Consider the following 72089-nt stretch of genomic DNA (forward strand, 5'->3'; position numbering starts at 1 on the left):
TAAACCTAACCCTAAACCTAACCCTAAACCTAAATGTAAATCTTACCTTAAAGTAAATCGCGCTTCTGTCGGTGCGCTGTTGTTGGCGTGCTGTTGTTGGCACGCTTTTGACATCGCGGTTTTAGCGCCGCGGTGTTGTCAGCGCGCTTATGACGTTCACGCTTTTGTCGGGTCACGATTACAGTATATAGTCCACTTTACATTTGATGGATTTTGTAAATCGTGGGCAATCTTTGATTGATACTCTTTGACTTAATCCAATGACCTACAGTATATCAAGAAGTCTGACTTCTATTCAGAGGTCGTATGTTTGTGGATATCCACAGACTGAAGTTTTAGCTTTTGCTAAAGCAAAAGAGAAAAGGGTCAATTAAAAATCAGATACAACAAGGGAGTTAATGAAGCATAACCCGGTTATGCACAGTATATACGTGACTGTACGAAATGAAAATGGAAAATAAAAACACATTTACAGAAGAACTGCAAAAAAATAAAAAATAAGATAAAAGCTCTCTATGATTGATCAAAAAAGTATAGAGAGTATACAGTCTGAAACATCACTCTAAATAAAAACACTTTAAATTAAAAAAAAGGGAGTTAATGAAGATTGTAAGAATTTTGCTGAGCTTTGTAAAAAAACAATCTCTCATTCATACAGGTAGACACCGTGTCTAATAACTAACAATGTACATGAAATATGCATTTCTGTAATTAATGTCTAGAATTTCAGAAAATTTGAAATGTTTTAGTATACCTCTGTGAGATCATGATTTAATACGATTTAAACAGTTTTATTAAGTTTGATACCCTTAATAGGAAGAGACTGGTATTGGCCTGCTGGAGCTTTCCAATAATTTTGTGTTTATATATGTGTGTGTGTGTGTGTGTGTGTGTGTGTGTGTGAGAGAGAGAGAGAGAGAGAGAGAGAGAGAGAGAGAGAGAGAGAGAGAGAGAGAGAGAGAGAGAGAGAGAGAGAGAGATATTTGTGCTGATAAATAAATAAAGGGAGACTAGTATAGATCTATTTCAAGCTATTTAGCTCTCATCAGCTAGCCATACCCTTGCTGGGAATCAAACCTGTGCTATAGATATAATGAATATATTTAATCATTCCTGGCTAATAATGTTTCTGGCTTCAGTGGCTGATTGAAAACCATTTAAAAGATGATAGATACAGTCAAGCTGTATTTTCTAGGGAAATATTAGAAATAAATGGATGCAGTGGTGCAGTGCTTAGAATGTAGCATTGCAGGTTAATTCTGCCCATGGTCTGGAATTTGATCCCAATAGGCTCAAGGTTGACTCAGCCTTCCATCTTTCATTGGGTCAATAAAATGAGGACTTGGGGCAATATCCTGACATTGTAAACTGCTCAGAGAGTCTTGTAAAGCACTATGGAATGGTATCAGAGGTGGGTTCCTACCAGTTCGCACCTATTCGGTAGAACCAATTCGTCAAATCTCCCGAACTGGTTAGAAGAGGTTCCACCAGTGGACCTGGAAAGCAGGCCACACCTACAGAAGAGGTTCCAAAATTTTTTGAAACCCACCACTGGTCCTTGGATATGATTATTCTATACTATCATGCTCATATTTATAAAACTCAGTGCCTCTGTGAAAGGTAAGGATGACTCCTGCGTTTGTGGTGCAATCATAACATTGCATGTGTTGAAGTTGCTTTAACGCAAACCAAAGATGCCTTTTAAAAAACAAGTTTACATCATATTCTTATGCATGCCAGTGCTGTGTGTGAGATAATTTAAGGTGGTTCTGACAAGTGTCGTCGGCATCTTCATATCTGGTCACATGGGTGGCAAGCCACTCCCATCCGATCACATGGCTGGCAAGCCACTCCCACAAAGGAGGCCACACCCACAGAGTAAGTTCAAACAATTTTTGAAACCCACCACTGAATGGTATGTAAGTCTAAGTGCTATTGCTAAGTGGTAGTGCTGTTCTGTTCTTTTGATTATGGTCCATGTTTTGCAAATCGACTCCTATGGCAAATACATATGGAAGTCCGCCTTTCAACCCTGGTATTTTATTCCTGATTTAATCAATTGTCTTCACAGGAAAATGAGAGATGTTTAGAAAGCATACTCATAGTGAAGTGTTCCTTTCAAATACTAAAAAGCCTTGAAAAAGGGACAAGTAGAATGACCAAAACAAGTTCCCTACTCTTCCACCCACAGATTTTAAAAAATATCTTTCTGGAAATACCACAAAACATAAGGTGATAACTTCCTTTTTCTAAAGAACTGTTTAAAATGCAAGGCAGGTTCCAAAGGCTACACATTTCCTTATCCCTCCCATTTAGCTAGATGCTCTGATTACAAGTATTTGTGTGGTGTTTACTGCAAACAGAAGGATCGTGTTCTTCAGGGAAGGAAATCGCTAGCTTTCATTTCTTTCTGTGGAAGAGTGTTGGTTTTGCAGGCATTCTTGCATTGCTGAGATAGCAGGGGGGAATCTTCAGAGGGAGGCAAAGGATGTCCAGACATTGGACAGTTCCAATCAAATTCTACATTTGGCTGGAATCTGTCCAGTAATCTAGGGAGGGGGAAAAAAAACCAGCTGGGCTGGCAGAGATCTGAAGAGATGGTTCTATTAGATCAGGAGTCTCCAACCTTAGCAACTTTAAGACTTGTGGACTTCAACTTCCTGAGTTCCTCAGCCAGCAAAGCTGCCAAGGTTGGAGACCCCTGCATTAGATGTTATATCTAATCAGTCTTTTAAACTGAATCTTCAAATCATTTCTCCTATCATTTCATAGTGTTTTCTGGATCAGGTGCTCTTAAATTGCCCTGGAGAGATTCAGTGGTGATTATTTAATAAACTTTATGGCTCTGCCATTTCTTGAACATTATTACAGTCTTCTTTGATACATAGATAAAGCTAAGAGAGAATTCACTTATCGGGTCTTCTTCATTATGAAGATTCCTTGGATTTACAAAAGAATGTAGGACTGAAAAGAGCTGGTTTCCGCCTTGGTGATTGCATGGGTTATGATGATATGGGGAGGAGGAGGAAGAGGAGGAGAAGGAGATGAAGATCAGGAGGAGGAAGAGGGGAGGAGAAGGAGATGATGATCAGGAGGAAGAGGAAGAAGAAGAGGAGGAAGAGGAAGAGAAGGAGATGGTGATCAGGAGGAGGAAGAGGAGGAGAAGGAGAGATGATCAGGAGGAGGAGGAAGAGGAGGAGGAAGAGGAGGAAAAAGAGATAATGATCAGGAGGAAGAGGAGGAGAAGTAGATGAAGATCAGGATGAGGAGGAGGAAGAGGAGGAGGAAATGATGATCAGGAGGAGGAGAAGAAAGAGGAGAAGGAGGAAGAGGAGGAGAAGGAGATGATGATCAGGAGGAGGAGGAAGAAGAGGAGGGGGAGAAAGAGGAGTAGGAGATGATCAGGAGGAAAAGGAGGAGGAAGAGGAGGGGAAGGAGATGATAATCAGGAGGAAAAGGAAGAAAGGAGGAGGAAGAGGAAGAGGAGAAGATGATGATCAGGAGGAGGATGAAGAGGAGGAGAAGTAGATGAAGTTCAGGAGGAAGGGAAGAGGAGGAGGAGGAAATGATGATCAGGAGGAGGAGGAGGAAGAGGAGGAGATAATGATCAGGAGGAAGAGGAGGAGGAGTAGGAAGAGGAGGAGGAGGAGATGATGATCAGGAGGCGGAGGAGGGAGAGGAGAAGAAGGAGATGATGATCAGGAGGAAGAGGAGGAGGAGGAGAAGGAGATAATGATCAAGAGGAGGAGGAGGAGGAGGAGGAGGAGGAGGAGGAGGAGGAGGAGGAGGAGGAGGAAGATATGGTTCTCATGTGTGCAAATTCTTGGGCAAGAAAAGACAAGAGAACAGACTAGTGATGAAGGAAGAATCCCTAAAAGACAGATGCTGTTGGACCAGTCCACCCACCAGCCAGCCAGCAAGACTTGCCTTCCCTGAAAAGAGGAGAGGAGAAGAAGGGAATAGACTATTCAGGTCTTGTAGTGGATGTAGTCTGGCCAGAACACGGAGCCTCATTACGCTGCCATTCCACTTGAATTCGGACTCAAATTTCTGAAATTGATTTATCAAACAGCCAGGAGCTTCATGGTAGACCTATAGCTTCGGCTATACTAGGGTTTGCACAAAGTTACTTGAAATCATTCATGCATTTATCTGGATAATAAAGAGTGGCCAGATCATCCAGCCTTGGGATGATAGCTTTTATCCATACGGCTGTAATTTAAAGAAACAAATTACCCAAATTAAAAAGGCTTTCCCAAGAGAAGGAAGAAAATAAAATTATCTAAAACTGATCAGAATGCATCCCAAAAGAAACACGAATAAATGAACAGTGCTCTTTAGCTTTGGCAGACAAATTTGACGTCAACACCTTTGCCAAAGGAAGCAGCCCACCCTCCTCAAGCTTTGAAGCAACAAAGAATCTGTGCTCGGTTTCACCTCTTTTCTCACAACAAGGCAGCCAGAGGTGGGTTCCTTCCAGTTCGCACCTATTCAGTAGAACCGGTTTGTCAAATCTACCAAACCGGTTAGAAGAGGTTCCACCAGTGGACCCGGAAAGCAGGCCACACCTACAGAAGAGGTTCCAAATTTTTTTTGAAACCCACCACTGGTCCTTGGAAATGATTATTCTACACTATCATGCTCATATTTATAAAACTCAGTGCCTCTGTGAAAAGTAAGGATGACTACTGCGTTTGTGGTGCAATCAGAACATTGCGTGTGTTGAAGTTGTTTTAACATAAACCAAAGATGCCTTTTAAAAAACAAGTTTACATCATATTCTTATGCATGCCAGTGCTGTGTGTGAGGTAATTTAAGGTGGTTCTCACAAGTGTCGTCGGCATCTTCATATCCAGTCACATGGGCAGCAAGCCACTCCCATCCGGTCACATGGGTGGCAAGCCACTCTCATCCGGTCACATGGGCGGCAAGCCACTCCCACAAAGGAGGCCACACCCACAGAGTAGGTTTGAACAATTTTTGAAAGCCACCACTGAAGGAAACCAATTGAAGTAGATTGACCCCAGTGTTCAGGCCATGGTTATAAAGTGATCAGAGGCAACAATGGCAGCAGGAAGGAATTCATGGATGGAAGTTTCAGACAATGGCTGTTTATTGAAACTACTACTGGGTTTGATTTAGTTATAATTCTCCCACCTCCATCTCAACTGCCTGCTTTCTCAGCAGACCTAAGCATCCTATAGGACTGAGTGTCAGGCCTGCAGCCAGTTCCTCAGATTTGGGTTTTCCCAGATGTGCCAACATGACTCTTAATAAATTGGAACTTTGAGCAATAGTTTGCCTTGGACTCTGATTTAATTTTGGATGCTATTTGGAACCCTGACACTGAGGTTGGTAAATGCTTCAAAATGACATCCTCGGACTGATCAGGCTATGTATGTATTTACACATATCCAAACATACACTCATACATACATTTAATCATTTTTGACCTTATTAACTGAAAGAACGAAGCCTTCAGGAGCTAAACATCAACCCTTATAATACCTTTATCGTCCTTCCTCAACAGATTAGCTCTGGCAAAAAGAAAACATTGGACTTATATCTTATCTAACGTGGCTGAACTTTCCTATTTATTAAATTTTAAACGACTACAAATATTGAACTACGCAGTTTTAAGGACACCCTTTCTATTATACATTTTCCACCTCTGTACTTAAGTTGGATAGTTAACAATGTACATTCTACTCTCATAAATGTTATTTTTTTTAATCCATAATGGCTGTATTTTTTTTCCACATTAATCCCATGGTAAAGATATCAGGCTTCAGTTCAGTTTGTGTCACTATCTAATGTCCTTTTCATATTTGCTTTCTCATTACAGTAAAAGGCATCCTCTCTTATTTTGATATTTTTTTTCCAGTAGACTGTTTGATTTGCAGTTGGCAAGAGCCAACTAAAATACCAGTTTTTCACTGAAAAAGATCTGGTACTAAATCTTAGTAATTAAAGTTGATTTCAGGTATTTAACTTAGGTTGTCCTTATGTATAAAACAGAATTTGCCCCTTGCTTCCTAGAGTGATTTATGATGGGCTGATCTGGAATACACTTATAGTAAGTGACAACATTCCTTTAACAGAAAAAAAACCCTAAAGTATATACTGGTGTAAGGTTATTTGAGGTACAATTTCTCATTCAAGTATGATACATCTAAAGCAGGCACCTGGGCCCTTTCTTCTCATAAAAATGTTTCTGCATTCTGTGAATATAATTTGCTTCACATATGTTTTGCTGGGAGCAAATTTTTAAATTCATCTCCAGAAATTCAGTGATGGAACAATCTATTAGATCTCTATAAATCAGTTGCCAGCTGTTTTCAAAATTCTGCAAAGGTGTCTGGAAAAAATTGGGATTTCCTCACAGATATGAGCTGTGCTAATTTATTTATGGAATTCCTATTTTATGCTCTTTCCCTATTTCTTTTTTTCTGTAGATTTTGTGCATATTTTAAAACACTTTAAAGTAAATATGTAATTTATTATAATCAAATGGCATACAGAGATAAAAATGTACAATTCTGAAGGAGAGGTTTTATAGAATACTAAATCAATCAATCGATCAAAGTCTAAAGTTATATAAGGATGCTTAAAAGTTTGTGAAACCTAACTTTTCAAAATGTACACATAAATATGAACTAAAGCATTCTTGTTCCCCACATGTCCTAAAAACTAGATAAAGGGAAACCAACTAAACCAAAGAGACAACAATATGATACTTATCAATTGAGCCACTGTGAAAAATAGGAATAGGAATAGCACTTACATACTGCCTCATGGTGCTTTTCTTTTCTAAATGGTTAGCATATTGCCCCAACAATCTGAAGGCTGGAAGGTTGAGTCAACCTTGAGCCCCACCAGATTCAAACTCCAGGCTGTGGGCAGTTAGCCTGCAATACTGCATTTTAACCATTGTGCTCCTGTGGCTCCAAAAAAGGTTCCAAAGATGTTCTCCAGAGGAGAAGCGGGTAAAAGTGACCAAACATATTGTGATATGATGCCAACTTTATCCTTTACATATGCAATGCCACAATCTAACTATGAAAGGGCAAAGCTTGCACCATGATATTAGAATGTATGATTCATAATATTGGAGTCATTCTGGTTAGGAACAAATTCCTAAGAGTGATCTATAGACTCCTGAATGGATTTTACATGGCAGCTCAGCCTGGATGAAACCCAAAATGAACTCTTAATCTCTGTGGTGAGACTAACCAAGTACCCTGAACATATGGAGCCCTTTAATATGCTGATGAGAAACCGCTAGTTATGTCTGCAGTGGAGGTCATTGAGTGGGAACAGTGGTTTAGGTCAGTGATGTCATCAATCCTGAAATGTGTCCGTTGGTTATGCATTCAAACTGATGCTTAAGGAACTGGCTGAATCTCAAGAATCGGTCTTTATATCTTTATCTCTATATATGTTAGATATTCTACTAATTGACTCTCTTTTAGAATATGTAATAAAGATGTAAAGTTACGGTAGACTCATTGATATTGTGAAAGTATGCCAGTAGGTGGTTGTGTCTTTAAATATAAATATATTTTAGATAAAAACAAGTTTAAGTAACTGTAATCAAATACAGTGATAGTAAAATACATAAATTCTAAAATGTACAACTTAATTTGAATGAAGTATATGTAATGATTGTGGAAGAAACGCATGAAATGTATTTGTAACCAATGGACACGCTTTCTACAAGATGTAACGAAAGATGATTCGTTTTTTTCTTTTTTGTGTGTGTAATAAAAACAATATTTTTTAAAAAAAAGAAAGAATCGGTCTTAATATTTAAGGAAATAATCCGTCCAGTGGACAGAGAGACCAGCTCCCTAAGAGACTGCCTGTTTGAGGATGAATCTGTCTATGAACCTGCTATGTCATGATTATGAGAAATCTGGTGGATTGACTGTCATGGAGTCTATGAATTTCATTCTTTTTTCAATTTTTCAGTGCTATAAAGATGAGAATGAGCAGATGCTTATATGGGGGATGGGTAGATCAGTAAAATCCACCTGACTCTACTGCTAACATAGTAGGGCACTATTCCCATCCATGAATTTTTAAAACCATTGCACTCAAGTGAAATGCCTTACCCTCAATCCAGGGGTGAAATTCAGCAGGTTCTGACAGGTTCTGGAGAACCAGTAGCGGAAATTTTGAGTAGTTTGGAGACCCGGCAAATGCCACCTCTGGCTGGCCCCAGAGTAGGGTGGGAATGGAGATTTTGCAATATCCTTTCCCCAGGAGTGGAGAGGGAATGGGGATTTTGCAGGATCCTTCTCTGTCACACCCACCAAACCACGTCCACAGAGCCGGTAGTAATTTTTTTTGAATTCCACCACTTTGGTCATTCTTGCTATGAATCATTCAACTCTGCCACTAAACATGGATGCCAATTTATGAATATTGCCTTTTCTCATCAAAGTGAAATTTCATCCGTTTCCTCTGCAGTTTGTGAAGAGCAAGGCAGTTCACTTCCTGCCTTGCTCTTGGTCCTTAAAAACTAGTTGGAGACTTTCTTTGCTAAGAAGACATTCCCTTCTGATTTGGACTCAGGATCTGTTAGTTTCCACCCCCCAAAAAAAGCTGCTTTTTCCAAAAGGAAACTGGACTTTCTTGATTTTGTTTCTTTGAAAATGTTTTGTTTCCTATCCAAAAAGCTTCTTCAGAACCGAAGAGACATTTTCAAAGAGAGCAACAACAAGAAACTCCAGTTGCTTTTTGGAAAAAGCATCTTTGGGACAACCGTGACTTGGAGGATTGAGAATCTTCATAGGCATTTTGCCTGGCTTGTATTACTCATTAGTTTTATATGCCTTCCATCTCTCTAAGGCCATCAGCAAGTAAATAAAATAAATAACTTTTGATATATTTTAATTTTAATAATGATTCATCGAATAACAATTGTTTTATATTTTTATGTTTGCATTTATACAATTGTTTTTATTTTATTTTTGCATTCTGCACAGAGTAACTTCCTGTGAGATGAATGGGTATATAAATCTGATAAATAAATAAGTAAAAATGCATAAAATCATAAAATATATCTGCAGTTGTTCCTGATATGTTGAGGCTTTGTATACATCTTCTAAAGTATTTTTTTTCCAAAAAAGGTAAATGGTTATGCTTTAATTACTTGGATAACATTTTAAACATATAATTTATATATCACTGTTTGCATTAAGTTTCAGTAGGTAGCTTCTTTTCAGATAGATTTTCTTACCGAGAAAAGAGGAGTACAAGACCAAATTGGTTAGTATTGGGGCAACTTGTTGTGGCAATCTTACCATGGACAACTTGCCATGGCCATTTTGCTACAGCCAACCCACCACAGCCATCTCATTGTGGCCAACTCACCATGGGACAGCTTGTGTCAGGCCTGCAATTATATTCTTTTTAGAATTTTGGCCTGCCACACTTTCTCTTATTTCATTATGCTTTTTCATTAGTATAGTTGATGGGAGGGGGGAATAGAAAGGAGTAGGATTGTGGAATGTATTGTTTTGATTCTTTTCTAGAAGCCAAGGTCATCTTTTGTCTCTGTACTTTTACACCTGACCGGAAGCAGCTGGGTGTGGATGCCAGCGTGGAAGAAGAAGGTTGGACTATGTGAAGGATTGTGGGTGTGGGGACAAGATCATGAACTTTTAACTGGGTGGAATTCTGATGCCATTTCCAGAATTGGGATTAACACAGATGTGCTAAGATGTCTGCTTTATTAAATTGAAACTTTAAGGATCGTTTTGCCTTGGACTCTGATTTAATTCTACATGATAGTTGGAACGCCGACAGCTTGCCATGGTCAATTTGCCACAGGACAACTCGCCATAGACAATCCCACACGGGATAATTCAGAGCGATAAATGCTATCGGCTACTGTTTTTTCGACATTCTTCGCCTTGACGAAAATGGAACCCCGTCTTTCACAGCACCAGCTTACTTGATCTGAGCTTAATTTAAAATGAGTTTAATTTGAAATGAGTGCAGACTCCGTGTACACAAAGCATTGGCTTTAGTGCATAAATTTAGCCATGACAAGGCCACATTTTCTCCAGCTGAGAAAAATAATTGTGTTGTTAAATTAAACCTTGCTGTATCACGATTGCAGTTGAACTATAGATATCTGAAGTCAGCACCGGAAGTTTCAACAATTTTAAGGTTATAAAGAACACACAAGTTCACCAGCCACTATTTTGCTTTCACATTTCCCTGACTTTTAATTATGGCATGTACCACGAAGCATTCTGAATTCTGCTTCTCTAAGACACAGGGGTGGGGATAGGAGTTTCATGGTCTGTCTCTTTGCAGTAGGCATGTTATGCTTTGCACTGAAGACCAAAGCATTCTAGCTTATTTGGATAAAACATGTCTTATCTGCCTCTAACCTGCAGGGCTATGTTAAATAAGAAGAAACAACCTTTTAGTCATAATGAAAACTGTCTGATAAAACATGCCCTCTGCAAAAATTACAAAATGAATACAACCCAGTAGGGGTCTAATGCTTGATTAAAATGTGCAAAATACAATTTCCTACATGCAAAATTAAACCCTGGTCCTTGGTTCTTGTTGTAGTAAAGCTGAATTCATAAATACAGCTAAAATCCACCTGGGAAATTGAAAAAAACAACAACTTGGATCAAAGCCCATGCCCAGCCTTTGAGGGAGGTAGGAAACAGCTAAGCAATTGAACACCTTACCTAGCGCAGTAAACAAGTGTTATGTAAGATCTTCTGCTGTAGAGAATCTTATTTCCAGCGGTTGGTATTAATGTTAGGTTATCCCAGTGGGCAGGCAACATTGATTTATCTTGTTAGTTTCCCTTTTAGAGCACTGAGATCAAGGCATTTCTATTGGTTTTAACTGAGATGGGTTCAATTCAATTATTTAATTATTCTGTGGATTTTTATTTTATCTTCTATTCCATTCTTTCTGCATTCTAGTAACTCGCAGAAATTTTCATATGAAGACTTCAAAAGACTACTAAAGTTATTTCCGTTTGTCTGTCGCCTACACTATTAATGTGTGATGTGTGGATTTACACTGATAAAATATTGTAACATGTTGACATGGGCACATATGGTTTGTGTGTGTGTGTGTGCGCGCGCACGTGCGTGTGAATGAAAGAGAGAGAGAGTCAGTCTTTCTGAATGAATTACCAAATCTGCATTTCTAAAAGCTGGCCTACTCAGTTTCTGCTTGGGGCAGGGAAACTGGGACTGGTTTTCTGAATACACTGGTCCAATCTTTCTTAATGGGCACAAAATATCTGCTGGGGTCTATTAAGAAAGACTTGTGGGCTGCTTCCTGCCTCTAAAAACATGTTTCTCCATTTCTCATTTAGGGAAATATAATATTCTGCCTTTTTATTTTTTTATTTTTTTTATTAACAAACATATAAAATACACACACACAAAACTTAGACATACACCACATTTACACAATACAATATGAACAGGAGCTTCTTGTTCTTTCTAATAGCAATTATCAATCGATACCGCTCACCTTATATGATTTCCTCTTCTATTATATTTCATTTGGATTTCACCATTCTTAACCCTCTTATTTTACTCATAACTATTATTTTTGAGTTTTGTTATATTCCTTCATTGATTCTTGTTTCTTTCCTCCATCCACCTATACCATTTATCCCATATCTGGTAGAATTCTGATTCTTCTTTTCCCTGGATTTCTTTAGTTAGTTTGTCCATTTCAGCACAATTCATAACCTTTCTTATTGTTTCATCTTCGCTTGGAATTAATATTTTTTGCCACTTCTGGGCAAAGGCAATCCTTTCCGCCATAATTATATGTAGTATTAAATACTGGATTTCTTTTTTGTATTTCGCAGACATTATTCCTAGTAAAAAAACTTCCTATTTCCATCCTATTTTAATCTATGTTATTGCCTCCAGCCAATTTTTGATCCTTTTCCAAAAAATTTTAGCCTCCTCACAGGTCCACCATAAATGGTAATATGTTCTGTGTATTGATTCGCATTTCCAACATTTTGGGGAGGTATTTGTTAAGATTTTAGCTAACCTTGTTGGTGCCAGGTGCCATCTGTAAAACATTTTGTACTGGTTTTCCTTGTATGTAACTCATAGTGTCATTTTTAAGTTTGTTCCCCAAAATATTTCCGATTTGTCTAATTCAATATTATAGCCAAAGTTCTGCGCCCATTTTATCATTTGTTCTTTCACAATTTCCTCTTCCATTTTATACTTCAGGAGAAATTTCTATATTCTCCATATCATCTTTCTATTTGAGCTTTGAATAATTTTATCCAATTCGTGTGGTTCTAATTCAATGTCATATAATTTATTATCTTTATTGTATTTAGTTTTGGTTTGGAGATAAGTTAGCCAGTCAACTTTCATATTCTGTTCTGCCAATTCTTCAATTGTTCTTAAATTTCCCTGTCTATCAATTAAGTCTCTGTACCTTAGCATTTTGTTCAAATCTATAAAATTTGGGTGAGTTGTCTTTTCTGTCGGTGATAGCCAATTCGGGATTTTCACATAATGGATTTTTTTGATTTTTGAGCCATTTTTGCAATAACACTCTTCTGATTAAATGATTTTGAAAGTATTTGTGCCTTTTATTTTTATCATCCCATAGGAATGTATGCCAGCCGGTTTGCAAATCATGGCCTTCTAAGGTCAAAATTCTTTTATTCTTTAGCTCTATCGAATCCTTCACCCATGTTATTGTTACTGCTGATGCGTATAAATCTCAATTTGGTAATGCGAAGCCTCCCCTCTCCTTGCTGTCTTGCATTGACTTTAGTTTAATCCTCGGTTTTCGTCCCTGCCAAATGAACCTAGCGGTTATTTTGTTTGTTTAATTCTTCAAAAAATTTTTTACCTGGATTAATAGGTGCGGCTTGCAATAGGAATAAGATTCTTGGTAAAATATTCATTTTAATTTTCACTATACATCCCATGAATTATAACTGAATATTTTTCCAATTTTCTAAATCTTTCTTTATTTGTATTCCTTTTTAATATTCCTCAAAATATTTCCATACCTGTATTTTACAATCTCTATGGAACTGAGTTTAAGGTGTTCCTCTGATTTTTTCCCCCTGGCCAAATTCCAATTGTTAAGAACTCTGTAGCAGATGTTGCCACAGATGTTGCATTGTGAGAAAATTGTTAATTGTTTCCAATTTAAAAAGAAGAAATAATTAAATGTCTAGCTTTCTTCTTTGAATGGAGAAGAAAAATTTGGGTCCCCCACTCCACTTTAATTAGATCTGGGGGCAGACAAAATAGACAGATTGATTTATCCCTAACTTACAACAGCCTTCTGCAATTTTATTATTGTACAGCAAGATGGTATTCCAATATTGAAAACACATTTTGTTTTCTTGCTGAGAGGTCCAGTTAAGGTCCTGATTTTAATTTTACTTAGATTAACCACTGATTGGTGGAATTTTACAAAGGCAACAATGGTGCAATGATATAGCTAGCCTAACATATGGTTTAGCAACAAACATACCTGGGGTTGGCTGCAAATATCTGGTGTCTGATTTGTCCAAATAATGTCATCTCACTGTAGTCAGCATTTTTGCCAGGATTTGTTAAAATTATCTGACTTGGATGGAAAGATTCTGAGCCACTACTCAACCAGTAATCCCAGAGGGATGAATCAAAAGAAGTTTTCTAGATTTGTTTCTTCTGTAGCTCCCAGATAAATCCAGATCACTTCTGACTCTAATCCTTCCATTGTGGGCTTCTCCTGCCACATCTAATTTGGTCAAGTTCTCTTTTTAGAAAGTTACTCTGCTGATAAACAGAAGAAAAAATAGATAGAATCCTAAAACTCTTTGCCTCAAATATGTTTTCCGTCTTGCTTTGGTTTGGGAAGAATAAATATCAAACCATCTCTAGATACAGCCCTTAAGCTGCCTTTAAACACTGATTGTTCTGATGGCTTTTAAATTAAATGTGGTAAATCATTAGAATTTGCATAGGAGGCAGTGACGGCTTCACTCTGCCCATGTATGAATAAGCTGGCAGTGTTAGAAGCTGCGGCTTCATGGCACAGAGAAGAAAAGGGAAGAACTGCAGGAAAATGCTTATAGAAACACATTTTGATGAAATCATCTTGGGAACTGAATGGAATGAATAATGAAGAAGTTCATTATTAGTTTAGCGTTAGTTCAATGTTGGTTTAACAGCAACACATTTTACAAAATAAGGTACTGGGTGTAAACACTCCACAGACTCAAGCTATTCTAGGAGCTATGGCCTATACATGTAAGATTCTGTGAAACCTAGATATGCAATTGCAGTGAAGGAGCAATACATTTTAACATAGCCAAATGGCAAACTCCTCCTTTCTTAGAAAGGACCCCCTGGTCATGATTTCTGAATACCAAATGACAGAGGGTGAAAGGATTAGGCAGGACTTTGCTCTATCACAACCAGCCTGCCTTTCATTGAGGACTTGTCTACTGCACAAACCAGAAAGAGAGCTGAGAAAATACCTACAGATCCCTCACATCCTGGACATAATCTAATTCAACTTCTCCCCTCAGGATGCTGCTAGAGGGAATTGCATGCCGAAACAGCTAGATACAAGTCCCCCCACCCCACAACCGATATCACTCTGCTGAATACTTATTTCCCACTGCACTGTCTCATTTTTCATTTTTTCCTCATCTTTCCTACTCTATTCTCCTATTGGTTGCTTATGATTTATCAGTCGTTGTTTGTAACTTATGATTAATGATTGTAACTATGATTTATGATCTATGACCTATTACTTATTGTTTATATGTATACTGTGAGCTCATGCACCGGGGAGAAATTCTTTGTATGTCCAATCATACTTGGCCAATAAAGAATTCTATTCTATTCTATTCTATTCTATTCTATTCTATTCTATTCTATTCTATTCTATTCTATTCTATTCTATTCTATTCTATTCTATTCTATTCTATTCTATTCTAGTCTAGTCTAGTCTAGTCTATTCCAGTCTATTCTATTCTATTCTATTCTATTCTATTCTATTCTATTCTATTCTATTCTATTCTATTCTATTCTATTCGATTCTATTCCATTCCATTCCATTCCATTCCATTCCAGTCTATTCTATTCTATTCTATTCTATTCTATTCTATTCTATTCTATTCTATTCTATTCTATTCTAGTCTATTCTAGTCTAGTCTAGTCTAGACTATCCCATCCCATCCCATCATCACAGATAAGTGATAGAATTTCTGGCAAGATGCTGGCAGAGAGAAATCAGAAATGAGAAATGGAATCAGTTGGGATTGGATACGGCCTTTGGATAGTGAGCAGGTAGGTGATGGAGCTGGCAGGGATAGCTAGCTAGCATAGAGAGCCGAGGTGGCGCAGTGATTAGGGTGCAGTACTGCAGGCCACTTCAGCTGACTGTTATCTGCAGTTCAGTGGTTCTAATCTCACTGGCTCAAGGTTGACTCAGCCTTCCATCCTTCCGAGGTGAGGACCCAGACTGTGCGGGCGATATGCTGACTTTGTAAACCGCTTAGAGAGGGCTGAAACCCCTATGAAGCGGTATATAAGTCTAACTGCTATTGCTATTGCTATAGAGATCATGCTAGTCAGCCATCTGAGAATCCATGCCTAGTGGTAGAATTAGAAAATAGCCAGGCAGAAAAGGCAGAACTAGTTCAGTAGTAAAAATAAAATCCCAGTTAAAAGTTTAAGCAAAGCAGATGTAAGTATAGGCTTGTGATGGGCTGTCTGGCAGAGGTTGGCACGGATAAAATGGCATTTAAAGGTTTGCTGTCTCTGATTAAAAATAATACATGTTTGAATCCTGCTGATAAGTGTTTGCTGGAACCCATGCACTCACCATGAAGAAGTTCAAACAGCCCCAGGCAAAGGGATTCAGAAAGCAAAAACAAAGCTGAACTTGTCAACACATTTAGCCAACTGAGAACTGAGAAAGCAAATGAAGCCTAAAGCTTTTGTAGCTTTTCAGCTTTGCATTTGAGGAAACAAAATCTTGGAAATAATTATTTGCAGGTAATGCCAGTTGTAGACCGCATCTTAATTGTAAAGCAATATGAATTTGGACACAATAGTTTCATGGTGAATAACCCTGTATTCCTTACTCCTACATCTAAGGGGTTATCTTAAAAAAAAAACTTAGAAACCTTAAAACCTCAGATCTTTGCTGAGAGCTTGAAAATTGCCCCAAGCAAAAGTTTTGATCTAAGCCCAAATACTTGGCTTGATCATCCTTGTAATGAGATATTGCTTCTTTGATTAAGCCTACAGGCTCAATGAATAAGGGAGGGAGTTGCTTTGAGCAGATGCATTGTACAAAATCCAGTTTATTTACACCCACTCACCCACAACCACCCACACACCAGCAGCAAGAGCACTTGAAACAGAGTAGAGAAGGGCATTCAATCTTTGTGGAAGTCCAATTTAGGCATTCCCAGTTCATCTTCCAGAGGCTCACTGATTCCATCAGCTCAGATTCCAATAACATGGGATAAGTGGCCACAATCTCACCTTCTTTTTTAATATTTTTTTTATTTTTAATTTTCAAAACAAACACAACACAAAGAATCTTCCTTCTTTACATACTGTAGAAAGTGTATAAAAGACTTTTGTGCATCTCTTCCACAGTCATCAACCATAATTCATATTAACTCAAGTATTTTAACTCAGATATTTATACATGTTACCATCATCATATCTCCATTTTCATTTGACTATAATTGTTTAAATGTCCTTCATCATAAAATATAACAAGAGTTAATACATAACCACATACTGGCATTTCATTTACTATTTCTAAAATCCTTCAATAATACTGAATCATTATGTCTTATTCTAGCTAAACATCCATAATATTTAATAACAAAATTTTCTAATCCTCCTTTCCAAATCACTGTTTACAATTTACATCCAGTTTCCTTATGTTATACACACACACACACACACACACACACACACACACACGTTGTTATAATTATCCCTCTTTTATTTGACTATATCCTGTATCATAACATTTCCCCCCTAATAATCAAGACTTAACTGAATCTAACTTACTTCTTTTTTATTAATCTTTATATATAATCAAAAAGATTTCTAATCTTCCTTTCATGGGTACCATTCAATATTCATATCCAATTATTACTTATCATAACACTACACTTGTATACATTATTATCATTATCAATTATTTAACTATATCTATTGTCACTAAATTTCACTAAGTTTAACTAGTTTTAAATTATACACTTCTATCGATCAACTGTATCTTTCCAGTAGCAAAACAGTCTCATGTCTTATGCCATTTGTGGTATCAGTCCTCTAATCATCTCCTTAATCAAATTTGTATTGACACCTCTTAGCAACTCATTGCTTATAAAATCTCTCATGTAATTTCGATGCCCTTCTTCTGTTTCCTTAATCAGCTTGTCTTTAATTGTCAGTAGCATTATCAATGATGTTGCTAATAAAATTTCTCTCTTTAAATCCATAAATTCTTTTGTTTTTTCTTCTTCTGTGTCTTGCCATCTGGGATAGAGTTCCCCTCCATTTAATTCCCCTTTCAGTATTCCACTCTTTCCGTTTCCAGACACAAACCAATCACCATAAATATCAGCAGATTTGGTCATTTTCCTCTTCAGTTTTTAGGATTCTAACCTCCACTTTTTCCACTTGATAAACATCTCCAACTTCTTCATCATATTTTACTGTTAGATGCTCTAAGTCTTCCAACTTCTTCTTCATCCTCTCAAATGTGTTTGATAATTTCTGAATTTCTAAGAATATCTTTGGCAGGCTTAAAGTTTCTTTCTGCTGTTGAAGTTGTGCCATTATCTCCAGCTAACAAACACTGCTGCTCTGGCTTGGAAGGTTTTTACAAGATTAAGCATAAATAAATTCACAATTAAGTTTTATTTTCACTTTTATCTGGTTAAAGATATACTTCAAAGGGACATCTGTATGCTTTTTTTCTTATCACTCTCTATAAACAAGCAGTGAGGCCTTGAAGTGCCAAGCCAGGATAATCAGTAAGGAAAGTAAAAGTGTTTCATTTCCAATACACAAACCTCCAGCCTCCGATTAGCAGTGTTATCTTTACAATTTTCTTTGTTTCTTTTTGTATATTTTTTATATTCCAAATTAAAAAAAGGTCCGATTCTTGAATGAATTAGAAAAACACCCATAGTAATGAAAGAGGAGAATTTTAGTCCATAGGTTACAAAGAATAATAAAAGAAAAAAATAGAAGAAGAAAACTTAATCCATTCATTTTAAAAGGCTTGCATAAATTCCATCCATGAAATAGTATTTAAAAAGTAAGATAACCCACTATCCAAAACCATTCAAAGCTTAATTCCGCTGCTTATTTCTTCTGTTCTCCAATTTAAATTAATTTTAAGTTTTTTATAGGCAGTCTCTTTTAAAATGGTAAAAATTCTTCACCAGCTGGAAACACTTTCTCTTTTCGTATCCTTCCTATTTGGAGCTGCCCCGACTTTATCAGCCTTGGCTGGATTTTTTGTTGCCGGCTTGAAGAACTTCTCTTGTATTGATCAGGGACTTTACGATGTCCCTGAGATCAGCAAGACGCATTCTTCCTTTTCACCATCTCTGTGGGATGGTTTAGGTCCGATTGGACCACCCAGCGGCAAAAGTTTCAGCTGCAGACTCGGAGCATCGAGACTGCACGTTCGTATCATCGCGGCGTTGAGTCCTCCTCAAGAACCTCACCTTCTTTATTGAACATGATCTCACGCTAGACACTTCTTGGTAGGCATGAATGCTGTTTCTATACAATGAATTGAGGTAAAAGGTAAAGAAAATGTTTCCCTTGTCCAGTTGTGTCTCACTTTAGGGGTTGGTACTCATCTCCATTTCGTAGCTGAGGGAGCCACCATTGTCTGAAGATGCTTCTGTGGTCATGTGGCCATCATGACTACGGAACTCTGCTATTTCCCACCAGAGTGATACCTATTTATCTACTTGCATGTTCATGCTTTTGAACTGCTATGTGGGCAGGAGGTGGGGCAAGAAATGAGAGCTCACCCTGTCACGTGATATTTGGGTCTCAAACTGCCAACCTTCTGGTTGACAAACCCAGTGCCTTAATCACACTGCATGAATTGAATTGAGACCCACCTTTCTTTGAAAAATTCTGAATCCGAATTTGGCTAAATACGTTGTGCAGCTTTCTTGACTGAAAACAAAATTCCAGATATTAAACTACTCTCCCAAATCTTCAAAACACAATCCTGTAGATGTCTTTTTTTTTTTGGTTCCCACTAAATCATTTAAAATCAGGGGCAGTTGGTATGTGTGATCTCAATATTGTACTGTCAGCAAGCTTGTTGCCAGTAGGTTTCTCAGTTCAGTTTAAATTGCTGGATTTAATCCTAAACGGTAAACAGTTTGAACACAAGTTACACGACAGGCTGCCTTTATTTGCACCACCCTGCTTTCATAGAGGCTCTTTTTATTTGCTCATCACCACAGTCTGTGAGCTGGGAGATTATAAGGGAGAGAACCTTTTCAATAATAACCTTATTTCTCTGGGCTGAGCTTTCATCTCAACCCTACAGTGTAGGTCATGGAAGGTCTCTGAAAATCCATTTATTTTTCTTAGCCTTTTCCTGACGTGTATTTTTGGTTGCTGGTTTCATTCAGATTTGCTGTACTGGTACCGCCTTTAAGGTAGCCTAAAATTATGCACATGGAAATGCCTAAGGGATGTAGGCAGAGGATATATAAAAACACCCCCAAATTTATGAAAGTTAGCAACTAAATAAAATCTAGTAAGGTTTTTGTTTATTCCCTCCTCATTATTTTTAAGGTAATGATTTCTAAATAAATACAATTTTATTTTCTGATTTTCAGTTGAAGGAGTCCTTGTGCATTTGATCAGGGAGTTCAGCTTGTCTTTGAAGACGTTCCTGGAGGAAAGCCAAACACATTTAGAGACATGATTTGTGTATACACATTTTTTTATTTCTTCAAGTTCCTCCATATTTCCCATTCAATGTCCTTTTTCATTGTATTATTTAAAGTATTATAATTTTCTCCCCAATTCCATAAATTCCTGAACATTTAGTTCAAGTAGTTTAATTAATTTAATATTTTTTAATCAAGCCAACACTTTTAAAGTTTTGTTTTATGTCTTTTTGAATATTTAAACTACTGTTTTATGAATGCAAAAAAAATGGTCATTTATGCCTTTAAAAATTTTTAAATTCCATTTTTGCTTTGAAGGTACATAATTTGAGATGAGGTTTGTAGGGATGTTACATGCGATGATTCCCATTAGCAGCTTGGATGCAATAAGCACACAAGTTATTGGATTAAAATGATCAGGTGTATCCTTTGTTTTGTATTTCATATTCAGAAATATTCACTGTGCAGTGAGATAGTGATCTATGAAAGCTTGCCGAAATATTTGATTAAAATGATTTGTGAGATGAGAATATAGAATGGAAAGATGTTGGAATCAAATTCCATGAATGTTATTACATCTGCTTAGGTTTTGCTCCTTTTTTATACCCTATATCATGTGGCCATTTTGTTGTGTTTTATTTAGTTATCCCAATTTTTTTTTTCCAAATTCCTATGGGAAGTTATCATCCAGCCCTCTCCCAGAAAAATGAAATATCCTAGGAAATATTGAAAAGGCAGAATATTTCTCTGGATGTAAAAAGAAGCATGTTTTAAAAGACAGAATAGTTGCCTGTAGCTTCTTGCCCACCCCCACTTAATAGACCCATTAAGACTAGCCAGGCTAGCCCACTTTGCATAATAAAGACTTCTCCACTGCAGCTGCAGGGGGGAGGGATATTGGAAGTTGCTCAATTCTCCACATGGCTTCTGAGAACTCATCTATGGATTCAAAACAGCCTAGAGAGTAGCCCCCTGCATGGCACCATGGGAGTCTGACAACCAATCAGAATACATTTCTTACACAGGAACAGGAAACAGAGAGGTGGGACTAAACAGGGTATAAAAAGCCTTACAAGCCCCTTCCTCAGCCTTCTCTTCTTCTCCACCTACACTGAAACTTGTGATCACCTTTTCTGTTCAGGGCTCAAGCCATGTGGCCCTGTCCAACAATAAACCATCCTTCCAAGCAGCCTCCATGTCTCCAGTGTCTTTTTCCCCACTTGGAGCTGAACCCAAAAGGACATTTCTTTCAACATTCCAATATTCATTCCTTATTTTCAGAGGATTCAATTGGTTTTGGGCTTTCAGTTACATATTGGGGAAAAAAAGGTTGTTTATCTGAAATAACTTATTTTGTTCAACTTGCTTAATCCTACTCTCATCATTTATTTTCTTTTAGAAGTTTACAATACTCTAATTCTTCCATGACATTCTCAATTGTTTTGCTATCCAGATTGCAATTGCTTTTGCACACCTGACTTGATTTTCTCACTTTTAAAGTTTTTATTGGTTTGAATTTTTATATAGCTAAAAAAAAAACCTTTTTCAAAATTGATTTCTTTTATTTTCCAATCCAATTTTACAATTTGGCATCTGAAATTTTATTTAGTGATCTGCTTTCAATTTATTACCCAGTTCTGTTATTTTTACTGCTGTGAGACTCCACATGAGATGGTTCATCTGCAATAATTTTTTGCCTTAATTGATATGGCAACCATTTTTGCATTACTGTGTACCAAATTTTATTTAATTCTTTTCTTCTGATTTCAAAGGAGATAAAAACATTTTCCAAAACCTCTTTTCTTAATTGGCAGCTTCCAAATAAATATTTATGTAACAATAAAGGAGAATATGATGGTGATTTGTTTTACAGCACGTTTTTGTTTTTCAGTTTCAAATCTTTTTCTTCCAATATGTGCCTTATTGCTCCAATTTATTATGTACAGAGACTCATTTTTTGAGTATGAAATGTCTCTAATCCACAAACCATTGTTCAATGATACTTGATTCCAGAAATTTTATTTTCTAAAGTTCATACATTCATTTCTAGAAATGGCAAACGAATTGTTTTAATTCATAATAGCATGTGATCATTTCTTAATATTCACTGAATGTCCATATAATACACCAATTTCTTTCTAGTGCCTTCTTTCAAGTTCTTTACTTTAGTAAACCAAATTGAATCTCATATCCCACTTGCCACTGAATGCTCAGAATCCATACCATTAGATCAGTGGTGGGTAGCAGGTGGTATGCTCCAATACGGGCATACCGGAGCCTTCCCGGAGCACCGGAAACCATCCCACTCATCTGCCCAAGCTCCTTACCAGTCTTTTAAGTCTTCAGCACTTCCACGCACGTGCATGGCGTGTACAGCGTCTGCACGACGCTCCACTGAGCAGCTGGAGCATCGTGGAGGCTCTTGGAGGTGCTAAGATGCATGTGCGGATGCTGTGGGGATCCGGAACCCACCACTGCATTAGATGATTTTCCTAATTGACTTGGGTGACGGCCAATTCCATGTGGATTTTTTTTTTCAATTGGCTAGTTGGGATACTCTTGGTTTAATTCTCTCAGTTGGTTTTGCTGAAAGTTCTGGCTGACCAAACATTTCATTAGCATAATCTTTATGTCTGATTTAGACACCATGCAATATGATGACATGGTCAAAAGTAAACAATTAAATCATACTCTGAAACAAAAATAGATAGGAACTAGATCTCTTACCCCCAAATGAGTAGAAGTCATTCTAGCTGTTTGTATAGATTGATTGGGATCTTGAAGTATTTTTGTGTGTGCATGTGGGTTGCTGAGCGCAGGAATCAAACCTGATGAAGGATTAGTGAAACAGATTTTATATCTATAGGATAATAATCTGCAGGAATTACATTGTAGGAATAAGCAAAAGGAGCAACTAGTTGGATACATCCTACCAGGAGAAGAGTCCAAGAGAATGTGCTCTGAGTATGCACATCTGGAAAGAAGACCAGAAGGAAGTGTCCATAGTTTAACCAACTCTTAGACCCACGTTTCTCTTAGTGCGGTCTGGAGATTCCAGGGATCCTGCAAAGTCCAATAAATGGTTATTTGGGAAATAAACTTATTTAAATTTAAATTCAAGAAAAAGTTTTAATTTCTAATTAGTAAATCATTCATTGGCATCCTACAGTCTCAAAAGACTATGGTGTCATGCTCTGGAAAGAGGTAAAACTGGAGGGTCCTCTTCAGCACGAGGCCTGAGTAGATTACTATGGAGGATAGACTGTTATCCAAGCAGTAGATTCCCCCCTCTCCACATCGCTGAAATAGTCCAATGGAACGGCAGAGCTGGTACGATTGGTTCCAGCTGCGTCACAGGAGTTACCAGAAGGTGGCTGTACCAGTGGTGGGTTTCAAATTTTTTTAGAACCTCTTCTGTAGGTGTGGCCTGCCTTGTGGGAGTGGCTTGCCTGCCATGTGAGCAGGTGGGAGTGGCTTGCCAGCCATGTGACTGAGTGGGAGTGGCTTGGCAGTCATGCGACTCTGTGGGCATGGCCAACTTGTAAAATGTAGTGAAACTCACTTAACAACGCTCTTGCTTAGCAACCAAAATGTTGGCTCAGAAACTCTGACATTTGAAGCACGCAAGTCTTAAAGCTGTCAAGTTACAAGACCTTTGCACCCCTAACCCTTTAGAAACACAGGGATGTTCAAACTAGACAGCTTTAAGACTTGTAGATTTCAACTCCCAGAATGTCTCCTCTCACTCTTCATCTTGATGATGTGTGGATGGGCGGGAGGAGGGAGCTGGAACTGGAACTGGTTCTAAACGGCACTGTGGGTTTGTGGAACCTCTTCTATAGAAGAGGTTAGAACTGGCAGTAACCCACCCCTGAGATGTACATAGTCACGAACTGCTTCCAGGACTCCGTCTCTGGATTTTGCCTCGAGGTTGACTCCTGAAACCTTTTCCAGTAGTGGATATAGCCACAAAGCAGTGGAGGTTTGTAATTAGAATTTCCCTTCTCCTAGAAGATGGTTCTGCCGCTTTATCTGCCGTTGGGGCATAGAGCCCTCTTCCGCCTTCAAAACCATGGTTTGTCTTCTCCTGTTACCCTGGGAAGTGGCCCTTACAAGGTGCTACCAGCCGGGCCAGCTGGCCCAAGGTTTTTTTTAAGGAGATGTTACTCCTCCATCACTTACTCTTTGTCCTGGCTTTTGACAGGCTGAGCCTGGCTTCCCAAATGTTGGGCCCAGGATGGCAGGTTTAATATAGTAAATATTGCTATATATATGTAACTCCCTAAACCAAAGCTCTCTGAGGTTCTCAATTTTTTTTTAAAAAGTGGAGGGGTTCTAAGATCAAAAAGCTTGAGCCACTGTCTTAGACAAAAAAAGGGGCAGAGGGGAAAAAGAAGGGAGAAAGTGTCGATCTTTAGCTCTCTATATACAACTTACTTTCCTTTTGTATTCAACAAATCATGAGATGCTGATACTGGATTTGGACCTTTATAAAAAAGGCAAGAATGTGAATATTACTATAAACAGAAATCATATTTAATGCTCAACAGCTGGAATTTTTGATATTAGCTTATTCGCTTTTCTACAATATCATTCCTTAAGGAATTCCTGGGTTTTGTTTTCCTATTTAACTGATCCTAGTCTAACTTGACATTCAGAAGCCCAATTAATTAGGATATCTAATTAATTCATTTTCCCCTAGGCAGGTGCTCTTCTGACTAATATTCCCACAATACTAAGAATAACGGGGCGGTACCATCCAACACTTCCAAATGGCCCTGAATTAGCAAATTTGTTTTCATGATTTAGCCTACCCCATTTTATGAAAAGAAGAGACAAAGGTTTATTCTGATTTCTGTAATGCCTTAGAACATTTGCCATCTTTTTCATAGTAATGTTAGAAAACATTAAATTTAAAAAGGCAAAAAATACAAAGAAAAATAAAATAATGAAAAGAAAAAATAGAGTGAATAGAAAATAAAAAAATAGAATGAAAAAGAAAAATAAGAATATGTAAAGAAACATAAAATAAATATATTAAGAAATAATTTCCCCCTTCATCATAAATGAAAATTCCTTAAAGCTTCAACAAGTCTGCTTTATAAACCCAATAGAGGAAATTTGGTTTGTTATTTGTTTAGCCTTTTTAGTTATAAATACATCAATCATTTTCCTTTGTATATCCAGTGTAACACTTCTTTCCGTATCTTGTAGCCTGGTGATTTCAGTCTTGTCTGTTATAACTTGTTTCTCTTTCTTAATATTTTTAAAACATAGTCTGCTATCTTAGCAGAAACCCTCAAACTTAATTTCCATTGTCCATTGCCCATTTCCAATTGTGTCATTCACAAATATCCCTCAATATATCAAGTTTATTTTCATCCATTTTATATTAGTAAACCACATTCTTTTCTTTTAATTGTAATATTTAGTTCCTTCTCTTTTCATTTATTGTCCAACCTTCAAAGTTCCACCTTATCATTTTTTTAAAGAATCCAAAACAACAGTATTTTTTTTGTTTCCATAGGAAGGATTCTTAGAATTAATTTCAAAATCTTATTTCAAATTTACTTGGACTCCTAGTCCATTTGTAACTTTCTAAAATCAACATTCTAATCAACTATTTGCTGTTTATTGAAAAATAGTCCTTAAACCTGTATTTAAATTTTCTTTTGTGAAGGATCGAAGGAGACTCACCTATTATTATAAAACCTGTCATTCCAAAGATTCCTAATAGCTGAAAAGCAATTAATAAGCAATTTCCAAAAAGAGAGTACATGTGCATTGTTAGATATCCCCCCCCCCCGGCTGACAGACTGCCAGAGGTTTCCACCAAGGTCCTCTGTTCCGATGGGAACAGAGTTTGAATATAATTGGTCAAGAGGTCTGACAGATCACTTTAAAAGTGATGCTTTTATATGTTTTTTTTTTTATGAAGTTAGCTTCCTCCCATAATTGGGGCTTACCAGGGGTTGTAAAAATCTAATAGATACCTTCCACCCTGGCTTCGCTGATAACAGGATAAGAGCCTGTGGCCTAATGGCTAAGATCTCTGCCTAGTATGCCTAGTGTGCAATATAGCCCAGGTTCAAATCCCAGTAAGGGTATGGCTAGCTGATGAGAGCTAAATAGCTTGAAATAGATCTATACTAGTCTCCCTTTATTTATTTATCAGCACAAATAAAAAAAACCACAAATATAACAAAGGCAACAGTAAAAATGTTGGGTTTCTGTCGTGATGGACTCTTGTGACAAGCCGATTGACAGATGATGGAAGCAGTTAGCTTCCTCCCATAATTGGGGCTTACCAGGGGTTGTAAAAATCTTATATATATATAATATCTATCATCTCTCTCTCTCTCTCTCTCTCTCTCTCTATCTATCTATCTATCTATCTATCTATCTATCTATCTATGAAAAATATATTGTGGCAAAGATGATTGTCAAACTGGATTCTATCACTTTTTGAGAAACTAGGACAATATATATTATTGTCCTTTGCATAAGGCCTATGCAAAGTCAACTTTAACATCTCAGAAATGAATCAAATTGCCTATGTCTGAACCTTCAGCTCAATATACAAATGGAAAAACATGTGGGATATAAATATAAAACGTAATAAATCAGAGGACTCAAAAATATTATAGGCCTTGGCTTGCGTACAGTATAAACGTCTAGCAATAGGCTGATTCTTTTTTTAAAACAAAATTTGAGCTGGGCAATTCATAAAATAGCAATTGCCCCCTTTTTACTTTTGCTTGAAGATCAAAATTTGCAGTATCACTAAAACTTGAGGCATCTGGTAGTGTTTTCTGCAGATCTAACATTCTTTGCTGAGAGCTTTGGACATAGTACCCAGTCAAGCAATGCAACCATATTATCTCTTCTTTGGTATAAGACCAGTCTTCTAGCTGGAGAGGTCTTCCAAACTAGTGTCATATGGAGTCTCAGCTGGATTCCTTCTTGCCCTAGGTTATGAAAAAGCCTGAGTAATACTCTTTCAAAGAACAGATGATATGGAGAACCAGCTGGAGGTCAACAGGATGCCAATTAACCACATAACCTGGATTTCAAGGAGACCTTGCATTCCAGCCAAACATTTAGCATCTCTCATCTTCCCAAGGTTGAGGAAGGATTTCTTTCAGGCACAATAAATTTGTTACCATCAGCATTTTTAGAGCAAATGTTCCCAAAACTTCTTATCCTAATGTGTTTGTCAAGGAGGACATGAAAAGCATGGTCTTTTAATTATCTGCATGAATTGCGTTGCAAGTTGAAACACCCTATCAGATGGTCCTTTATCACTGCTGTGTTCTGATGGGTTTCTGTGAAAACACTCAGTTGGGCCTTTATAAACTTCAAATGCTTTTGAAATAATTCATTGGTCAAGTTCAAACATGTATTCCTCACAGAACAGAGTTCATTCTCATTTCTTTCCAATAAAGACATCCTCTTTCTCATCATAAGCATATGAGTATCCTGATAGATTCAGGAAACTGGATCATCTACATCCAAATCTCATCCTTTAAAAACGTCTACTACAATTGATTAGTTAAACTATTAAGCCAAGCCTGTGTTTAATATTAGTACACAAGTTGATAATATCTTAGGAAAGGGTTATAGTGCACTTTGCTAAAGAACATTTGATAAAGTTTTGTAAAATGTTTATATGTTGCTCTCAGCAGAACATTTGTTTTCCTTTCTCAAGGTCTGCAATTTTTTTTTAAAAAGTCAGATTGTGGAACACACAAGATTTGGACTTGAATTTCTACTTCAAACCTGATTTTATGAACCTGCGTGGACTGAATTGGAAAGAAGGAAGAAGGATGCAATCCCTTGGGCATATGTTACGTAATATAGAGCCGAGGTGGCGCAGTGGTTAAATGCAGCACTGCAGGCTACTTCAGCTGACTGCAGTTCTGCAGTTTGGCTGTTCAAATCTCACCGGCTCAGGGTTGACTCAACCTTCCATCCTTCCGAGGTGGGTAAAATGAGGACCCGGATTGTTGTTGGGGGCAATATGCTGACTCTGTAAACCGCTTAGAGAGGGCTGAAAGCCCTATGAAGCGGTATATAAGTCTAACTGCTATATGACAGCACCTTCAAATAATCATAAGAAGTTGTCTGTTTGCATACATATCTACATATTAGCTGTATCTTATGTTACGGCTGTATATTTTTTGTAGGTATCACTATAAGGATCTACATCAACATTCTTCTGTATATTTTCAATTGTTAAGCAGCAGCTTGTACCAGGTCAAGATATCTGGGGAAACAAAGAATAAATCAACAAAGCAATGCAATATATTTATATATTTTTACTTTCTTCTTACTCTCTTGGGCACTTGCCAAACTCGATCACATGACGTGACGTATCAAGATGTATCACAATATTTTTTGCCTTTGCAGAGCCGGTGTGGATGTGGCCTCTGTGTGACGCATCCAACGCACGGGCTGCGAGTTTGACACCTCTGCAGGATAATAGCCCTGAAAAGCCAAGAGAGAAAAGGTAGAAAGTAAGAAATATTGGTAGGACATTCCTTTTTACAAAATGTAATAGCCAAATGTCTATAATTCTCAACATTAAAAGGACCACCATGAAACAACCATGGGGATAGCTAGTGTCCAGAGGTGGATTCATACCAGTTCGCACCTATTCGGTAGAACCGGTTCATCAAATCTACCAAACTGGTTAGAAGAGGTTCCACCAGTGGACCCGGAAAGCAGGCCACACCTACAGAAGGAGTTCCAAAAATTTTTGAAACCCACCACTGACACACACACACACACACACACACACACACACACACACACAGACTCACAGAGAGAGAGAAAGAAAGGAAGAAAGAAAGAAAGAAAGAAAGAAAGAAAAAATTAAAAAGAAAGAAAAAGAGTGAGAGAGAGATGAAAGAAAAAAAGAAAAAAGGGAGAGAGAGAGAGAGAGAGAGAGAGAGAGAGAGAGAGAGAGAGAGAGAGAGAGAGAGAGAGAGAATGGCTGGCAAGCCACTCCCACCAGGTCACATAGCTGGCAAGCCACTCCCACAAAAGAGGCCACACCCACACAGTAGGTTCCAAATTTTTTTGAAACCCACCACTGCTAGTGTCAGAGGGGCTATTCTAACTACAATGGTATATTGAATAGAAATGTTCATAGTAAAGGAAATAAATGTATTATATTAACTCAAGGAGTTTTCCCAAACATGGAATATTAAGAGGGGGGGGGATTATGGCATTTGAAAGAGTTGTTCTTTCTGAAATATCAGAAGGCAGAAAAACAAAGGCATTTCAAAGGAATCCTTCAAATTTGTCTTTAAATAGTGATGGCAACTGAAAAGACTTTTTAATGGCATTTTTAGGTTTCATTTTTATAGCAGCCAAAGCCCAAGAAGGCTTCGCATTTTTGGAACAAAGCAACTTTAGTCATGCAGATAGTCCTCATTGAGTGATCACAACTGGGACTGGTCAGTGAAGTGAAACGATTGCTAAATGAAACTATGACAGTTCTTTCATTTTTACTTCAGCTGTCCTTTGCTTTAGAGGCCTTGAAGGTCATAACTGCAAGGATTAGTTGTAAAGTTACTTTTTCACCACCATTTTAACTTTGGTCACTAAACAAGGCAGTTGTTAAATGAGGACCCATTTAAACAGGAAGGTCGCAGGCAGCCCCTTACAGAACTAATTCTAGATTATTGAAATGATCACCCTTCTATTGTGGCATGATTTGACATTTCAGAATTGGGTCAGGAATTGCAAGTGGGAATTTACCCCAAAGTTTGAGCATGCTCAGTGAACCCAGAACAATTAATGGCTAATGCTAGTGTAAAAGAGAGAGAGAGAGAGAGAGGGAGGGAGGGAGGGAGAGAGAGAGAGAGAGAGAGAGAGAGAGAGAGAAAGAGAAAGAAAGAGAAAGAGAAAGAGAAAGAGAAAGAGAAAGAGAAAGAGAAAGAGAAAGAGAAAGAGAAAAGAATAATTTGCTGGCTGGAATCTTGAACACAGACACACAAAATTAAGAATAATTCAGATCTGAACTTGGGTAACAAACTTATTAGATTTTTTTTTCCTGTTCCTGGCTAAGGTTCTCAAAGCATGTTTGCCTATGCATTGTTTACCTAAGCAGCCAAGCTTCCAATCTTACTGGGTAGAAAGATCCTTAAATAATTATCTTTGTTTGTTATGCAATACGTGTTCTTCTATTAGCAGCCATAATTTTATTTTAAATTGCTATCATTGCATGCTACATTATTAATCGCTCACTTGGAGCGGAGGTGAGCAATTATGTCTGTTTCTGGATGACTTTAAATTTTTTAACAGGGAACATCTGAAGATGGAAGGCTGAACCCTGGTTGCATCAGAGCTCCTACAAAATGGGAATGTCATCAAACTCAAAATGTGCAATTAAAGCCTGTGTGTCATTTTTGGAATGGAATCCTATCTAGTCACAGTTAAAACTCAAGCCAAGGAAGAGCGATTCCAATCTTATCGGCTCTTGGCTGAAGAGAAATACAAAGTCTTTATCTAAGGCTGTCAAAATGTTGCAGTGGAAATATTAAAAGAAAACAATTAACAGCAACTTTGAGCTGCATTTGCCTTCTCTCGGTACAAAAGAGAGAAAGGAAGAGCGATCACAGATAGCAGCCTCCACAGATTAATAGTCTGCAAAGCCCCCAAAACATTTGACAAGTAACCTTTTAGAAGACTCCCTTTTCTTTATGACATAATGGTAATGCACTGCCAGTTTTCTAGCAGGGGCCTGTCAGAATTATACATTGAAGTGCTGCCTTTAAATATTATATATATGGGAAAGAAAGATAAAAACAAAATGGCTCATTCTGTATTGCAAAACTTTGAAGCCAGGATAGCAACTACAGTGGGACCTCGAGTCCCGAGCGGCTGAGACCACGAACAATTCGGGTGCCAACCGAAAAATCTGCTAAATGTTTCACTCAGGTCACGGACACATCCTCGGGTGCCGAATAAACACAGCCGCAATGCTTTTCCCAGCCGTGGCAAGTTCCTCTTCAGTGTCATTTTTGTGTTTGTGTGCGCGCGCATGCGCAGTCAGTCTTGCTTCTGGTCATGACCAAATGGAATGGATTACGGTTAGCACCCGAGGTTCTACCGTACTTCCTGTAAAACCTTTTTTCTTCATTTGAGTTTAGCCTTCTAGAAGCAATGCTGACACTATCCAACTGCGTGAATAACCCTTTGAACACATGACAAGATTTTCCTTTCCTGAGCACAATGCTCAGCCTGTGGAGAGCCATAGAACAAAACCTGGTGTGACCTTGATTCAGAGAGATGAGCTAGAGAGATGTACATAGAAGCTTCCTACACTAATTAATAGTGCCCTTCTGCCACCAATGCCTGTAATATAAGCAAGGCTAATAAACAGCCTGAAAATTCTGAAGTGTTAATTAGCATTCAGAGGCCGTAACAAAATTGGGGAGAAGAGGCAAAAGGGACACTGCAAAATAGTGCATGTAATTTGGCAGCTCAGATTCCCCACCTATTATGTAAATTTTGCTCTGGATCTTCAGTTATTGGCAACCTTTATATGCGACAGATGAAGATTCAAGATGGCATAGAAGCCTAATTTGCATTGCGGCCCTGTGGTTTCTTCATTTGTTTTCCAGCACGCTTTTCCTAAGCACAGACCAGGAATGGAGAAAATATCTTATCCACGAACATGTGAACAGAACTTTAAGAATGTTTCATCTTGAAAATGATAAGAGGGTATTGAATGCCCCAATGTGGCAAAGATGATTGTCAAACTGGATCAAAAATTACTTTCATATTTGCAACCACGATGCATTTCTCTGGGAATTTTTTAATGTGTTGATGTTGACCAACTCAAAATAAAATGTATTTTCCAATTGGTGATTTCTCAGTGTAGCTGAGGCTAAAGGAATACATATGGGATTAACCATGTTTGTTTTCTAATCATCAAACCATGGGTATAATTTCCAAAATATCAGTAAGGCATTATGTTTTCCATTTATTGTATATCTCATTTAGCATCTAATTCCTCATCCCCTTAAGTATTGTTAGATAATTCTGTAAAAAATATACAGATAAGCCTCGACTTACAATAGTTCATTTAGTCGCTGTTCAAAGTTACATTGGCACTGAAAAAAGTGCCTTATGACAGTTTTTCACATTTATGACTGTTGCAACATCCCTATGGTGACATGATCAAAATTCAGATGCTTGGCAGCTGGCTCATATTTATGGTGGTTGCAGTGCCCACGGATCATGTTATCCCCTTTTGTGTCATTCGGACAAGCAAAGTCAATGGATAAACCAGATTCACTTAACAAACATGTAATTAACTTAACAACTGTCATGATTCACTTAAAAACTGTGGCAAGAAAGGTCGTAAAAATGGGGCAAAATTCACTTAACAAATGTCTCACTTAGTAACATAAATGTTGGGCTCAATTGTGGTCGTAAGTCAAGGACTACCTGTATATGGCTCCTCAGCTTCATCTGTGGGTATTTGTTCCTTTAGTGTGAGTCAAGGATCTGTGCTTTGACATTTCCATCTTCCGTTGTTGTGATGCTAGCAAAAGGAAGAACCACAATTTAATGAGAGCAGGATGACCCAATATCTGAACCAACAAAAGAAGACACAGATAATGGAAAAATGGGGTGGTGGTGGTGATGGTGGTGGCACAGAGGTGGGTTTCTACCAGTTCACACCTATTTGGTAGAACCGGTTCATCAAATCTACTGAACCGGTTAGAAGAGGTTCCACCAGTGGACCCGGAAAGCAGGCCACACCTACAGAAGAGGTTCTAAAAATTTTTGAAACCCACCACTGGTCCTTGGATATGATTATTCTACACTATCATGCTCATATTTATAAAACTCAGTGCCTCTGTGAAAGGTAAGGATGACTACTGCGTTTGTGGTGCAGTCAGAACATTGCGTGTTTTGAAGCAAACCAAAGATATCCTTTAAAAAAACAAGTTTACATCATATTCTTATGCATGCCAGTGCTGTGTGTGAGGTAATTTAAGGTGGTTCTCACAAGTATCGTCGGCATCTTCATATCCGGTCACATGGGCGGCAAGCCACTCCTAACCGGTCACATGGGGTGGCAAGCCACTCCCACAAAGGAGGCCACACCCACAGAGTAGGTTCGAACAATTTTTGAAACCCACCACTGGGGTGGCAGCGAGAGAAGAACACACTAAACATCTTGGCATCCAAAAGAAAAATTACAATGAAAAACCACAAAAGGAAACAAATGTATGGAAGCCTAGATGCATATGAAATTACTTTTTCCTGCATGAGAAACACTTGTTTTTCAATTGCAAGGCTGGTCTAGAGTCTAGGAGGCAAAAGTATTCTGTATTGTAATTGCTTGAGGTCTTGTCAATTTCCAACCGCCATGCAAGTGGCTTGAGAGAGAGTTCTAATCAACTAATTAATGATGGGAGCTTCTTAACTTGTTAAATGGTTACTACTTATCAGGGAAGAGAAAACTTGCGCAGGAAGAGATAATCAACAACTTGAACCATATTTGCTTTAAAAGAGGGGTCCACAACCCCCAGTCCACAGAACTGTGCTGCAGCCTGTTAGGAACTGGATTGCACAAATGAATGACGCTTCATTCGCGCATGTGTGGGTCCTAGATAGTGCACAAACACACACACACACACACACGTTGTGGAAAAATTGTTTCCCACGGAAGCAGTCCCTGATGCCCAAAAGTTTGGGGAGTGCTTTAAAGCTAAGCCTGATGGACAGAGGACATAACAAGCAAAATACTGTTAAATCCTTTGTGATATGAAATATATTGGTATTTGGGTCTCTGTAAATGATTTATTTCACAAACAGAAATGCTGACAATTAGTGGTGTTAGAACATGGGACATAAGGAGGGGCTATTCTCTAGTGATCCATTTTGTGTTTCTTTAGGAAATATCCATATATATACACCACTGAATGAACAGAGTTGCACTGCTCAAACATAGTGTTGCTATATTGGATCACAATGCCAAAGTCTTCCTTCTGGATTACCGTATTTTTTGGAGTATAAGACGCACCAAGATTTTGAAGAGGCAAATTTTAGCAAAAACGGGCCCGTTCTTTGTCAAAAAAAAAGGGTATGCATAGTCTTTTGTAGAGTGCTCCTGGAGTCTAGGGGGAAGGGGGGGGAAACGAGCAAAGAACGGCCCATTTTTCACTCATTTTTGCCCCCCCCCAGCCGGCAGGAGCAAAAGGCTATGCACAGCCATTTTGGGGGTGGGGTTTCAGGAGGCCAAAAATGCTGTATTCAGTGTATAAGATGTACCCAGATTTTCATTCTCTTTTTCGAGGGAAAAAGTGCGTCTTATACTCCGAAAAATATGGTATCTTTCCAGTACATTCTGAGCTTCATGTTTGAGAGCTTACACATGTGAACTTTATCATTCAGCTATAAATATGACAATTTATACATTTGCTACTCATTGGTTGCCATGGAGGTATTCAGCTTGTATCTACTTTAAGCTGCAGATGAATACTTTGGATGCCATAATAAACAGAAAGAAGTGTACACTAAAAACACAGTTCATGTGACCAGAAAAAAGCTTCTTCATCAATTTAAAATCAATTTCATGTACAGTACCTTAGTACTCAACTGCTTTGAAACTCATCAAACTTGGTACTCAACATATTTTGATGGGAAATTTTTGCACTGGTACTGTAATGCGCTCTACATGGGGCTGCCCTTGAAGAGTGTTCGAAGACTTCAGTTAGTCCAGAACGCAGCCGCGCAAGCGATTGTGGGTGCACCCAGGTACACCCACGTCACACCTATCCTCCGCGAGTTGCACTGGCTACCCATTAGTCTCCGGACCTGCTTCAAGGTGCTGGTTGTCACCTATAAAGCCCTACATGGCATCGGACCTGGGTACCTGAGAGACCACCTCCTGCTGATTACCTCCCATAGACCGATTAGATCTCACAGGTTAGGTCTCCTCCGGATTCCATCTGCCAGCCAATGTCGGCTGGCGACTCCCTGGGGGAGAGCCTTCTCTGTTGAAGCTCCTGCCCTTTGGAATGACCTCCCCATGGAGATCCGGACCCTTACTACCCTCCCGGCCTCTCGGCCAAATCCACCAAGTCCTGGCTGCTCCAGCAGGCCGGGGGGTTGTGAAATATCCAGCCCCACAGTAACTGTGAATGTTGTGTATTTTAAAGTGTTGTTTTGTTTATTTATCCCCTTCCCTTGTTTATTGTAAGCCGCCCAGAGTCCTTTGGGAGTGGGCGGCATACAAGACCAATAAACTCAAACTCAAACTCAATTTGTTTAGAACTCAATTCACAAGCTAGAAATTGTCAGTGTCACCTGACTTGTGACAACATTATTCCTTATGGGAGGGAAAATGATATTCGTTTTTGGTACTCATGGTGCCTCCTGGAAATAATTTGATTTTTTTCACATGAAAAACAAAGGAAGCATGTTCTGGTTTGGGAAAGCGAAGCAAGATTCAATCAATGTTGATTTTATTACCTGTTCAATTTCATTTTCTTTTCAGAAGACTTTCTACTTTTAGACGTTGGGTTACTTTTGATTTCATATTTGCCCTTTATGTCACATTTCTTTTCCTTTGATTACTTCTTCGTCTCTGACCCAGTTATTTATTGTAGCCTCACCTTGATCCACCATGCCTGCTGGATACATCAGTCAAGCCACATATCTACCAACATTTTTCTTTCTTTCTTTTTTTTAGAGATTTTTATTAACAAACATGTAAAATACACACACACACAAATTAGACGTACACCACATTTATACAATACAGTGCGAACAGGAACTTCCTGTTTTTTATATTAGCAATCATCAATCGATATCGCTCACCTTATATTATTTCCCCTACTATCGTATTTCATTTAGATTTCACCATTCTTAACTCTCTTATTTTACTCATAACTATTATTTTTGAGTGTTGTTATATTCTTTCATTGATTCTTGTTTCTTTCCTCCATCCACCTATACCATTTATCCTATATCTGGTAGAATTCTGATTCTTCCTTTCCCTGTATTTCTTTAGTTAGTTTATCCATTTCGGCACAATCCACAATCTTTCTTATTATTTCATCTTCATTTGGGGTTAATTTGCTTTTCCATTTCTGGGCAAAGGCAATCCTTGCCGCTGTAAGTATATGTAGTATTAAATATTGGATTTCTTTTTTGTATTTCACTGAGATAATTCCTAATAAAAAAAACTTCAGGTTTCCATTCTATTTTAACCCCTGATATTGCCTCCAGCCAATTTTTGATCCTTTTCTAAAAAAAATTTGCCTCCTCACAGGTCTACCATAAATGATAATATGTTCCATGTATTGATTCGCATTTCCAGCATTTTGGGGAGAACATTTTTCTTTTTTTGCAGCACAATTCATGAGGGTTCAACTTATTTTCCAAAGCACCAGAAAGCAAGAAAAATGGATGGAAACTAATCAAGAAGAGAAGCAACCTGGAATTAAGAAGAAACTTCCTAACAGTGAGAACAATTGACTAGTGGAATTGCCTTCAGAAGTTGTAAGAGTTTTGTCAATGGAGATTTTTAAGATAAGGCTGGACAACCACCTACCTGAAATGATAGAGTCTCCTGCTTGAGCAAGGGATTGGACTAGAAAACCTCCAAAGTCCCTTCAGGCGTAGCACACATCAAGAGCACCTGAAGTGCATCCCTGAGTGAAAGAAGCCGGAACTCACCCCTGCCCCACATTACAGTTTACATACTAATTATAAAGTCAAGTGATGTGGTATATAGAGCTGTGGTGGTGCAGTGGTTAGAATGCAGTACTGCAGGCTAATTCTGCTGACTGCTAGCAGTTCAATCTTGACCGGCTCAAGGTTGACTCAGCGTTCCATCTTTCTGAGGTCAGTAAAATGAGGACCCTAGATTGTTGAAGGCAATATGGTCACTCAGTAAACCACTTAGAGAGGACTGAAAGGCACAATGAAGTGGTAAGGCACAATGAAGTGATATAAAGTCTGAGTACCATTGCTACTGCTATAAGAAGTCTATAACCAAAAATTGGCTACTGGAAAATAACAGAAAGACAGTCAGGCGTATAGAGAGTCTGCAGAGTTGGAAGGTCTGGCTGCTAATGCAATCTTCATCGCTCATTGTAGAATGTTGGATATATCTGAGAAAGAAAAGGTAAGGAGATGGAATGGAATTTGGGAAAGGAGGAGACAGAATTCTGAACAGCATTGTATTACCTATCGCAACTTGCAACAATATTTTATCCCAAACTGTTGTCTTCAGTCTAGGGTGGTGGGCTTCCTTTTTTTGAATTATTGGCCAGTCTTAGAAACTCCCTTATTGCACAATAGAGAAACAGGAGAGTACTAGTGTATAGTGTGATATTTCACCCTTCACATTTATTTAAACGTATTTATATAAATGCCAATAGGCACATCTTTGATATGATTTCTTCCTGAAAAACTAGTGGAAGATTATGACACTTGTCTAAGTGATTTAGAATGCAATAAGAATAAGGCTTACAAACACCACAATATCTACATAAATCCTCACTTAAGACACAGGGATAATTTCTGAAATATATATGATTGGAAGTGTAAAGTGATATCCTGGGGTGGGGAGGATAGCTGACTGTATTTCTTTTCTATAACTCTGCTTTCTTTTTTAGAGGAAAATCTTTAGCTGCAGGGTCAGATAGTTGACAATAAGAAAGAAAGACTGCTGTGAAGTCATGCTCCGAGAGACCAAACTATCTGAGAAACAAACAAAGAATTAGATTTAGAATTCATCTTCTATCAGATTCCTCTATTTTAAAAAAAATATTTGCATGCTTTTGGGGAGTCAAAGTTTTGATGTTTAGCATCTGAAAGCAAAATCCTCTGCTTGAGAATTATATAAAGGAAGTGACTTTCATAGTTGACTTTTCAAATGCATATTTATCACTGGATAGTATAGTTTACCTTGATTCTCAGCCAAACACACCGGTCATTTTTTTACTGAAAAATCCTATGTTTGATGACACTGAGTCACCATCTGTTGTAATTGATTTAACTATGGCTTATTCACACCTGCATACCATCACCGGCTATCACTCGCAAACAGACCGGTGTGAAATTCATTCACTTGCTGTGATTGTGGAGTGTGTAGGCCCTGTTCAACCTTTCCCACTATGGGACGCTTTCACTTTGCTATAAATGGAAAACTTTGCAGGCCAAAGAAGTAACTTTGGAAGTGTGTGAAAAAGAAACTGTGGGCTGTGGGCAGGGGGCCAAAGGCTAGCTGACTTTGTTTTGCATTTTTGTGGCTTTGTGGGGTGAAAGGCAGATGGGCATGTGTGATTGAGGAAAAGGGAAAATAGGGAAATAACAAAAACCACAAAAAGCTCCAAAAGCTTCTCCTCATGAAAAGTTCAAAAATATCTTTGTATGTAATATAAGTGGGTTGGTTCAAGGTTCCAGACAATTTTCAGCTGTTTCTGTTTAAAGGCTCTGTGACTGTATTCCTAAAAAGTCCGTGCACATTTTACATTTTCATTCTTCATCAGTGACTCATTGATTTAAATTTTTTTTTTAAAAAAAACCCTCCTTTTTCAAAGCAACCAGTGGTATACCATCGTCTGGAGCTTCTTGAGCAAAACCATAGCTTAGTCATCTGGGACTCCAGCTCTTGATCTATAAAAACACAAACAAATATCTGATTTTTATCCTGAATAAGTGCAGAACAACTTCTTTTATTCCTGCACGTATGTTTCTTTCCCCCTTTGTACATCCAACTTTATAATTCCCGTGACCCGTCAAAAGCGCGTTCCACAAAAGCGCGGTCGACGAAATCGCGTATGTGACGTCATCACAACGCGACGAAAAAGATCGAAAAATTGAAATAAAAATTAAATTACAGCAAGCCGATTCACATAAAGGTAAGGGTTAGGTTAAGGGTTAGGGTTAGGGTTAGGTTAAGGGTTAGGGTTAGGGTTAGAGCGTTAGCGTTACGTTTAGTGTTAGGTTAAGGGTTAGCGTTAGGTTTTTCGTTACGTTAAGGGTTAGGTTTAGGGTTAGGTTTAGGGTTAGGTTTAGGGTTAGGTTTGGGGGGGTTAGGGGAAGGTTTTAGCTTTATTTTTACATTTTTCGATCTTTTTCGATCTTTTTCGTCGCGCTGTGATGACGTCACATACGCGCTTTCATCGACCGCAATTTTGTCATCCGCGGTTTTGTGGTAGAACCTATAATTCCTCCCCCCCCAAGTACTTTATTTGGTTTAAATACATTGGGGCAATTGTTACTTATGAAGGGAACCTGTTATAGGAATGATGTTGATATCTGCTTGATTTACAATAGGGACTCACAAAAAAAATTGAATCTTTCCATATATAGGCGCACAATTATCATTGTCTGGTCTTAAGTTGGGCAAGTTTCTTTGCTTCAGAAACATAAAGAATAGAGGTAAAAATCACAGCCCCATTCCAAATTCCCTCACATCCATTCTGTTAAAAAGGAAAGAAAAAAAAAAGGAAGGAAATACAGCATCCCAGATCATTTGTGTTGTTCATAGTAGCCTAAGAGAAGAGAGACACTCACAGGGTTTTATCCATTCCCTTCTCCCCTGGGGTGCCACAATGAGGGAAAGTTGGGAAAGTTGTCAAGCCAATATCGTCTTTCAGCATCAAGCTTAGGAATCAGAAGGAATGGGTGAGGCATATGAAAAACAGCCCACTGCAAGCTCAGCTCCAGAATTTTCAGCTGGAAACCAGATTCGAAGTAGTTGTTCTTTCACCACAGTTGAATTTAGAGTCAAATGAGGTTACTGCCAAAGAGAGATGACAGCATAGGGGTTAAAAAAAATATATCTGTCCAGTGTCTCAGGGCTCAGACATGATTATCACAAGTCCCACCCTAGGCTATTAAGTCTCAAATCTATCCCAATTGTACACCTCACTTGCATTTCTGCACTCTTGTTAGCTGAATCTTGCCAGTACCCAGGACATAAAATCTGATTTATTAAGCAATAATGTCAAGCTCAGAAAACTTGAAGCACCATTAGGGGAAACAAAACAACCACTTCATAAATACCTGACATGACATAGGAGAACAACCCATCAGGACTAGATTCAGCAGTCCAACTGCCTTTAAAAGACCACTCTGGTTTGAAGGAGAGGGTCAAAGAGGCCATCTATGTCAAATTGAACAGCCCTCTCTTAACAGAGGGGAGGGGTACGACATTATCTATCTCCAGTCTATAACACAGTCCTTTCAACAGTTCCAAGGAGGCTCCACATCCATTTGCATTACTCAGATAACCCTGAGGACACAGATAAACCTCCAAGTAGCCTCAAGGTCTCTCTAAAAGGATGCAAATGACTAGCTGTCTGCAAGGAGTATAAATCTTTCCATTCCCCACCATCTAGCCAGAGCTGAAGAAGCTTCTTGGATGAGATGTGAAAAGTCTTCAAAGAAAAACCAGAAAGTCCAATTGCCTCTTGAAAAAGCACCTTTGGGGCAACCAGGATCTGGATGACTGAGAATCTCCATAGACATGCCAAATTAGGTTTTCCTTACTGGATCTGGAGACCTAAAACTAGGTCAAGATTCTCAGCAAAGATTCAATCTATGTGACAGCTTTCCCTTTTAGGGCAGTTTGGGGCACACTTTGAAGTTTTCAGTTAACATTTGGGAAGAGCCCCAAGATCACAGTAGTGATAATGATGATACAAATGGTTTTGCTTTTCTGAGTTTGTGAGGCCTTTCTTGGTCTTGCTAGACTATGCTAAGTGTTTAGGCTTATATTACAATTCTAATGTGATGCAAAATGTCAGAAGAGTACTCCACTCAAGATGCAATTGGGACCAGAAGCATATGGGAGATTACCTCCTGCATCTTAACTATATGCTCACATTTATATCTATACAGAGTGTAGGAAAAGGAGAGAAAGAGAGATAGTAGGAAAAGTAGAGGAAAGTGGAGGAGAGGTAAGGGAAGAAGAAAGAGGTAAGGAGAGGTGGGTGGAAAGGAGAGAAAAAGAAGGAGAGGAGGGAGGATGGGAGAGAAAGAGAAGGAGAGAGGATAGGAAGGGGAGAGAGAGGGTAAGAGTAGGGGAGAGGTAGGGGAAGAAAGAAGGGGAAGGAGAGGAGGAAGGAAGGAAGTAGAGAAGGAAGGGAGAGAGAAAAGAAAAGAAAGAAAAAATAAGGTGGTGTCATAACAGGCGCTAGGGATGGTAAACAAAGCAATCCAAACTGTACCTTATAATCTTTTAAATGGAATAACAATAGTTTAAGAATGGCAAAGAAAAAAGAATAACCATGTGAATGTATACCTAGAATTGTATGTAAGAGAATAAATGATAGTAAGAATATATAGCACAATATAGGTAAACAATATCTGGTTATAAATAGCTAAGTAGAAATAAATATAGAATTGTATATAAAAATGGATAACGGATAAGGAGACCATGAATGCAAGATAGAAATGTATAGAAGGGAAAACACTAACTGCAAAGAAACCGGTACGAACTGCTGTATGATATATGATGGAACTTCTTGTTCCTATGTTGTCTTAAGTCATGTGTTTGTTTTTGTTGATGTGTTTATGTGTTTAAAATAAAAATTTATAAAAAGGAAAAAAATATACAGAGTGTAACGTAGTATGATTGAATTAGAATGGGAAGATCCAGGTTCAGGTTGTCCCCCTACAATATATAGTTCATTGATGACTTTGATCTGTCACTCTTCTTCGGTCCATCTCACTTCCCAGGACTGGGAATGGGGGATAAGCAGATAGCCATGAACTCCCAGAGGAAAAATGAGATAAACACTCCCCTCCCCCAAAAGCCTATTATTTTACTTTTAGGAATGTCACTTACATGTAACAAATTAGAATCATGGGTCCTAAACTAATCACATAAACATGGATATAATTAGTTCATTCCATTGACCGAATGGAATTTAACACCTAAGAATAATAAAGCAGGCAACCAAATTGCCCATCAGATAAATATGTCATCCTTTCCTTAAATCGGTTGTTGAAAATGGGATAAGATGCAGAAATAGTTGCCAAGTTTAGCAGGCAGCTGCTGTCTTCTTTTTTTAAAGTGTGTATCGGCTACAGCAATACACATTTCGTTTTTCGTGGAAAACCAATTTGGATTCTTTTATTGTGTCACTTGCCTCGTCTGATTAAATAGATGGTGTATCTGTGTGAAAGAAACCCTTTATTCTACGTCTCAAGTGTGAAAATCCCTAATTTCGTGCTCCCACACCCCACATCTTTTAAAATGACACGCTTGGGTAATTTATTTCTCAGTGAAGGTTGGCATTAATGGATTTATCAAGAATTTTATGCAAATGTTGCCAAGTTTACTTTGCCACTTGTAAAAGTCTGGCTGGGATGTTTGGGTTTGAGGACCAAAGTTTGTCAAGTTAACAGGCATTTTTTTTTGTCCCATCCCAACTGCACTCTGGAAATCAACTTTAGATGGTTGCACTAAATACAGGAAAGCTGTTTCTATCTGTTGGTTAAAAAATAGTCTCGGCAATGATTTTTTGTGAGACCTCCCAGGCTTTGTAGCAAGAGCAAAACAAGTTGGAGAGCAAACTAAGAGATATTAGTACAATCTTATTGAATCCACGTGGTTCTGTGTGAATGAGCATATACGCAGATGCATAAAGAGAGTCCTATAATATATGAAAGCAGAGGAAGAGAAAGAAGTAGAGGGGAAAAAGGAAAAGTAACAACAGAAAGTAAGAAGGAAAATGTAAAAAAGGAAGCAACCAAACATACAATACATATAGGAAATCGTTCAGCCAAATGTTTATAGTCATCAGTAAACTTTGACCACTTAATGTAATATTGGTCAATCTTTCCATTACGTCAGTAGACATTCAGCTCATAAACAGATAATGAGCATCAGTGATCCTAGACTGTTAAATCGAGTAGCACTGACTTTTCAACACCTTAGACCCATCTTTATTTTTCTGTTCCCCATACTTGATAAATCCATAATGCATCATTTAGTCATAAGCTCCAATTTTTGGTATATGTATAAATTGTCCACTCACATCTTAAAAACATCCTTTGTAGCCCCATATTAATAAAAGTATGGATATTAAACTAAATGGGATGATAATGTAATATGAATACAGTAGACTTGCTTGTCAATAATCTGACTTAAATGTTTAATTTTTATACTTAACTATGATGGATAAATAGACCATATAGACACGTATCTGCAATATTCAAATTGGAATTTATCACAGACTATATGTTTGTCAGTGTGAAGGAAGACTAAAATGTATACTTCTGTCCCAAAAATTTCCAAATATCCCCTGAAGCATTTAATGTAGGAAATAATTAACTAACTATTGCAATTTCATCTACTGGGACTGTCTTTGAAGACCACTTGAGAGCTTCAGCTAGTCCAACTGTAGTGGATCAAATAATAATACCAGTAGGTACAGTTAGCAATAGCAGTTAGACTTATATACCGCTTCGTAGGGCTTTCAGCCCTCTCTAAGCGGTTTACAGAGTCAGCCTATTGCCCCCAACAACAATCCGGGTCCTCATTTTACCCACCTCGGAAGGATGGAAAGCTGAGTCAACCCTGAGTCGGTGAGATTTGAACAGCCAAACTGCAGAACTGCAGTCAGCTGAAGTAGCCTGCAGTGCTGCGTTTAACCACTGCGCCACCTCGGCTCTATACAGTTCACTCTGGCCATGTTAGCCCATCAGTGGGGATGTTTGGCCCCATCTCTATTAGAAAAAAAAATGACTCTTTGAGAAGATCTATCCCACCCACAGCAGTGGGAAAAGAATGTTGACAGTTGCCTTTAAGGAAGTAGCACCAGATGTAGATGAAAGAATTGGAAAAGATGGGGGAAGAATATTATGTTTTATTTTGTTATATTTTAAAGGTTTGATCTTACCATTGTAAGAAGGAGTGGTATATGGCTTGTTTATCATGCCACCTAAGCTTTCTTTTATAGTGAATCAGCAACAAAACATCTTTCATATAATAAGAACATATATCATATATGTCTTTGGGGCCAAAAATGTTGGATTTACATGTTGTAATAAATCTATCTTTTGTTTTTGGTGTACAGGGCGGGGCATAACCTTTTCCTAGGGGGTCACAGCAAGATCGACAGCAGTTTACAACTTCCGCGACACCTCATTTTAAAGCCCATAAAAAACTGAATTGAATGAGCTATTAAATGTTAAATTTGCTTTAAGAATGGCTGGAAAATTCGATTCGGAAGAACAAAGGATCATTGACAGAATAAAATGCATTGCCTTTCGAGAGGCTCACGATGCTGGAGCGACGTTTATCAATCGAAAATGGATTGCAAACAAATTGAAACGTCATCCGGATTGGGTTACTGATAATTGGAACAAAACAGCCCAAGAATGTTTCACAAAATTTGGAGAAGGGCGTCCTCTGCAACTGTCCCAAGAAAGCAAAGCCATCATTGCAACTGGCAGTCGCAAACAACGAAAAGGAAACCGAAAAGTGGCCCAAGAAATCCTTCAAATTCGTGGAAAACGAGTTGATCAAAGGACAATCGGCCGATATCGAGAACGAGAAGGTTTGAAGCCATTCCACGTCATTTGCAAACCATTGAAAACTCAAACACACGTTCAAGATCGGCTTTGGTTGTGCGATTGGTTGTCTGAATGGACCGAGGAAGATTTTCTTCATTTGGCGCCATCTGACGAATTCTTTGTTTATGCCATTCGAAAACCGAATTTCCAGAACGATCGAATTTGGGCTAAAGACGTCGACGACATCGCCAAACATGAACGATATCGACAAATCGTTCGCAATCCGACTTGCATCGGGATTTTCGTCATTTTCACAGCCAAGAAACTGCATTGGGTTTTGAAGGATAAAGGGGAATCCTGGGATGGCAGTTATTTCCGTGAGAAACTTTTATTGGAGAATGTCATTCCATTTCTCAGTGATCCAGACAATGTCTTGGTGGTTGGTGAGGCTGTCTTTCTTCATGACAAAGCTCCTTGCATGCGTGCAAATGCGACTCAGCAATTGTTAAAGGAAAACAATGTCGAATTTTGGGGCAATGACGTCTGGCCGGGAAATTCGCCAGATCTCAATCCGGCAGAGAACATTGGGGCCATAATTAAGGATGAAGTGGAAGCTCTGATGATTCAGGAGCAAGGTCAAAATCGATATTCGGTTGAAACTTTGAGAATGAATTTGGAAACTGTGTTGAAAAATCTGGAAAATCGAACGGAACTGTTTGAAGATTTGTTGTGTTCTTATCCACCTCGTTTGAATGCTGTTCGAAGGGCTAATGGTGGTCATACTGACTATTAAATCGTGTCAATAAACTCAGTTTTTGATGGGCTTTCGAATGGTGTATGAATTATTTGTGTTGTTATTACAAGTGTTGCTGTGACCCCCTAGGAAAAGGTTATGCCCCGCCCTGTAGTGCAGTGGTGGCACCTATTCGGGAGAACCGGTTGGTAACTTTCTAAGTAGTCCAGAGAACTGATTGTTGGAAGAAATTTCCTTTTGTTTTTTCCCCACTTTACAGGGCTAATCCTGTAAGGAAGGCAGGAAGGAAACATTCTGGTAGCCTAATCTTTATTGACCTGCTTACAGAAACTGCCTCTCCGGTTAACCCTTATTACATTGTAACAGCTAAGGCGAAGTGCCCATCGACCTGAGTGACCTTGAGTTGGCCACGCCCACCCAGTCACATGACCACCGAGCCCCACCTACCCAGATGGTCATTAGGGCAGAGAACCGGTTGTTAAATTATTTGAATCCCACCACTGGTGTAATGTATCATGTGATCCCATCCTTTCTGCCCTCTGTAACTCTTGGTTTGTAAACTGATAACCAAAACACACAGAGTACTTGTTTGGTATGTCATGAGTAAAAACACATTGGTTTAGTCCACGAGTGTCAAACTCGATCACATCATGTGACATATCGTGACATTTTTTGCCTTTGCAGAGCTACGTTGGGTGTGGATTGCGTGTGGCGCATCTGGCTGATGGGCTACCAGTTTGACACCCCTGGAACTTTAGTCTGACATGTGAACCAAGTGAGAGTGTTCAAAGACTACCCCCTTTTAGAAACAACCTACAAAATATATGATAGGAAAACGGGCAATAGATCATTATAACTTGTGCAGACCATTTTAGCTGAATGAGGTTAGATTCGGACATTAGTCTGCCCTGATAAAATTCTTCTCTTTGAAGCTGCTGGTGACCACATGGAAAACTTTCAGTTTTTATTGGACTATGCCAAAGGGCAAAAGGCCTACATTCTCTATCTGTTTTGGTTTTGATGCTGCATATTTTCGGTGGTTGCTATTTATACTTTAAGTATTTAATTCTTTGCACTTGACCCTCTGTACTGTATATTTTATATGAAGTATTTATTTATTCAGAAAATATAAATATATAATTCTTATTGGGAAGTATGATGTAAATAGTGTGTATATCCATATACGAATGAATATCTATCTCTCATCTCTTATCTCTCTTATCTCTCTCTCTTTCCCTCTCATCTATAAAATCTTATTCTCACCCTATTGTGTCTTCCTCAATCTCAGATCCTGTAGCAGACCCCTGGGAGTTTGAGGATTTTAGCAGTTCCTAGCACTGTACTCTTCTGGACAGAGAGCTCTGATGTCCCTCCTGGGAACTATGGGGGCCATTTTCCCAGCTTAGGAGTTACAGCCCCAGATGTTACTACTACCATAGACCATTTTAGCCTTGAATTTCCACATTCTCATCAAATCCTTCTTCAGGCCCTGGTGTTTTGTTTCTTTCCAGTTTCTCACACTCCTTCTTCCCAATGTTGTTGTCACTTGGCACTTTTTCCACCCTTCCCTAGAAAGGGCTGATGGGAGATGGAAAACTGGTCAAAAACTATTCAGATATCTTGGGGCCAATGATGGTTTCCTGAGGCAAGGGTGAACCAGTATGATAATTGCATTGGCCCTTATTAAGTTCCCAAGGTGGTTGTTACCATTACCATATTCCATTCTTAACTCTAGTGCCCAACCATTTCGGGAGTCATAATATGGAATGAGTTTTACAGAAAAACTGTAAAACTTGCATTTGATAGCACTGAAAATGTGAAATAGGATTCATGGAGCTTAATATTATTGTTTACAAAAAGCTTACCTGGGGAAGGATTTCATAGACATATTTTGAAAGGTTGGTTATGGTAGGAACCAAGTTCTTGATAGCTGTTGTGAATAATGCAACCGATGATGCACATCTGAAGTCGTGTTGCATCTCCATATCTTTTATTACTAATATATTGATAAAGTGCATAAACTTAGCTAGGCTGCATCCTGACTGAATCAGTGGCTAGCCTTGCTTTCTTCCAAGTTGACTTATTTTTAATTTTTAAAAATAATTTTTAATAGTAAAAATGCAAAATCCATAGTGTTACGTATGTACAGATGTCATAAATCTACATCACTTTTCATTTTCGCCGTGGATTGGCTAGAATCTATATCAGTTTTCATGCTCGCCACCGATGAATGAGCACAGAAGCGCACCGACAAAAGAGCGCCGACAGAAGCATCATTATGGTTAAGGTAAGGGTTAAGGTAAGGGTTAGGGTTATGTTTAGGGTTATGTTTAGGGTTAGGGTTAGGGTTAGGGTTATGTTTATGTTTCTGTGCTCATTCGTCGATGCGCTGTCGACTTCGCAGTTTTATCGCCACAGTTTTGTTGGCGTGCTGTTGTCGGGCGCGCATTTGTCGGGTCACATTAGACCGGAGGTGTCAAACTCACGCTGTTGTCACATGATGTATCACAACTCCCCCCCATTTGTTAAACTGGGGTGGGTGTGGCCAGGGAGTGACGCATCTGCCCATGGGGCATGAGTTTGACACCCCTGCACTAGACTAAACGTGTTTACATAACGAAGTCAGGTTCTGGAACCAATTCTTTAACATCAGGAGAATAAATTTCTTTTTCTTTTCTTTTCTTTTTTGTGCTGTGCCCTCTTTGTCAAAGAGTTTTGACAAAAGTCTTCCTGAGATGACAAATTCCATGTTGGGAAAATAATTTAGTGTTGTTTGTCTTTGCAGGCTATCCACATGTTCCCTCCTGTATTTCATCTGAGCATAAGCACTGGAATTGACACCCCATCTCCCAAGTTCACTACCAAGAGTTTGCTCTTCCCCTGTCTGTCTGTCTGTCTATCTGTCTGTCTGTCTGTCCATCCTGTCCTGTCCCATCCCGTCCCGTCCCGTCCCGTCCCGTCCCGTCCCGTCCTGTCCTGTCTGTCTACTGTGGAACAACCTAAGACATTTGGAGGCTCACCGAACGATCTGGAAGTCTCAGAAGGCAGGAATGAAACCAAGGAATAAACTCTTTCAACAAGATACCCTAACCCTAACCCAAAAGCAAAAAAAAATAATAATGGACAAAAATACATACATAGTTGGAAAAAATAGTAAAACAACATATGAATTTGAAATCAGAAATATTCTTGTTTGACATTTTCCTGGATAAGCACAATAAAGGGAATGCATATCTGATTTTACATGTACTGACTGCAGCTAGAATTGTATTTACACAACAAAGGGAAAAGCGAAGAGATCCCTAGAGATGAAAATGTGATTAAAAACATATTAGAATGTGCAGAAATGGATAGGCTAACACTTACAATTAAGGAAAAGAAAGAAACTGAATACTTTTTGATCTGGGATTTATTCTATCAATGGTTAACTGATAAAAACATGAGTTAGAAACAGGGAAATATAAGGAAAGAATCAATGATATAAGGGACGTATGTTAAAATGGTTAAGTGAACATCGTCACCCTCACCATTATTATTATTAATATCATTATAGAATCCATACTAATGTAATGAACACTGTTGTAAATATTTTTGATTACTATCTCCTAAAACCATTTGGACCCAGACAACACACTGTTTAATTGAAAATGGAATGTTTATATGTTATAAAAAAAAAAAAAACTTGATGGGTGGAAAAAACCCAAGATGCCATGAAGAGACTGACTTCCAGGAAGAGAAAAGATGACACAGAGGGAGTTTTTATGCAAGGCAATATAACAGCAGAGAACAACCAACAACCAATGAGTTACCGACTGGATGACACCGCTATCTCCTGGATGACCAATCATTTTTGTGTAAGCAGAATATTTCGCTAATGCAGCGAATCAGTAATCAAAAAAACTCCACAAGAGAACTGTGACCGGTTTTTATTTTTTTGTTTTTATTTTTTTTTAAGATATCTTCCTTGTGAAGTAATCGCATTCTGTTACAGGGTTTGGACTTCTCCTCCTGCACACCCATTATCTGCCACCTTTTGGATCCTGGCTCACTCTTTTCCTTTGTGCCACAGGCTAGGAGAGGCAAATCCTTGGCATTGAGTCCGGAGTATCCCTATGAAGGCCGTATTGGCAGCCAGCAAGAAGAGATGATTGCCTTGGCTTTGAAAGACTGAAGTGATGACAGCAGCCTGTAATTAGAGAGCCATGTTCTTGCCCCAGGCTGAGAATTGTTTTCTGTTTGGTTTTTTTTAAAGGAATTTTAGGAAAAGGGGAAGGAGGGTGAATTCAAAGGAGAGCACTGACGTTTAATAGTGTAAATACATACAATGCAATCGAGCAATATTATTGCACACATATTTTAACCTGAAATACGATCTAAACAAACGTCGACACTTTTAAAGGTTTTGTCAGAAAAGGAGACACTTGCTGTTTATAAATATCTCTAGTGAACTTGTACTTCATGTCTTCTTCTATTAACTTCTATAACTGTATGGAGTTCAGATTCTAGGTGATATCATGCGGGGATTTTCAGATCTTTTATTCTTCTCTGTTTATGGAATGTCAAAGGTGGCACAGATAGTGTCACTTTTCATTTAGAATTTTTCTGTTGTTTCTCTCCTGCTGGGGATTTTTATTTCTTTGCCTGACCTACATACACAATCTTCTAAGGAGGGAAAGATGGGAGAGTAGCTGCACGATGCTTTTTATAGCTGCACGATGCTTTTGGTTTTCAGGTGGTCCTCAACGCGCGGCCATGATTGAATGGTGGAAGCGGAGGTCATGCTGATTGTTAAGCAGGTCACCGTTGACAGCACTTGATTTTTGATTCTTTTGTAGAGGTTGTTAAGCAAACACTGGGGTTGTTAAACAAACACCGCAGCCATGGTTCTTTCAATAAATCCCATTTTCTTCACCAGGTGTGAAAATCACTTCACAGTGATTTTATTCACTGGGTGCATTTTGCTGGAAACTGAAAGTAAAGAACAGAAAATGCCCCCCCAAAAAACAAACCCCAACAATTGCCGTCACATGACCGTGGGATCTGCAAACAGTCGTAAATGGGACCCAGTTGCCAAGCACGCAAAATATCATAGTGTGACTGTGGATGGGTGCATGTTGCTGTTGGAACTCTAGAATTGTGTCATAAGTAGCAATAGGGAGGTCCATTGTAACTTGAATTGGTCACTATGCGACCAGTCATTAAGCAAGGACTATCTGTAGTAACTCCAAGGTAAACCAGTTTACAAGCTCATTTTTTTTTGTCTAATAGGACACCTTCAATTCTATGGTAATCCCATAGCAGAGAACTGGAAAGTAAGATAAAATGAGTAATGGGAATAGAGTTGGGCTTACTAATGCATCCGATGAAGATGAGACGGAAAGGCTTAAGGGAAAGGCTGAGAGATTTGAAAAGAATACCTCATAGATGGACAGGTTTGAGTTCCAGTCACAAGAACTAAGAGATTAGATGTTATGAAATGTTCTTCCAGTTTACCTCCTCTTGAGTGTCATTTATACAAGTCATTCAACTGAGATGGGTGACTGTTGTGACTCAGCAGAAGTTTGCTGTGAGTTGAGTTGGGATGCAAGATTAACAATGCAGCTGGGGCTCGTTAGTGGCATCTTCTGGTGATAAAAGAACGGATGGTGCCACACCCTGGTTGCAGGAGTCAACGTTCATTCATTCGTTCATCATTCATCGGTTGTGGTTTGTTTGTGAAAGACACTTGGAGAAGTGATTTGCTTTCTGTTACCCTGATTCAAGGAGACACTTGGAGAAGTGAATTGCTTTGTAAGAGTTTTGTTTTGCATTCTGTTATCTTCTGGTCAGAGACTTTATTTATGTTTATTTTTGGGCTCGCAGCCAGTCTGAGCCGAGGACTGATAAAGTTCTTTCCTTTTAAGTTTGTCTGCCTGTCGTCTGTTAACGAGCGAAGAAGGGGGGACAGAACAGGTGACTATAGAAACTGAATAAATAAATAAGCTTGTCTTAGTTGGCTATCAAATAACAATACTGAAGCACCAGACAAGGCTGCTAATTATGTCAATGTTAATTTTCATCAATAATGGTGAGTGTTATCACATTTATCTCCTACCTTCATAATATATTGTGCCAAAATAAATTATGCCCAAATGCTCCTTGCATGATATCTCCATTTAACATTTATTTTGAAATATATTTTATATCCTCAAAAAGTTGTTTTGTGGTATACCTGTTGTTGTATACCTGTTCCCTATCTCTAGTTCAGCTTTTCAATGAATTCCTTCTATATCACTTGAGTTTTTATAGGATCCTGGTATTTGTTCCAGCAAAAATAAAATAAAAAGAAGCAGCGATTTGCTTCTCAGACTCAGTAAGGAAATCCATGTTTTTAACCTAATTTTTTAAAAAACATAATAACAGTGCCATTTTAGCAATAAAATAGCACTTAGATTTCTACACTGCTTCACAGTGCTTTTCAGCCTTCTTTAAACAGATTACAGAGTCAGCATATTGCCCCCAACAATCTGGATCCTAATTTTACCAACCTTAGAAGGATGGAAGACTGAGTCAACCTTGAGCCAGTGAGAATCGAACTGCTGGCAGTCAGCAAAATTAACCTGCAATACTTCATTCTAACCACAGCTCCTTTTAGTTGGGTATATTAAAGGTTTTGCCTTACTATGGATACTACACTTTATTAATATAGTATAGTATCCCAATGATTTGCTCATGTTCTTCTATGTATCATCCATATGCAGTTCATTCAAGTAATATTCACTACATTGATTTTGCCAGCTCAGAGTTGAACAAACAAGCAAAATGATGCAGAAGACACTCTACCATAATGAGCAATAGATTAATCATAATGGCCTTTGAGAATATTCTTGAGAGATAGGAGGAGGAGCATCAGTAGACTAGCCAATGGACAGATAAGAGGCAGCTTAGCCCACAAAAGAAATGGGACAAGGCAAACATCTCAGAAGAGACTATTAAGGTGAGAACTCAAAGTACTTTGAGACTTGAAAGATTCTGTTACTGTAATCTTACAAGAGAGCCAGTTTGGTGTAGTGTTAGCAACCAAGAGACCATGAGTTGTGCTACCATCTTAGGTATGAAACCAGCTTGGTGATTTCTAAGAGAATGGCAAGAGCAAACTACTTCTGAAATCTTGCCAAGGCAACCGCAGGGATTTGTGCCTGGAGTCAACGCTGACTCGAAGACCCCAACACAAAATTAAATGTCATAATAAAGTTAATGTTAGTACTCATAGTTGGTGCTCCTTGCCTGGAATACCTCTAAGGACTGGCAGGAACTTCTCTGCCAGGATTATTCTACCATGAGGGTACAATTCTTCTAATATCCTAAAGGTGCTTTTTCAGGAGGCAATTGGACTTTCTTATTTTTTCTTTTGAAGACTTTTCACTTCTCATGCAAGAAGCTTCTTCGGCTCTGACAGGATGGTAGGGAATGGAAGGTGTTTCCTCATTATCCCACTATTCTGTCAAAGCTGAAGAGGCTTCTTGGATGAGAAGAACCTGGGTACTTGAGAGACCGCCTGCTGCCAATTACCTCCCAAAGACCTGTCAGATCTCACAGGGTCAGCCTCCTCCAGGTTCCGTCCACCAGCCAATGCCATCTGGCTACTACCCGGGGGAGGGCCTTCTCTGTAGCCCTTTGGAATGAACTCCCCACGGAGATCCGGACCCTCACCTCTCTCCAGGCCTTCCGGAAAGCCGTCAAAACCTGGCTGTGCCGGCAGGCCTGGGGTTGATGAGTTCCCCTCCCCTCTCGACTGATATGGCTGTGTGATTTTTGTGTATTTTAATTATGTGTACTGTTATTTATGTTCCCTTTCCCCCCTGAGTTGTTCGCCGCCCTGAGTCCCTCCTGGAGAAGGGCGGCATACAAATAAACCAAATACAATACAATACAATAGAAGCGAAACCTCTTCAAAAGAAAAAAAAAAGGAAGTCCAGTTGCCTCCTGAAAAAGCACCTTTGGGACAACCATGACCTGGATGACTGAGAATCTCTACAGATTTTTAATTATTCTAATGCAGTGGTTCCTAAACTTGGCAACTTTAAGACTTGTGGACTTCAACTCCCAGAATTCTCCAGCCAGCTCTGCTGAGTTGAAGTCCACAAGTCTTAAAGTTGCCAAGTTTGGGAACCACTGTTCTAATGGTATTGCCCAATTTTACCTAATGATTTTTCTTAGATTTGGTTTGGCTTCTTTGGTAAAATCTCCAGTATACATTGCTGAACTTTCACTCCTTCTTCCCCTCTAGACCTTTGAAATATGTCGGGCTGTTTTGTCCAGTTTTCCTCTAATTCATGCAGAACATGCCTTGGAAGCATCAAGCTTCTGTCCACAGAACAGTAAATCTGTGCCAGAGGAAGCCTCTGGCCATTCCCAGACATTGTTTATGAAGAGAGTTCAAAGGGAACTCAGCCAGCTGTCTTAGCTGTTTGTGTTATTCCTCTCCCTTGCCCCCCAGTTGATTTTTCACATTTTCCACTCCTCAGAGAAACATATCCTTCAGGCATCCTACAAAGCCAACTCTTTACTCAGTTTTCTTTCCTAGGGAGCATTTCTGACCTGCCCAGCATCTCTGAGTACCAGATGGCTCGGTTGGCCAACTTTTGGATGTGCATCTTCCATTTCCTTTTTGGTGTGTCCCCAGGTTACAAAAAAAAATAAAAAAATAACAGTCCTCTAGGAAATTAGCCTTGGTGGAGACTGCTAGGAAGACGGAAGACGGGACTCACATTTTAAGTTTTATGAAAAATAAAAGTATTTGAATATCCCATTTAGTCTTGCTGTTATTCTAGACAAGCTTTCCCCAGTCTAGTCCCTTCCAGCTGGCACCAAAGGAGACCAGGTGATAGGAAGCTGATTAATACCAGTTCCTGGTGCTTTTTGGTTTCAAGTACCTCCAAAAAAACATCTTTGTATTTTCATGAAGTGAAAAAGAATACTTGGCATTTACATAATGCACATGGATCTCTTCAAAGCTACCCGTTAATAGCAGTTTTATTGGTCTGAATTAAAAAAAATCTCTAAAACAGGTCCGTTTTGTTATAAATCTACAAGACATTTCCGCACCACTACTGCTTTAGCTCCCTAACTCCTCAAAAGCAATTCAAAGTTGATCTGAACCAATGATCAACTTTACTGCGAGAAAGCAAGGAGCATAATTCAGTGGTTATCTTTCAACATTTTAGGTCATGTTGTATCTACTAAGGTATATCTGTATTTCTTTTTTTTTTAATAAATATTTTTTATTTCCATTTTCATTTTCATAACACACACTCACATGTATACTATACATAGCCCGTATCATATAGTATTAAATAATAATTACATCAGTTCCTCTTGTCAACAATGCCCAGAAAAATAGAAACCCATTATAGCTCTTCTGCTCTCCATACACCTCTTTCTTCTACCACCCTCCAACTTTCTATCTTCCCTCCATCATCCTTTCCTACTCTACTTCCCCTCCCTTTCTACTGCTCCTCTCTCTACAATCCACTCCTCCTTATCCTTCTCATCGTCCCCCCTTACCCTCTCTCCTATCCTTCTCTTCCCATCTTTCTTCTCCCTTCTGTTTCCCATTCCTCCTCTCATTGGTGTATTTTCGCTACATGTCAATATGCTTAACATATCCTAGTTTTAAATAATAATAATAATAATAATAACAATAATAATAATAGTAATGAAAATATAAGAGAAAAGGGTTCCACCACAAAACCGCGGAGGACAAAATCACGCTCGACGAAAGCGCGCATTTGACGTCATCACAGCGCGATGAAAACATTGTGCTGTGATCGAAAAATGTAAAAATAAAGCAAAAACCTTACCCTAACCCACCCAAACCTAACCCTAAACCTAACCCTAAACCTAACCCTTAACCTAACCCTAAATCTAACCCTAAACATAACCCTTAACCTAACGCTAAACCTAACGCTAACCCTTAACCTAACGCTAAACGTAACCCTAACGCTCTAAACCTAACCCTAACCCTTAACCTAACCCTAACCCTAACCCTAACCCTAACCCTTACCTTTATGTGAATCGGCTTGCTTTAATTTTAATTTTATTTCAATTTTTAATTTTTTTCGTCGTGCTGTGATGACGTCAAATGCACGCTTTCGTCGAGCGCGATTTTGTCCTCCGCGGTTTTGACGGGTCACGAGAGAAAAGAGTATACATGTGGAGTCACATTACATTAAAATCTAACACGTCTCGTCAAACCTGATATATATCCCTCCCCCCCACCCTCCCCCCCCAACCTTCCCCCCCCCCCCCCGACTTCCCAGAACCCCTACACGGTATAGATTTTTAACAAAAACAGTCTAAAATATATTGGAAAAAAGAATAAAAAATTGATAACATGTATATCTGGTATATCTGTATTTCTGTATGTGTGATGAGAGGAAACAAGATCTTCAAAGCACTATTGCATTAAATGTCCTAGAAAAGAATATAACAGTGTAAGGGTTGGAAGGGAAGTTAAAAATAATATTTAATTAGTAATCTCTTTTAGCGCAGGAGTATACTTACTCCACTGTCACTAACATCTTGAAAGAACACTACAGTATCACCCCAAATCTTTACTGAGAGGGGAAAGAAGCGGTTAACTCTGCCAACCATTAGGCGCTACGCTGTTCCCCCAGGACAGGATCTCTGATGGTTACAAATTGGGATTGTTGTTTGTGACCTCAAATAATTTTGGCCTGGTTTGTTTTAATTGTGATTTTTAATTTTGCCTGCTACTCAGAGTCACTTTTGTGAGACTGATAGCAATCGATATTGTTTCAATCGATCAATTGCTGCTATCTCTGCCAGTTACTTGACTGTGTAGTGGATAATACCTAATAGATTTTAAATGCTCGAGGCTGCCTTTGCATGTTGAAATAAGAGAGAAATACTAATTTAACATCAACATAGCTTAATGACAATTTAAGCTGGTCTTACCCATGAAGTGAAATGCACACAACATCATGCGGTTACAGACAGGCATGAAATGCTCTAATCTTCGCTACCGGTTCGTAACTGGGAGCCCGCGCATGTGCGGTACTTCTACACATGCATAGAACCTTCTGCGCATGTGCAGAGCATCTGTGATGATGTCTGGGCGGGTGGGGGAAGCCTCCCGCTGCCGCCACTAGCAGTTCGCCCAAACCAGGATGAACTGGAAGAATAGCACCTCTGGTTACAGACAAAAAAATGTTGCTGGGCATATTTGTGCCATGGATATGGGCAAGCATAGAATCTTAGTGTGATTATATATATATATATATATATATATATATATATATATATGTATGTATGTATGTATGTATGTATGTATGTATGTATGTATGTATGTATATATATATATATATATATATATATATATATATATATATATTTGTGCTGATAAATAAATAAAGGGAGACTAGTATAGATCTATTTCAAGCTATTTAGCTCTCATCAGCTAGCCACCTAATGGCTAAGAATTCTGCCTAGTATGTAATATAGCCCAGGTTCAAATCCCAGTAAGGGTATGGCTAGCTGATGAGAGCTAAATAGCTTGAAGTAGATCTATACTAGTCTCCCTTTATTTATTTATCAGCACAAATTAAAAAAAAAACAAAAAAAATCCACAAATATAACAAAGGCAACCGTAAAAATATTGGGTTTCTGTCATGATGGACTCTTGTGATGAGCCGAAGGACAGAGAATGGAAGTAGTGATCTTCCTCCCATATTTGGGCATACTGGGGGTTGTAAAAGAAATCTAATATATATATATATATATATATATATATATATATATATATATATATATATATATATATATATATATATATATATATATATATATATATATATATATATATATATATATATATATATATATATATACATACATACATACATACATACATACATACTGGGGGTTGTAAAAGAAATCTTTATATATATATATATATATATATATATATATATATATATATATATATATATATATATATATATATATATATATATATATATATATATGTGTTTTCTGAGGTTTTCGCGGGTGTTAGTATGTAGGTCTCTAGTTATTTGGGTTTTCTCCAATTCTCCATATCTCCATATCTATATCTATATCTATATCTATATCTATATCTATCTATAGATAGATAGATATAGATATAGATATAGATATAGATATAGATATAGATATAGATATAGATATAGATATAGATATAGATATAGATATAGATATAGATATAGATATAGATATAGATATAGATATAGATATAGATATAGATATAGATATATAGATATATATGGAGGCAACATAACAATATCTCATGAAACTTTTAAAAACTGATATGAAAAGGGATGTCATTCTGTATCTCACACACTTCAATAATACAAGAGAATATTTCTACAGTAGGTTGGGGTTGAATTATGGAGTCCTTGGTGCTCTCTGAAACTTGTTCTTTAATTACAGACATTTCATTACCCAACTAGATACAATAATACAATTGCAGAGTTGGAGGTCTTCTAGTCCAACCCTCTGCCTAGGAAGGAAACCGTTTCAGACAAATGGCTATCCAACATCTTCTTAAAGACTTCCAGTGTTGGGGCATTCACAACTTCTGGAGGCAAGCTGTTCCACTGATTAATTGTTCTAACTGTCAGGAAATTTCTCCCCAGTTCTAAGTTGCTTCTCTCCTTGACTAGTTTCCACCCATTGCTTCTTGTTCTACCCTCAGGTGCTTTGGAGAATAGTTTGACTCCCTCTTCTTTGTGGCAACCCCTGAGATATTGGAACACTGCTATCATGTCTCCCCTAGTCCTTCTTTTCAATAAACTAGACATACCCCGTTCCTGCAACCATTCTTCATATATCATCAGTGCTAGTGATTGTGGGGTTTGCTCTCTATTTATATACAATTGCTTGTCCTGGCAGTATTGGTTAGGATACGGCTTGGTAGTTCCTTGATCAGAGTGTGGTTTCCTATTTCATTGTTTGTCTGGTGTTAATTTCCACTTATCTGGGTGTTGATTGCTGGAGATGATGTGCTTTGTGTGATCTTTTATTACCTTCTCAGTTTATTCCTCTTTTGAATGGTGTGTAAATATAGTTTATTTCTATGTATTTGTTGATGGCTGATTTGTCCAAATGCCAACTTCTAGGAATTCAAAGCCAAGGTTGGTCAAATGCTTCAATAAGTTCAATAATGTACAGGATCAGGGTTGATGGCAGGTCAGACATCCCTACAACTAGCTCAGTGAGCAATAACAGCATTGAGGTGGAATTGCTGGCCAGCAGCAAAAGTGTTTCAGGAGATAAGGAAAGATCTAAGAGCCGGGGTGGCGCAGTGGTTAGGGTGCAGTACTGCAGGCCACTTTAGCTGACTGTGATCTGCAGTTCAGCGGTTCAAATCTCACCGGCTCAAGGTCGACTCAGCCTTCCATCCTTCCGAGGTGGGTGAAATGAGGATCCGGACTGTGGAGGCAAGTTGCTGACTCAATTTGCTAAAAAAATTGTAAACCGCTTAGAGAGGGCTGAAAGCCCTATGAAGCGGTATATAAGTCTAATTAATAAGTCTAATTAATAAATCTTTGGATTGCCCATTTTGTGCTCTAGAAGAGCTGTTCCTCTCAAGGTGATCACATGAATTAAATTTGGTTTTTTTTTTAATTTTTAATTTTTTATTATTTTTTATTAGTAAAAGAAAAATACAACAGCCAATAGATTGCAAAAGACAATACAACATCCGCCACTGTTTTGCTTTACATTTGACTACGTTTCGAGACATTTCCATAATAACAAAATCGTTATAGACATCAAAAGTTAGGCATCTTCTTCCCTCCCTCCCTCTTTCCTTCCCTCGTTTCTTCTCTGCCACTCCCCTTCCTTCCCTCCCTCCTTCTCTCCTTCCCTCCTTCCTTCCCTCCTTTCTTTTCTCATTTTCTCCTTCCCTTCCCCCTCCCTTTCCTCTCTCCTTCCCCCTTCTTTCTCTCATACATTCCCTCCTTCCTTCCCTCCTTCCCTCCTTCCCTCCTTCCTTTCTTTCTTTTCTCTTAAATTCCCTCCTTTCTTCCCTCCTTCCTTCCTTCCTTCCTTCCCTCCTTCCTTCCCTCCCTCCTTGAGCTCCTCAAGAACTGAAGGATTTTACAATATGCCCTTAACTCGTGAGCACTCACCGGACTAGTAGTAACACCGGTAGGAACCCACCATTGGAAGGGATCCTGACAGAAGAAAAGTTTAAGAAACCCGGCTCTAAAGAAATGCAGATGATCTTTTCTCATATATTCATTAGGAACGACACTTTGAAAGAGAAACTGCCTGCCTTTTTACATTTTGTGATCCAAATGTTCATCCTTTGTTGTAAAAGACATATTTGGGGAAGGGCTAAAGGATTAAGGGGGCTGAGTATTTTTTACTTAAGAGCAACCTACCTAATCAGTGTGCAAATAAAGAATAATGTCTGTCTGTTTGTGACTATAGAAACTCTATGTTCTTGAAATTGGAACCAGTAGCATTTAGAAATGTCTTTTGATTAAGTTGGAAACCTCTGTAATCTCATGAGAATCCTTCTGATTATTAACCTATTAACATGCTTATTTTATACTGCAGTCTGAATGCCATTAAAGATTCTAGGCACGTTAGTCTACACCTGAAATTAAAACCAAAAGAATAGCTAGAATTTTAAAGACTGTATTCATTTTATGCAACATTTTTTTTTACTGTTTATTTTTTTTCCCACATTGGAAACCGTCCATTCCTGAAAATGAATGGCGTTTACTCTCCTAACTATGGCTTAACTTCCTTCCACTGTATATAAGTCTTTGTGATTTTATCCTACTTTCTCTCATATATCCTGGTGAATTTAATCTGTAGGCAACATTACTTCTTCCTTTAAAAATGATCAATCAGCTACCTTGGTTTTTTCCCCTAAACTTAAAAGACAGTATATAAATTATTTTTGAAATACATAAATAAAAGCAATTTAAAAATGTTTATCATCAAAAATTATGTACCTGAAGTATAATTTGCACTTGGCAGCTATGCCTCCAAACTGAACCAGACTTCACTCAGTAAACCAGAGGTGGGTTCCTACCAGTTCGCACCTATTCGATAGAACTGGTTCATCAAATCTACCGAACCGGTTAGAAGAGGTTCCACCAATGGACCCGGAAAGCAGGCCACACCTACAGAAGAGGTTCCAAAAATTTTTGAAACCCACCACTGGTCCTTGGATATGATTATTCTACGCTATCATGCTCATATTTATAAAACTCAGTGCCTCTGTGAAAGGTAGGGATGACTACTGCGTTTGTGGTGCAATCAAAACATTGCATGTGTTGAAGTTGTTTTAACGCAAACCAAAGATGCCTTTAAAAAAAACAAGTTTACATCCTATTCTTATGCATGCCAGTGCTGTGTGTGAGGTAATTTAAGGTGGTTCTGACAAGTGTCATTGGCATCTTCATATCCGGTCACATGGGTGCAAGCCACTCCCATCCGGTCACATGGGCGGCAAGCCACTGCCACAAAGGAGGCCACACCCACAGATTAGGTTCAAACAATTTTTGAAACCCACCACTGCAGTCAAGAAACACGCACCAAGCTCTTAATGATTAAAAAAAAAAAACAGTAGAGAAGCAAACAAGGTTGAAAGTGCTTTCTTGCTAAAGACTTTTTTTAAAAAAAGAGAATGTCCTTACTCTATGACAGGGGTGTCAAACTTGCGGCCCGTGAGTGGATGCGTCATGTGCTGGCCCCACCCCTGCCCGGTTTAGCAAAGGGGGGGAAAAGTCCCGATATGTCACATGACATCACAGTGATGATGCTAGTTTGACACCCTTGCTCTATGATAATATAACTGCAATTCCAAATGCTTCTGACAAATGATAGGAAATAGCAGGATTATTATACCTTGTTTGTTCTCAGCTTCCTAGAATTTACAAATGGGTACAGAATGTTGTTCTACTTAGACCAGGGGAGAAATTCAGCCGGTTCTGACAGGTTCCGGAGAACCGGTAGTGGAAATTTTGAGTAGTTCAGAGAACCGGTAAATACCATCTCTGACTGGCCCCACCCCCATCTATTCTCTGCCTCCTGAGTCCCAGCTGATCGGGAGGGAACGGGGATTTTGCAGTAACCTTCCCCTGGAGTAGGGTGGGAATAGAGATTTTGCAGTATCCTTTCCCTGCCACACCCACCAAGCCATGCCCACAGAACCAATAGTAAAAATATTTGAATTTCACCACTGACTTAGACGTGCTGTAAACTTTGCATTAAGCTGCCTGGAATCACAGTAAGTTGGGCGGCTATAAAATTTGTTGAATGAATGAATGAATGAATGAATGAATGAATGAATGAATGAATGAATGGATGGATGGATGGATGAATGAATGGAATGGAATGAATGAATGAATGAATGAATGAATGAATGAATGAATGAATGAATAAATATTCAGTCTGACCAGAGATATTATGGCCCAACAAAAAATAGGCAACAGTATGTGTATGTGAGACTTCCACAGGCATTGCTGGGGTTCACTTAACAGAAAAACTTGCCTGGGAAGGGGCTCCTATATGCTTCCAAATGTAGCTTATTGTTTTGCCTCATTAAATGACAGTGTAATTGAAATTGCCAGGATCAATGTCCAGAATTTTTACAACTCTTCTTTAAATATGTGCTTCCTGTTTTTCCTCTTAAATGTGCCCAGGAGATTGCAGTTTTATAACAGTTTCCTATAATTGCTTTCCCTCCCTCTCGCACATTTCCTTCTTTCATACCAGTTTAAACTGTTTCAGCTGCAGCAAAACCCTTTGCAGGGCTGCTCACTCAGCCTCTCTGTTCCAAAGTTGGTTTTCTTCCATTCCTAAGCTTACCCCCAAATGTATATATCACGAGATATAAATGCTTCTCTCTTTTGGCTTCTCCATTCCTAAGCTATTTTCTGCTGACGGAAGGATCAGAAGCAAGAGAAAACTAGAAAAGAAAGAAGAATCTGCCCTTTATACAAACGATATGTATTATAATTTATTCAGCACAAATAATATGGACATAATAAGGATTTTAAGGACATAAGGGGAGCCCTGTTGCAACAGGCCATATGGCCACCTTGCCCCGCATTTTGTGACAGATGGTGGCCAGAATGCATTATGGAAGCTCATAAGCCTGGATTCTACTCAGTACTTAAAACCTGCTGCCCACAATTCAGGCATTAGTAAAACAGCTATCAGTATTAGCAGCCATCGGTAGCCTGATGGTCTGCCAGGGACTTGCGCAGCTGATGTCCAAATGGAGTCGGAGATGCTGACACAAACTTGTAGTTTCATATAAATAAATATATTTCACATTTCGTTGTATTTATTTTGTACAGTGACAATAAAGACTATACTATTTATATTTACAGCAAACAAGATAGTCCGACACACCACTACATCATGAGATAAACCATCAAGTAACTCACAGAACTGTGTACAGAGTACACAGAAGGAAAAAAGATGAGAAAAAGGGGAAACGCTCCCTTCTCACCCAGCAACCAATCATAATGTGGATTGTCTCATGCAGGTGCCCACACTCTTCAACCAATCAACTACAACTGTGTGTTCTGGCCTAGTATACACTTTACTGTTTCAGCTATTAAATTTAAAGTATCTTAATGTGGTCCATGAACCTGATTAGGACTTGTTACTCTTCAGCAGATAAATTGAATGAGTTATTTGCTCCTGCCTTCCTTGTTAAGGACAAAGGATAGATGCCCAGGCTTTGAATGAGCTTTTTCAAGATGAAGATCAGATATATGCAGATAACATAATATCGAGTCATAGCCTAAACTGACAAATTAAAAATAAATAGACCCCCTGAGATGAGATGCATCCATCCAAGAGTCAAAAATTTAAGTATGAAGCTACTGCTCTTTCCACAGAATGTCTCTTTAACATCAAGAGTTATTCCCAAGAGCTGGGAAATAGTTTGATCCCACTTTTTTTTTTTTAAAAAAAGAAACAGAACAAAACTTTATCAGAAGAGCCGAGGTGGCGCAGTGGTTAAATGCAGCACTGCAGGCTACTTCAGCTGACTGCAGTTCTGCAGTTCAAATCTCACTGGCTCAGGGTTGACTCAGCCTTCCATCCTTCCGAGGTGGGTAAAATGAGGACCTGGATTGTTGTTGGGGGCAATATGCTGACTCTGTAAACCGCTTAGAGAGGGCTGAAAGCCCTATGAAGCGGTATATAAGTCTAACTGCTATTGCTATTGCTATTATCAGGTCTAAAACTTTGCTATTTTACTACCTTCCTTCGGTTTAAACAGATTATAATGCCAGATTTTTTTAAAAACATTTATGCCATGACCTTTTAATGATTTTAATTATTTGTTTTATTGTATTGATTCAGTTATGGTTTTTTTCTTTAGCTTGTTTGTGTTTGCTGCCCGGAATATTTCAGAATCGGGATGGGCTAGCAATGCAAATAAGCAAATAAGCCAGCAAGCACTGATTGAGTCAGTAAATATATAAGTATGATGGGATTATTTGCATACCAGATGCTCTATAAATAGCATTTAAATGAATTGTCAGTGAAAAAGGACTTTTCTGTCTCCTATAGAGTACAGGTATCTCTGGCTGCAAGAAGCAACAGATGGCTCACATAGTTCTTGAGATCCAACTTAATTAACTCTCTATCCAATTTCATAATAATGGCTTTAAAAAACAGGAAAAATGAAGTTCTTTCTTCAAGTCTTGCCAAACGTATATAGACAGTATTTTATGTTCTAGGTTTCATGTGCCAGGTAATATATTCATCTTTTTTATATTACTTTATATTTGGAAAGTCAGTATAATAATAGCCATTTGATCAGTGGTGGGTTTCAAAAATTTTTCGAACCTACTCTGTGGGTGTGGCCTCCTTTGTGGGAGTGGCTTGACTCAGCCCAATATGCATACATAACAGTGGTGGATGATCCCGTTGCAACTGGTACGGTGCAACCGGGCCCGGCGTCCACCACATGAACATGCGCAGCGTGCACTTACCCCCTGCGATGCTCCACGATGCCTCCGTAACGCTCCAGCTGCTCGGTAGAGTGTCGTGCAGGTGCCGTACGCTCTATGTGCATGCACGGAAGCCCCGAACAATTCAAATACCAGTAAGGAACGCAGGCGGGCGGGTGGGTCCTCCAGAGCACCGTACCAAAATGGTACCCGGTGCTCCCGGCAGGCACCGGTACACCCCACTACTGGTGGTAACCCACCACTGATACATAAGCACTAACAGATACAAATTTTATAAATGTAAGATATATTTTCACAACTCCTCTGGGATTTCTGATTGCTGCCCCCATTCTCCGGAACAGCATTCCCCTGGAGATTCACTTTGCCCCAACCCTACTGAGAGTTATAAAAGCAACAGTTACAGGTGTTATGTCTACCTTATATGCAGCTCTATCACTCCGCTCTGTTGTAGTTGTTTCCTGTATCATATTGTCTCTCTAGGATTCATCTCTATTGCTCCTGTGGTGCATTTCCTTGTAGTGTCCTTACTCTACATCAGGGGTGTCCAAACATAGGAACTTTAAGATTTGTGGACTTCAACTCCCAGAATTCCCCAGCATGGCTGAAGTCCACAAGTTTTAAAGTTCCCAAGTTTGGACACCCCTGCTCTACATGAATAAGGTGACCAGATTTTTAGATTTGTAAAGAGGGACACCTTTGACCGGGGGTGGGGGTGGGGGCTTGTTTAAAAATTTTATACGGAGCAACAATAGTATTGTAATATTTTTTTTATTTCAACATAACTACAATTTACAAATATAAATTGTAACTGTTGCCAAACATCAAAATTTTGATCACGTGACCATGAGGATGCTGCAACGGTCGCTAAGTGTGAAAAATGGTCATCAGTCACTTTTTTCAATGCCATTGTAACTTTTGTCACTATACCACCTTTCTTGCCACAGTTCTTAAGTGAATAACTGCAGCTGGTATTTTGTATTTTGGATAGAATCTTTTTTTAAATAGTCTAAGACAATTTAAAAAAAGAATCCACACAGAATAAACGAAGTAAAACATTTCAAACTATTCCACACAGAATAAGTTGAAGTAAAACTATTTTAAAAAATTCTATGCACAATATATTTCAAAGTAGAATAGAATTTTCAAAAATGGTTTCACTTCAATTTATTTTGGATACAAATCTTTTTTTAAATAGTCTAAGACAATTTTAAAAAAAGAATCCACACAGAATAAAATTATTTTAAAAAATCCTATGCACAATAAATAAAATATTATTTTAAAATACATTAAAAAAAGAAAAGAAAAAAACCCAGCTCACTTACCAGCAGGCAGGCACTCCAAGTCAATCCAGAATGATGTAGATGTTAATACAAAGAACTAAGCAAATTAAAATGGTGAAATAGTCCCAAGGAAATATTTTTCAAAGAAAAATGAGGAGCCACCATTTTTTCCCACATGAGCCGACCTCCAACTTCCATGCCCCTCCCCTCCGGGAAATCCAGGAAGGAACAGTCGCTACTATTCTAGCCTTAGTATTTCCTGCAGCTCTATGGTACTGGGTCATCTTATCTTATAAAATGAGATAAAAGGGGCGGGGGGGGGCTACGTTTTCTTGCTTTAACGTTTTAATATCTTCAATGAAAGTACTGAGACATAGAGAGGGATTAGACAGGGGGTCTTTTGTCTTGCCCTGGTTAGGATTTCTTAAGCAAATCCACTGGGCTTTCAACATGAAGCCAGAAAATCGGGACTTTTTTAAAGCCATGGGAATGTAGTTGGCATGTACAGACCTTTGATCCAAGTTAGACTTTTATAGCAATGTGCTACTGATGAAAGAAATGTCCTTCTGGGTTCACCTACAAGTGGGGAAAAAGACACTGGAGACATGGAGGCTGCTTGGAAAGATGGTTTATTGGAGGACAGGACCACATGGCCTGAGTCCTGAACAGCAAAGGTGATCACATGCTTCAATGTTGGTGGAGAAAAGAGAAGGAAGGGCTGAGATGCTGAATCCCTGGTTTTATGCCCTCTCTGGCCTTTGATCTTGAGCTTGTATTCTGATTGGTTGTCAGACTCCCATAGGGCCATGCAGGGGCAACTCTCTAGGCTGCGTTTTGAATCCAGGTTTGGTTGAGTTATCAGATGCCATGTGATGAGTTGGGTAAAGTTCCTTAATCCCATCCCCCTGGAGTTGAAGTGGAGAAGTCTTTATTATGTAAAGGGACTAGCTTGGCCTTCTTAATGGCCCATTGACAAAGTGGGGATGGGCAGGAAGCTACAGGCAGCTATTCTGTCTTTTAAAACATGTTTCTTTCTTTTCACATCCAGAGAAATAGTCTGTCTTTTCAATATTTCCTAGGATATTTCATTTTTCTGGGAGAGGGCTGGGTGATAACTTCCTACACTGCAAAAATAGCATTGTTGCTTTATTCAAAATGGAGGCTCCGAAAGCATGATTCTGTTAAATATTGAAACATTATTGTTGGGAAATTAAGTCTTCCATCACCATCCATCCTAAGATCAGGATGTGGTTTAGGTTTAACTCTAACTAAGGTAGACAATGGAATCCAGATGTCAGTTGCCCAAGGAAGCAGTTAGAATCTGGTGGAAATCTGACGTCAACAAGCTAATATCAAGGCCTTCCAACCTTTTGAATTGCCTGTTATCTTGATGTACTCAGATGCAGCTGGGTTGGTTCTCAGAAATGAGCCTAATTTGGTTTCTATTTGGCAGTTACCGTGCTTCAGCGATTCAGCATATTGTCCTATTTGAAGGGCAGCTGGGTCCAAATTCAAGTAATAGCTTTCCCCACCACTTAAGAAAACTGCTGTATTTGATAATGCACAAATAGCACTGCCCAAGCTAAACAGGATTTTGAAACTCAATTTCCTACTTCCTTTTGCTAAAATAATATCTTAAAAACTCAAGTGCAGAGCTGATTTGGTAACAGTTATTCCACTAAGCACTCATCTTATAGTGATATAAAAAAGACCTTTAAAAGCTTAAGATCCTCTAGGAAGGTTGACTGGGATACACACTCAAAGGGTACAGTACAGGCTAGGCAGTGCTTTGTATTCAAAGGAAAAAAGACATGTAACAATTGTCAGCAGCTCCTTAAAGCAGCTGCATCTTTTCACACAACCATGTTCGGTTTAAGGAATTATTACCAGAATAGCTACCTTTGCATCGTATGTGCTCTGAATGACCTTTTTTGCTTTGACACTGAAGTGCTGCTAGAGGTGATATAAAATGTAACACATATTTTAATTACTTAAAATATCTGTTCCCATGTTAGACTTATATTCAGTCAGCCACTCATCCAATCACATTTCTGAAAGCACAAAATTGTACTAATTGGTCCAGGATCATCCCATAAGGCCGCATTTTTCAGCCCTGGCAATTTGAAGATATGTGAACTTTACACATGCAAGAGAATTCTGGAGTTGCTGCCAGCTCATCTTCAAGGTGTTAAGGATACAAAACTTTGTTTAGAGCAGGGCTAGTCAACCTTTTTATACTTTTGTATCTCTGTTAGTAGTAACATTTTCTAACCGCCCACCGGTTCCACAGTAATGGCGATTTATAAAGTAGGGAAGTCAATTAAATTTAAAAAAGGAAAATGCTTCAGTATCGAACAAAACTCCTACCGCCCACCATGAAAGCTGGAACGCCCACAAGTGGGCGGTAGGGACCAGGTTGACTACCACTGGTTTAGAGAATTCAAGCTCCCTCCCCCATTTTCTTCAGGAAGTGATAGTATTCTATGAGCCTCTCAGTGGTGAGATTCAAATTTTTTTGCTACCAGTTCCGTGGGCGTGGCATGGCTTGGTGGGCGTGGCAGGGGAAGGATACTGCAAAATCCCCATTCCCACCCAACTCCAGGGCAAGGATACTATAAAATTTCCATTTCCACCCCACTCCGGGGCAAGGATACTATAAAATCCCCATTCCATCTCCATTCCCTCCCCACCTCACTAACCTGCTTTCCAGCTCCATTCTCCTGTGCAGAGCAACAGAAGAAGACCCAGCTGATCAGCTGAGATGCCGATCAGCTGGGACTCTGGAGGCAGTGAATAGATGGGGGCAGAGCCAGCCAGAGGTGGTGTTTGCTGGTTCTGTGAACTACTCAAAATTTCCACTATTGATTCGCCAGAATCTGTCAGAACTGGCTGAATATCCCCTCTAGAGCCTCTTCATTAACAGTCCTGTCAAGGCCCTTCCCATTGACCAGGTAGCTAGGAAAAGGCCCCAGTCAATTATTCTCTGGCAAATATATGCCATGTGGCTGGCTTAGGCAATGAATTCTGAAATAATAAGGTTTGCTTTTTCAGCAAGGATCATCTGAATGGATTTTGGGGCTCTTAGAGCCTGATTTGCTGGCAGTGGTGGGATTCAGCCGGTTCGCACCTATTCGGGAGAACCGATTGGTAACTTTCTAAGCAGTTCAGAGAACCGATTATTGGAAGAAATCTCCTTTTGTTTTTTTCCACTTTACAGGGCTAATCCTGTAGGGAGGCAGGAAGGAAACATTCTAGTGTTATTTCTAGCCTCATCTTTGTCGCCGTGCTTACAGAAATTGTCTCTCCGGTTAACCCTTATTACATTGTAACAGCTAAGGCGAAGCGTCCATCGACCTGAGTGACCTTGAGTTGGCAAAGCCCATCCAGTCATATGACCACCGAGCCCCACCTACCCAGATGGTCATTAGGGCAGAGAACCGGTTGTTAAATTATTTGAATCCCACCACTGTTTACTGGGTTGGGTTAGTGAAGGCTGGGAATCAGCAAAGTCCATGGTGGTAATAAATTTCAAGATGGCAGTCATGACTATGTCAAACCTCAGCTCTTTCTATGTGCAGGCAATGTTTATTTTTATTAATTAATTTTGGTAAATGTATATAGCTGCCTTTCTCATATGACTCTGAGCAGTGTACAAAGTTAAAAATAGCAATAGCACTTGGACTTATATACACCTTCAGGGTGCTTTACAGCACTCTTTAAGCAGTTTACACAGTCAGCATATCGCCCCAAAAATCTGGTCCCTCATTTTACCGACCTCAGAAGGATGGAAAGGTTGAGTCAACCTTCAACCCGTGAGGATCGAATTGCTGGCAGTCGGCAGAACTAGACTGCAATATCCCATTCTAACCACTGTGCCACCACGGCTCAGTGTGGTGGCACAGTCGTTAATTTGTCAAAAATACAAAAACAATATCACCAAATAACCAAAACAATATCATAAAATAACCCCAAAATGACAAAAAAATAAGAATGATTTTAAAAAGAACAGTCTGCAGGCAGAGCACTCAGTTTCCCTAGCAGTACATTGCAAATTCCAGACCACTGGGGGGTTCCAACTGGTTTGGACTGGTTCAGCCGAACTGGTGGTTTCATGGCCTGGGTCACTGGAACAATGCCATCTGGCTACCACCCGGGGGAGGGCCTTCTCTGTAGCAGCTCCGGCCCCTTGGAATGAACTCCCTGCGGAGATTCGGACCCTCACCTCTCTCCAGGCCTTCCGGAAAGCCATCAAAACCTGGCTGTGCTGGCAGGCCTGGGGTTGATGAGTTCCCCTCCCCTCTCGACTTGTATGGCTGTATCACTCTTGTGTATTTTAATTACGAGTATTGTGTTTGTATCCCCTTTTCCCCTTTTGAGTTGTTCGCCGCCCTGAGTCCCTCCTGGAGAAGGGCGGCATACAAATAAACAACAACAACAAAAAAAAGACCCAGGCCTGCCATGGCCCTGAACTGGTTCTCCTACAGCAGCGCCATCTTGGTTTTCGGTTCTGTGCATGCGCAGAACTATTTTCCTTCCACAAATTTAATTTTTTTCTCATTTTTTATGTTTTGCGCATGCACAGATCTATTTATGTACAAACATGCATACATGTGGAGAGCGCGTCTGGCATGCACATGAGCAAAATGTTTGTGCAAACCGAACCGGCAGTAATGTCGGCATCAACTTAGACACCCATGTTAATAGAGCCCTAGAAGAAGTGCTATATCTTCAAGTTGCTTCACAAGGTCAGCATGGTGAGGGCCAATCAAGTCTCTGGGAAGTTGATACTCCCAAAGGACAGGTGCTGCAGGAGAAAATTGACACATGTACAAAAGATGGAGGACATTAGTGTTGACTTTTATGACCCTCCCCCAATGAACACACCTACTGGGCCTAAATCCTTTGATTTTCTTTGATTTCCTAAAGCCTCTGATTTTCTTTGTTTATCAACTTCTTAACATACAACGTAGAGTCAATTCAATTCAATTCAATTCAATTTATTACATTTATTTGTACAATTTATTTATTACAATTATTTGACCTTTTTTGCCAACCCGCAACATTTGATGGATATTTTCAGGTGTTTTGGGGCTTTTTTACTCTTCCCTGTCTTGTTCATACTATCATACTATTATTATGTTTCTGTGTATTTATTTTATACAGCTATCCGTACAAATTATTGAAGTGTCACATTAATATGTCTCAGCAGGTGGCACTGTCTGTCTGACCTTTGTCGTGGTTTGAAAGCTAGCGCAGGGTCATCTATGGACAGTGTTTGGATGGGAACATACAAGGGAACAAATCAACATGTTGGAAGGATGAGAACTGTGTCAGTATCATTGTCAAGAAAACTACACTGACATGACCATACAACATGGAGTTCCATTTAACTCAGAAGGAGACTTTTTTTTACAATTAATACCTACCTTTTTGCATCTTTTTCAACATGTACAAAATGTGAACATAATCATTTCAATTAATTCAAACATTTAGTCTTCTTTGTCTTGTGTAGCTTGTTGGTTTCAAATCGTCTCAGAAGAATGAGAGGAGCACTTTGTACCATGCTCGGTCTCTCAGTGTCCTCGCAAGGGGTTACTGATGGAACAGGCCATACAACACCTGCTGAAGATCCGGGCCATCCAACTGGTTCCTCCTCAGCAGAAAGGGCAGGGCGTTTATTCCCGCCTCTTCGTGGTACCAAAGAGCTCCGGGGGATGGAGAGTAATTTTGGAACTAAAATCATTGAACCGCCATATTGTCTACCGGCAGTTCAAGATGCATTCTCTGCACACCAGAGGTGGGTTCCTACCAGTTCGCACCTATTCGGTAGAACCGGTTCGTCAAATCTACCGAACTGGTGAGAAGAGGTTCCACCAGTGGACCCGGAAAGCAGGCTACACCTACAGAAGAGGTTCCAAATTTTTTTGAAACCCATCACTGGTCCTTGGATATGATTATTCTACACTATCATGCTCATATTTATAAAACTCAGTGCCTCTGTGAAAGGTAAGGATGACTACTGTGTTTGTGGTGCAATCAGAACATTGCGTGTGTTGAAGTTGTTTTAACGCAAACCAAAGATGCCTTTTAAAAAACAAGTTTACATCATATTCTTATGCATGCCAGTGCTGTGTGTGAGGTAATTTAAGGTGGTTCTGACAAGTGTTGTTGGCATCTTCATATCCAGTCACATGGGTGGCAAGCCACTCCCATCTGGTCACATGGGCAGCAAGCCACTCCCACAAAGGAGGCCACACCCACAGAGTAGGTTCGAACAATTTTTGAAACCTACCACTGCTGCACACCATCCTGCAGGGAGTCAGAAAAGGTGATTTCCTCACGTCAGTAGACTTGACCGGAGCTTACCTTCATGTCCCCATCTTCATAGACCACCGAAAATATCTGCGTTTCTCCTATGGGGGGAGGCACTTCCAGTACCGAGCTCTTCCATTCGGACTGTCCTCAGCCCCCAGGGGATTCACAAAGGTACTGGCATCCCTAGCCGCCTACATCAGGTCATCTCCAATTCGGATTCTCTGCTACCTGGACGACATTCTCCTGTTGTCTAGGTCGCCGTCTCAAACAGAAGGGATCTC

The 72089-nt window shown here is 39.0% G+C and overlaps 1 protein-coding gene across 1 annotated transcript; it reads left to right on the plus strand.

Moving 5' to 3' along the window:
* The first annotated feature begins 28140 nt into the window (after positions 1-28140).
* Positions 28141-45313, plus strand: LOC148045173 (uncharacterized). Its single transcript, XM_087719159.1, has 2 exons — positions 28141-28477; positions 44023-45313. Exon 2 carries the CDS (start codon positions 44154-44156, stop codon positions 45252-45254), a length of 1101 nt encoding a protein of 366 aa, XP_087575285.1. The 5' UTR covers positions 28141-28477; positions 44023-44153; the 3' UTR covers positions 45255-45313.
* The last annotated feature ends 26776 nt before the right edge of the window (positions 45314-72089 follow it).

The sequence above is a fragment of the Thamnophis sirtalis genome, unplaced genomic scaffold (genome assembly GCF_051295495.1).
Source record: "Thamnophis sirtalis isolate CommonGarterSnake01/CBP01778 unplaced genomic scaffold, rThaSir2_p1.2 scaffold_6, whole genome shotgun sequence".
Classification (NCBI taxonomy): domain Eukaryota; kingdom Metazoa; phylum Chordata; class Lepidosauria; order Squamata; family Natricidae; genus Thamnophis; species Thamnophis sirtalis.

What these genes read in the sequence shown, in the direction of transcription:
- LOC148045173 (XM_087719159.1), top strand. Translation starts at nt 44,154, where the DNA reads ATGGCTGGAAAATTCGATTCGGAAGAACAAAGGATCATTGACAGAATA.